The 72089-nt window shown below is 40.3% G+C and overlaps 1 protein-coding gene and 1 pseudogene across 6 annotated transcripts; one reads left to right on the forward strand and one right to left on the reverse strand.

Moving 5' to 3' along the window:
* Window positions 1-2012: 2012 nt before the first annotated feature.
* LOC309957201 (large ribosomal subunit protein uL11-like) lies at window positions 2013-2513 on the reverse strand (annotated as a pseudogene). Its single transcript has one exon. The product of its transcript is annotated as a large ribosomal subunit protein uL11-like (transcript).
* A 9400-nt stretch (window positions 2514-11913) lies between these two features.
* SSX2IP (SSX family member 2 interacting protein) lies at window positions 11914-52388 on the forward strand. Of its 5 annotated transcripts, none has more exons than XM_082834369.1 (14): window positions 11914-12015; window positions 29502-29633; window positions 30226-30395; window positions 30867-31079; window positions 31999-32109; window positions 33703-33838; window positions 36406-36481; window positions 36551-36740; window positions 39813-39963; window positions 41880-42016; window positions 42368-42541; window positions 45898-46012; window positions 46497-46662; window positions 50900-52388. In XM_082834369.1, the coding sequence occupies exons 2-14, from the start codon at window positions 29591-29593 to the stop codon at window positions 51072-51074; spliced, it is 1857 nt and encodes a 618-aa protein (XP_082690495.1). In that variant the 5' UTR covers window positions 11914-12015; window positions 29502-29590; the 3' UTR covers window positions 51075-52388. The 5 variants fall into 5 exon arrangements, with proteins under 5 accessions (XP_082690495.1, XP_082690496.1, XP_082690497.1 ...); XM_082834370.1 differs by having other exon boundaries at window positions 36563-36740; window positions 50897-52388; XM_082834371.1 differs by having other exon boundaries at window positions 36563-36740.
* Window positions 52389-72089: the final 19701 nt, after the last annotated feature.

Consider the following 72089-nt stretch of genomic DNA (forward strand, 5'->3'; position numbering starts at 1 on the left):
TCATGCCTTCCACATTACTCTATTACAGCATTTATCAGTCTACATTGTACTTATCTGTAAACAAGTTAACAGTCTTAATGTTCTCATAGCCTGGAAGCACCGTGAGGGAAGGGACTTACTTTGTCTCATTCACCTTTGAATCTAGTACATGGTAGGTTCTCAGTAAAGGCTTGTTGAATTAATGAATGAAAAAAAATCTCTGCACAGAAGGGAAAGAAAAGATAGGTAAGCAATTCCGCTTCTTTGACAGATGAAGAAAATGAGGCCCAGAGAGGTGATTTATTAAGGATTGGTAGCAGAATAAAATGAGAATCCAAGCTTTTTAGAGTCCAAGTTTGGCATTAGAATAAGTTATAAAACTTTCACGTTGGGACAGCAGATGTGATGTGGATTATACTTACTTATTTTGACCTGAGTTTCTGGATTTTCAAGAAATTTCTGATTTCCAGAAAGCTGCCCAGTTAACCTCCAAAGGATAATTTCACATATCAGATCATGGGTCCTAAATTTGGGTTTGGAAAACATGTATTCTAAGGACCTCATAGACTAGGTTTATATTGCAGAGAAATCACAGGAAAATCTTGTGGCACATTTGTTTATCTTAAAAGCTGTGTTTTGTTTTATTGTTTTCCTGAAACACACGCAGTGCGGTGGACATAGCTACACACAGTAGCTCTCTGTAGAGATGCTAGAATAGCACAGGGAAAAGTGCCTGGGTCAACTCAAAGTGATGTATTCAGTTCTCATTTGTTAGCATTTGCTGAATATCCAGGGCAGTGACCAAGGGCATTTTATTTTACACAGCAGCCATGTTTTTAATGTGTAAGGTGGTAGCGTTAACGATTACTTGAGCCAGATTTTAAGTACCCTGGGGAGGTCTGCTGTGGGCTTCAAGATCAGTGGTCTTCAAACTTTTTGCTCACATAACTCCCTGAAAGAATTCTGAAAAACTTGCATCCTTCCCATATTTTTATGTTGCCATCTATAATTTTTCAACATAAGTTTGCAAAGAGTATCATTTCCAGGGTATTACATGTAATTCATGATATTTTAAAATAAAGCTGTTAGCTCACTTTTTAAAAGTTACCCCAAGGAATCTAAATCCCACGGTACTTTTTTACCCAACATTATTAATTTTTTTTTTTTTTTTTGCGGTACACGGGACTCTCACTGTTGTGGCCTCTCCCGTTGCGGAGCATAGGCTCCGGACGCTCAGGCTCAGCGGCCATGGCTCATGGACCCAGCCGCTCTGCGGCATGTGGGATCCTCCCGGACCAGGGCACGAGCCCGCGTCCCCTGCATCGGCAGGCGGACTCTCAACCACTGCACCAGCAGGGAAGCCCAACATTATTAATTTTAAATATATGTAACCTACCTCTTCTTTAACAGCCAGAAAAGTTACATTGTTCCTTCTTCTTCTTGAACTCATATTTTCATTTCCATTTCATTTCCATATTTCCATTTCTCCCACAGAATGCTATCTTATTGCATATTTTCATGCTTGAAAACTTTGTATTGATCATTACATCATTCTTTTCAACGACATACTTACCTAATTTTACTTTCCGGTAACTCTAAGGTCCTAGGAGTTATGTCTCTGGATGGAGTTATTACTAAAATTATTAGTAGTACACTATTGATCAGTGGCTATATTACAAATTGACAACCACTTTTAAACATAAAAATAAGATTTTATTGAAAATGCATCTGTTAACAAAATGGAGGGGACTTTTTCTTTTCCAGTGGATTTGCGGATGAATATTATAGAGTGAGATTGAGTTCCACCCCAACTCTATTCATGCATTTGACAAGGTTCTTACAAATGCTGAAGCATTTTGTTCACAAAATAAGTAGATGGGAATGTAAGGTTTTTGCTGTAGCCGTGTTACTCAACTCCTTTAACTCCTTTCAATTATATGCCAAAAACCATGTGATAACCTCTCATTTAAACTCTTTTTTCTTCCCATTGGTTGTCAAATGGCCCTTTATTGAATTATGTTCCTTTGCAGTTCTTAACTAGCTGGGCATTCCACCGCACCACTGTTGTTGCCATTCATCTATGATGTCATGAGGATGACGGCAATCCACATCAGAGACCACAGACCTGGCGGTCCCCAGGATCTATTTAATGGTTCCAGAGTATTCTCTAGCTAAAGATTGGTGTCTCATCTGCTGGGCAATGTTGACGATCTCATCAAAAGTGATGTTCCACTGTGCTTAATGTTTCTCTGCTTCTTTCTGTCTTTTGGTTGTTCTTTGAAGGCTTCGATGATCAGGACTGAGCCACAAGGTACCACCTCAGTCTGGGCCTGTGTGTTCTGAATGGTCAGTTTCACTGTAGTCCTCAGACCCTTCCAATCCCCAGTTGCCTTTGAAATGTTATCACCAACCGTTTTTGGAGACAGACCCAGGCGGCCAATCTTGGGGGCCAGGGGAGACGTGGCACAGACTTCCCCACTGGTGCACTTCAGGTATACAAATTTGATCTCCTTGGGCTCAAACTTAAGCAACATGGTGAGGTGGCTGGTGTCAGATAAACCCGGATTTCAGAGGACCAAAGAAAATTGCACCTTGGCCTCCTTCAAGCCGAATCTGAATGAAAGCCATTTAAAAAATTTTTAGGGCGCTAGCAGGTGACACTTTTGTTCCCCAGTCATGATAGTCATTCCCTTTCTCAACACTAACACTGGCTTCTAATTTTCCATGTTTTGTGTGGGTTGAATGCACCATGCTACGATGTGGAACTTGTGAGAGGAATGACACTCTTTTTTTAAGTGGAAAAATGGCGATTGTAAAAAAGGGATGGAAAAGAGGCTGCAAGCATGGTCTCAGGCAGATAAGTTTTAGGAAAGTGTAGAAATGAAAGTTGAGAATGTGGAATTGATCCCCTTAAAGCTATCCATGCTGTGTAGCACTACAGAGTCTTCATGTACATGGGCAGAACGTGGTTATCCCAGTTTGAAGATTTCTATTCACTAATCGGCAGGCATTTGAACAAAAATGATTGGAGAGCAAGAAAGATTAAGGCAGTCCTAAATAGACTGGGAATGACATGGTGGTTAAGAGAAGAGCTCTGTAAACCCTAACTCTGAAATTTACTAGCTGGGTATTTTTGGGCAAAATAACCTCTGCCTTCTTAATTCCTAGTCTAGAAAGAAAAGCAATAATGATACCTACCTCATAGTGTTGTTGTGAGGATTAAATGAATTAATATGTAAAGCACTTAGAACACTGGTGGACAAATAATAATCACTCAATAAATCATTAACATGAATACTAGGAAATGATTACATATGACTAAAAATGTTATATATGACTAACTCCTAAATAAGTTAACATTCCATATATACTTTGCTGTTAGCAAAGCTAACCCATTTAATTTGTAAATTAAATGAAAAATATAAGTACCCACAGCAAGAATGGGGCAGAGCCAAGATCCTTTCCCAGTTTGCATGCTTAATGATCAAGCTATGCTGCCTCTTGAAAAAAAAAAGCAAAAAGCAAAAAGCAACAAAAATAAATGGAACAGAAGGTGTAGGAGTTGTAGTTATTCTTTCTAGGTCAAAGGGTAGCCTATGTTAGGCAAAATTTATAATATGCTTACTTTGGAGAGGCAAGAAAAATGTTTGATGTGTTCTTTCCTCATCTTCTATAATCACAGAAAGTGCCATGATTTCCATTTAAGACATTCCCTCCCCCTACATGTAAACTAATTACTAAATATATCAACCACTTTTGGTGCTTAGAGGTTCAGGGGTTTTGCCTTGCTACTGTCTGGGGCTTCAGGCAGATCATGTTCAACAGTCCTATCTTTGTTAAATGAAAATTAGAGGTTATTTTCAATATTATTTTATTTCTCCAGTATTTCTAATTGTCCCTACCCCTACCCCATTCTAAATTTAAGTTTTACGTTTGATAGCATATACCATAAGTTGTGAAAAACACAACAAAGAGCTCGAAAACCCTCATTTGAATAACATCGACTTTAGGAACAGCTGCTAAGATAAAATAAATCCAAGAAAGCTCAGCGACCAGGACGCGATTGCTTTTCTTTTTAAAGGGACAGGCAGATTCACACACGATTGTTAAGTCTTAAGCAGTTACTTTAAATCAATGCCGTACTTTAATTGATATCTAAGTTTTTCAACTCTGAACTTTTATGTGGGTGTTTTACCCAGTATATAGAGGATTGTATTCCACTGTATTTCAAGTGGAACAATTATTTGATGACATCACTGATAGAGGTTTACAAAGCAGGAAATAAAATCCACCAGAAATCAAGCCTTCAGATTGCTTCTTCCCTGAGAATGCAGAAAGAGAAACTTTGCCTAGTGAAATAGAAATAATGAAATCACGTGGAAATTTATTACTAAGATAAAATTGAATTGCCAGTTGCAGAATAAAAAGATAAGGACTGTTTTGTTGATTGCAACACCTCAGCCATCTCTACTGAGATTCATATTACAGAAAACTCTTCATTAAAATAGTTACCCAAAAGTCTGGGTTTTAAAGAAGGAAAGGTGAAACTCTTTTAAGAAAATCCAACATATTAAAATATAATCTTATAGAATGAACAAATAATAAGATTATTTGTTCTACGAAGGCATCATTCATCATGCAAATAGATTTATCATAATTTTAAACATCTAGTTTCACTAGTACATTCAGATTATGACTTGATTTCTTTTTTTTTTTTTTTTTTTTTTTTTGCGGTACGCGGGCCTCTCACTGCTGTGGCCTCTCCCGCCGCGGAGCACAGGCCCCGGACACGCAGGCTCAGCGGCCACGGCTCACGGGCCCAGCTGCTCCGCGGCATGTGGGATCCTCCCGGACCGGGGCACGAACCCGTGTCCCCCGCATCGGCAGGCGGACTCTCAACCACTGTGCCACGAGGGAAACCCTATGACTTGATTTCTAAATGCATTATTTACACATGACTTTTGCTGGAATATACCTATAACATAACCTATATATAGGTTACCTATATACCTATAATACATAGAGCAGGGAAACATATACCTATAATATACCTGTAACATAAAGCAAGTACTAGCCAGAAAACATAGTGCTGTGGTCTGAAATTTTCAAAAAAGCAAATCATTTTGTGCAAAGTTATATTTATCAATGTGTCTTAATTTTTCTGGCCTAGTTAAATTAGTAAAGAAAGAAAGAAAATATAATTTAGAAAAATGTTAATATCTAAGATACATATTTATAATTCAAAGCATAGACACAGTCCCGCATTTTCCCTGCTTCTCATTTAATTATTCCATTCAGTCCTCTGTAAATAACTCCCATACTTCATTTTTCACTGACTTTTTTGCTCACTTGACTGTTTCCACATGTGGCACTTGAGTATATTTGTGCCAATAAAATGAAATATCACACCATCAGGTCACTTCATGAAAGTTCTTTTTTCAGTGTATTATCAGGATGCTTTTGGCTGCAATTATCAAACAACCTAACTAGAAGTCACTTAGACCATGAAGCATCTATTGTTTACTAAACAGAATGCCCAGAGGAGGAAAGGTAGGTTTGGGAGTTCAGTGATGTCAGCATGGACCCAGGTGGCCCAGCCAGTATTTCAGCCCAGGCAGTCAGACTCAAGTGTCAATGGATTCTTCTGTGTTTCTGGGAAACTCTGAGTTCCTGTTATGAGCAGCGGTCTAAAACCTCAATCTCTCACACAGTAATCATTCAATAAATATTCATTAAACTGTTAAGGAAATTTTCAAATAAGAGCAGGGAAACTAAGACTATGTGAAATAAAAGGGTGCTTTGGTGCAGAATTATATCACAGCTCTTCAAGTTAATGCTGGATCTTTGTGCTCTGTAGTTTTTACATAGATTTCAGTATAACTAAAAAAACATTTTGAGTCATTTATAGTCCCCCTACTTCCTTGGAGGGTCTTTTGCTGTCCACTCAATGCTTGGGGTTTAAATCTGCCAGCTTAGAAGAGTAGATTGAACCAAATTGTTCCGTATGAGAAAGGTTTAGAGGCCACTGTAGTCAGCAAGGTAAGCTTTGTGCAGCGTTTCTGTGTGTGTGCATGTGTGCATGTGTGTATGTTTGCATGAATGTTCATTGCATTTCCTAAAGGAGGTATGCTTCTCTTTTGGAAATACAGGGTTTGAGAACTACTCTGGTTGGTACCTCATCACTTTTCTGTGATAGCACCTTATTAACTGTTGGAGTGACTTATGCATAATCAAGTTTTATATGAAATATTTTTAAATCAATAAATCAATTTTGGGACAAATGGAGAGTTGGAAACCAAAGAGTTAGCTTGGTAAAAGTCATCAGGTTCAGAAAAAACAAAAACAAAACCCCCAAAACAACCAACCAAACAAAAAACACTTTCTAAAGAAATCGTAGAGCAAAACATTCAGCAGACCGGACAAAATCTAAAGCACTAAGAGCGAACCACCCAGAAGATGATCAAGCATTTTGGCCGCTGTTCTGTGTGTTTGTGTGTGGTGGTGGGGCATGGGAGGTGGGGTAGGGCAGGGAGGCAGGGCGGGTAATGAGGAGGGATAGTGTTCTGAGAATCTTCACCTCGGTGGAGGTGGGAGGAAGGGGGAACCACAGTGGTCTGCTTTTTCTGCAGACTCAGCCAACACTTTATAAATGGCACAGGACTGTCATTTCAAGCTGAACCACTACTGGCCCAAATCCAAAGGGACTGGCCAGAAATGAAATCATCTTTGGAAATGCAGCATGATGCAGAGGTTCACTCAGATAGCTAGAGGAGCCAAGCCCAGCTAAGTGTAAGGCCACCTTTTAGACCCGGAAGCAGACCTAGTGGTCTGGTCTCTGCTTACTGCTAGGTGTGCAGAGTCAGGATTGCCCCAAGGCCCTACTCCAGTTCCCTCTCCTCCATTGAGTACTCCCTGACCACTCCAGCCCTCAGCAAGGACTCTAAAGTCTCATGGCCCTTGGAATTTGTCCCATACCATTTTGTAGTTAATTATAAACAGGCTTAAGTTGATCTTGTGAATAAAATGAGGCTACGGATATGAAAGTTCCTCGTACAGAATCCAGCAAGACTTTGTTTCTCCACCCTGCCACCCCTGGAAAGACAATCCTGGCCAGAACACAGAATTAATGAAAATGAGGCCATTAAGAGAGGTGAGCCAGCCCCTCTTCTCATCTGTTAGAGCATACAGGCCCTGAAAAGCAATGGTCTTCACTAGATCCAGAAATTGTTGCTGCTATTGAAATAATCCAGATGGTATGAATTACAGCAGAAAGCCTTTCTAAGTTGGCCCATTATTATCCAGATTTGAATATACATGGTATTAGAAGCAGTGTGACCTGAATGTTTGCTGGGGTATTTGAAACACTGGTTTCTGAGGAACACATATGAGTAAATAGGGGGTGGATTATTAACTTACTACATGTATTAAAATCAGAGCCTATTTATTTCAGCAAAATTAAAATATTTTAAAATTATAATAATACATACTTATAAAAATTCATAAGTCACCGAAGTTAATCAAATGTAAAGCAATCTTACTATTAACAGTATGGTTAGCAATCCTCCAGGGAAGGCATGAAGGGGCTGGGACTACAGAGGCAAACATGACCAACAAGGTCCCTGCCTTCAGGGGGCTTACATTCTAGTGGGAGGAGACAGGCCATAAGTAAGCAAACAAGTAGACAAATAAACCAGACATGGGGAGGTTGCTTTACATATGGAAGTGGGATCTGAATGACGAAAAAGAATCCGAGTCTTGAAACCTTCTTGGAAGAGCCTTGCAGCAGAGTGAATGGCAGGTTCAAAGGACCAGAGGAGAAAAAAAGGGGGCCACTACGGCTGGCACTTTGCATAACCAAAGTAAGAGTTCTAAGAGGGGTATAGGGGCCAGATCATGCATGCATGACTGGGTAGGAAGTTCAATTTCATGCTAAATACAATGAGAGGCCATGAAAGATTCTTAATTGAAGATGGGGGCTGGAGGGCAGCAGAGAGGATCTGATCTTCATTTTTGAAAAAAACGTAGGGGCAAGAATGGAAGACCGCAGACAGGTTGGTAGAGATTCATTCACACATACACACAAACATAGAGAGTTTAAAATACATGTATACTTTTCCTTCAACTTGTTATTAGTGTGTATTTTTAGAATTCCTCTTTGAAATTATGTTCACAGTCACTTTACTGTCTTAGAAAATCAAACACATCTTGTTTTTTGACCTTTCCCTATCCACCCAAATGCAGTAACTTAGTTGGAAAACACAGGTTTTGGCATTTGAACATGACTCCAGAATGTGTTCATCAGATTTGGCTCTGAATAACTTTTGGATCGTTCCAAAAATCAGATTTTTTCTCAAAGAGAGAATTCCTTTCAAAAATTCAGTGTCTCCTAATGTGATACTTGTGAGCAGCATCATTGGAACATGTATAGAGCCTGCCAAAGTGATTTATTTGGAATGAAAAACATCCATTTGAAGTTATATTCATTTATTCACAAATAATTATTGAGCACCAATCACTGAGTACCAGGCACTGTTTTAGGCACTGGGCATACATCAGTGAACAATCAGACAAAATCTCTGTCCCCGTTGGGCTTACATTCTAGTAAAGGGAAATGGACTAAACAAATAGCAAATGAAAAAAAAAGTAAGCTCTGTACTATGGTTGAAGATTACATAAGAGCAAGGTAAGAAATATTTAGGAAGCTGGAGGGGGTCCCAGTTTTAAATAATGTTGTTAGGTTGGGCCTCACAAGAGGGTGACTTTGATTAGATTTGAAAGGGGAGAGATAAGTAATATAGATTTTAAGAGGAAGAACATTCAAACAGAGGGAATAGTGCAAAGGTCCTGAGGCAGGAAAGTGCCTGGCAAGAACGAAGAACAGTGGCTAATGGAGAGAGTTGTAGGATATGAGGTCAGATAGGTAAGGAGACGGAGGGCAGGTCATAAGAAACTTGTAGCCACGGAAAGAAATTTGGCTTTAACACTGGCTGGGGGGAACCAAAACAGAAAGTCATCATGATATGAATTATATTTTTAAAGAATTACTCTGACCACTGTGATATAGACTACAGAGGAGCAAGGCGGAAGTTTTGATGTGTTTTGGAAAACAGCAACACTTGATAGTCACATCCCCTTAATTTTGCTAGAAGGGGGGGGAAGTAGGCACATTTAAGCATTAAAAAACACTCTAGATTGTGTCTTTCCCCTTTATTTCCTTTACCATAGCAAAGTTCTATTAAGTCCAATTCCTTTACCTCTGGGCCAAAAAGCGTCCTTAGACTATTTTCAGGCTGTAGCCAAACTCTTTATCTTGTCCTGTACATTAGTCAGGATCTTCTTGGCTGCAAGTAACCAAATACCTGACCCCAAATGGCTTAGGTGATAGGCCACTTGCTATCTCATATGTGAGCAGTCTGGAGGTTTGCAGAGCCAGGGTAGGTTAACTTAGCCACTTAGTGACTTCTAGGTTCTGGGTTACCTTTCCTGTATTTTTCTTGCTCATTGTTGCGGGATGTGCCACCACAGCTCCAAACATGTCTTGCTTACTGGAGGATGGCCAAGGCAAGAAGTAAAGAAAAGACTTCTTAGGGGCTCTCAGGGATAAAACCCTTCCCCTGAAGTCCCCTTCCCCCCACTTCCCATTATGTACTCACCAGAATTAGGTCACATGCTTAGCTCCTAAACCAGTCATTGATAAAGGGGGATGAAGTATCAAGACCCATCTAGACCAGTGGCTCTCAAAGTATTAATTGGAGAAAGGGTGGGGGGGGGCACGGGGATTTTAGGAGGTAATCCCCAAGACACTTTCAGGGAGTTTGCAAGGTCAAAACTATTGTTATAATACTAAAATGTTATTTGCCTTTTTTTTCCCTCCCATTCTGAGTGTACAGTGGAGTTTTCCAAAGGCTACCTGAAATAGTGCAATAGATTAAATGCAGCAGATTTGAAGATCCAATTGCCTTCCATTAAGCCAGACACTAAAAGATATTGGCAAATTTTTAAAGTACTATGATTCTTTTTACTATGTTAGGGGGAAATATAGTTATTTTCCATAAAAATTTGCTATTTATGATAAGATGTAATTATTATTATTTTAAAATAAATATTTTTAAATTTCTCAGTTTTAATTTCTAGCATAGTAAATATCAATAGATATAACCCACATAAACAAAAGCTCTTTGGGGCCCTCAAAAATTTTTAGGAGTAGAGCAAAAGATTCTAAAGCACTAGTTTAATCAGACAGCTCTGATTCATCCTTGCGGCTGGGGGCGGAGCCGAAATTCCCGGAGCTCACCTCTGCCTGAGCCAAGCCTTCTTAAAATCCTGCAATGTAAGTGGTTAGGTCACAACAGGGAGTGCCAGACGCTGCGTATCGAATCAACCGATCTCAAAGCTTCTAGCTAATCGGAGAGTGAGCTCTCGCTTTTTGACTGTGAGGAGGTTAAAATGGTCAAAATGAACCTGGAAGTGTTACTTCAAACTGTCACACTAAGTTGCTTCCTAAGATGGGAAGGGGTGTGGGATTTTGGGGGGTGGACAGTTGAAATTTCAAAACCCCTCTCGGGAGCAGGTGTAACCCCCTTTACTCCCATCAGTTGTCTGGGTTAGCGATTAAGGTAATTATTGGTAATAACTGGCTTTCCTCCCTACCAGGCTGCGCTAATAGCGTCCTTACAACGAGGGCCCTAACTGGCGATTCGGCTGTCATTCACTTATGCTTAACAGCATCAATCCAGGCCTCCTGATCGCTTAGGCCAAAGGCAAACAGGAGAATTACCTTGGTTTTTGAAGGTGTCGCCATGGCATGTTCATTTTCTCGCCTTGATCTTTCATTCAGGAATGGGGATATGTGTGTGTAAATTGGAAGGGGGCACTCCTCTCTCCCTTGTTCTTCAGTGTTAATATTTCTTGTCCTTCTCTCATACTATTTTGGTTTCAAAGTGCTCTCAGGAACCTCCTTAAAATACCAAACCTGTTTTTCCTTTCTTGAGTAAATTTCTTGGCTTCACTTAAAAAAAAATCTATCCAAGTACATCTTGTGTTTATAACTCACCTCATATGCCTGCGATTTCTCCATCTGATCTCTTTCCTTTCTCTGGCCTCTCATCTTCCCTGGAGAATTTTAGGCTGCCGTGGAACAGGGGAGGAGCCTGCATGACCCCGGCTACGGGTGTAGCAGGCAAACATTTTCTTTGCGCATATTTTGATCAGTGAGTGTGGGACTTTTTTGCATAAACGTCTAGTTCACAAGTGCCTTTTCTTAGTCTTTCCGCTGTCTTCCGCCTAGGTCCATTTCTTGCCCTAATTTTACATGAACTTTCTCCTTGGCATTCTCGTCTCCCGGCGCTTGAACCTCCCTTCCCCTAGGCCTGACCTAATTCTGGGTGCCGGCTGTTGTTTGGTTTATTTCCCCACTTTTGCAAGCGCACGTGGCTTTTCTGGGCGCTTCACCTTTGCTCCTAGGGTGGGTGCTGGGGTTCACCGGGGCTCGGAACACGTGCTTTAAAACAGACACGCCTTCCCCACCCCGCCCCCAGCCCCACGAAGCTTTGGGCCCCGAGCTCCGCGGGCGTGAGGAGGGGGTGGGGAGCAGGGCCCGGCAGGGTGAATCACAGGGCGTAACAGGTGCCGCAGCTGCAGCTGCGCCAGCATCCCGCTTGGGCTCTAGGGATAAGGTTTTCTTTTTCTCCGGGTTTTTTTGGAGGTGGGGAGGAGACTCAGGGGCCCCCACCGGACCAATGCAGGCCGCGGTTGTTCATCGCCTAGCAACTGGCGGAGCCAATGGGAGGAGGCTGGCCTGCGGCGCCGAAGACGCGGGGGCGGGGTGGGAACCTTGCAAACCTGCAGAGCCCGGGAGGCTGCAGCGAGGGGAGAGGCGGAGCCCGGCCGGAGGCGGGGAAGGCGGGAGCTGGAGGTGGAGGCGGGGCCGCCGGCCCGGGCGCTGCGTGCCGCGGCGCCTGTGCGGGCCCTCGGGGCTGCGCGAGCAGGTCTAGGACGCTGATCGGTGCGTCTCCGCCGCACCCGGGGGCCGTGACGGTGAGAGCCTCGCCCCGCGCTGGGGATTGTGACGCGCTCGCCCGGGGAGGGGCGACGGCGCCGGCGGGGACTGGGGCCTGGGTCCTGGGGCAGGCGGGCGGGGGGTGGGCGCCGGCGGGGGGCGGGCGGGAGGGCGCGGAGGTGAGCACCGGCACCTGGCGCGGCGCCCCGCTTCTCTGCGGGAGGCCCGGCGCGGCCGTTGGGGCCGTTGGAGGAGGAAGGCGAGCGGTGACCCCCGGCCGCGCCTGGAGGAGGAGGTGGGAGGTAGGTGCCAGCTCGGGGACAGCTCCCGCTGGCGGTCGAAGCGCTAAGCCCCAAATCCTATCGGGGATGGAGAGAGGGTGGCGCTTGGCGTGGGATGACGAGCGACGCGGGGACGTGGGGGAGGAGGGGATGGCCAGTTTGGGGCTGAGGTGTCCGCTTAGCAGAGGCTGCGGGACTCGCGGGCTTGGGGGATTGTTAGCTCGAGCCGCAGGGGACAACCGTTAGAATGAGTTGCTGGTGGCCCGTGGCCACTGCAGAGGAAGAGAACCCCGCCAGCGGTCTAGTTAAAAGACCTGGGGAAGAATTTACATCATCTACAGGCAGGCATGTGTGAGAATATTTTGGTGTAGAATTTTGTGGTAAAGTACAGTAAACTGAATTGTGAGCTCCCCGCTCTCTTTCGAGCCTATGCTGATCGCCCAGTTATGCAAGTCACTTGGGCCCAGGAAATGGAATCTGCTAAATAATTTGTTCTCAGCACGTTTATATAATGTGGGGATCTTTAAGTTATTACCCCATTTCAAGGTCCGTAGTTGTGATTGCCAAGTTACCATTACTTGCAACGGGGATAATAGTTTTTGTTGAATCTGAGACTATTGACATATCCCTTTTCTGGACCCCATAATGGGGTGACGATTAGAAGAGGCACTCCTCCCAACGGTGGTTCGGTGGTGTAAGAGGGGCTGCCTGGAATTCGAAATTGCTGGGCTCCCCTAACAGTTCAGATTAGAGTCTAGATCTAGAGTTGGCTGTGATTGATGGGAGCCTCGGAATCCTTCATGACTCAGGAGGAATTGGTTTACTGTTTAAGTAGGAGAAAATTCTGGTAGCCTTGATCCTGAACTGAAAAGGTAGGTATGACTTGACACATTTAGGGGACTGAGCAAAATTTGAAAAAATTAGAGATCTGGACAGAGAAGAAAAAATGCCTTTAAAGTTTAGGTCAAGCTATCTCGAAATTTAGGAGTTTGAGGTAGATTTACGAATTTGAATTCACTCAGCAAAACTTAATCCATCAAATCTCCTGTCCTAGAGCTATCATAACCTACAGGTCTAGGGAGCTTTGGTTATTCATTCAAATTAAACAAGTAAAAGCTAGTAACTAGTTTGATGCTCTCTCCTGCCTGCTGCCAGTGAAAGTTTCTCAAACAAAATGGTTCTGTGAAGAGAGGATGAGGAACTGATAGTTAAAATGAAGGCTCTTTTGGTGGCTTGCTGGACCTCTTTAGCCAAGTCATTTTATATCCTTCCTTCCCCCATCTGTACAATGAAGATAATAAAGGCCCAGGATTAAGTAACATGGGTGAAGCAGCTTGAAGATAACTGTGAAGAGTTAGTTATTCTAAGATGAAATGTGAAGATCTCCTCCTAACACATTGCGCCTTGTGACAGGACTTGTTAAAAGCACATTGCGTTCCAGACGTGCTGAGGCAGTGTATGAGAAAAAGAAAATGTTAACAGTTCAGATGATTTGCCTAAGGCCTCAAGGCTGACACACTATATTCTTGGGCTGTCTGAAAACCTGACATAGCTTCTCTTTGACCAAGCTAGCTGTGACTCAGGTTTTATAAAGGTAGATATTTGAGTGCCTTCAATGTGGTATGCACCTAGAGATAAAAAGATGAAAAAGATGCTGCCCCAGAATGGTGTCATTTTAATTCACTTCACACACTTAAATTGGAGCACTTCCAAAGCCTTTTAAGTGATGTTTTTTCATATCTTTTACCAATAGTTGTAAACATGCCTTATTGGTTTGACTGGGTCATAGAGAGGTTTTGGTAGTCCTTGGGTCTCTTTTGTGTGTTTGGTGATGGTGCTCATGATTAGCTGGTGATGAAGGTACAAGTTATCTTGAATTCACGAGTTTTGGGGAGGAGACAGAATAGAAAAGTGCACCATTCATTATCAGTAGTGGAGAGCTACCTAAAATCTTTACTTTTGATAATTGATCAGTATTATGATCAGTATTATATAGTTCCTGCAGATTTACTGAGTTATGCTTCAATGATTTACTCTTTTAATAAACATTTATTAAACACTTACTGAGCCTCTACTTGCTAGATCTGAGGATGAAAAATATCAGTGTTGCCTTGTGGAGTTTGTTTTTAGGAAATGTACAGTATAGTAAGGGAGAGAGCGAAAATGAAAACTGCGAATATGAGAAGGCTTTAAAAAGAATTTCAGGACTTCCCTGGTGGCGCAGTGGTGAAGAATCTGCCTGCCAATGCAGGGGACACGGGTTTGAGCCCTGGTCCGGGAGGATCCCACATGCCGTGGAGCAACTAAGCCCGTGCGCCACAACTACTGAGCCCTTGTGCCACAGCTAGTGAAGCCCGTGCGCCTAGAGTCCATGCTCCACAACAAGAGAAGCCACCGCAATGAGAAGCCCGCACACCGCAACAGGGTAGCCCCTGCTAACTGCACCTAGAGAAAACCCGCGTGCAGCAATGAAGACCCAACACAGCCAAAATAAATAAATAAATTTATTTTTTTTTAAAGTAGTGATGATTAAAAAAAGAATTTCAGTTGTCTTGATGGAGGAGGAGACGTTCACCCGATGAACACATATGTTGCAATGGACCATTGAAGAAGTATAGGTAGTTTGGTAGTTGGGACCAGGTAGAGTGGGTTAAGGTTAAGGTTGGAGAGCAGGGCTATGACCTTTGACTAGTAGGTGATAGGGAATCTTTAAAAGGTTTTATCCAGGGGAATTATATTTGATTTTTACTTCAGAAGGGTATTTCCACCAAAATCAGTAAATTGCGTGGTCCATAGACGATCCAAGTAATATCTGAGGCAGAACAGTCCTACACAGCATTAAAAACTTTAATAATATGTTATTGAAGCCCCCAGAAACTTCAGAAAAGTAAAAATGATTATTCATACAACCAACCTTTACTGAGAATCTTTCTTTTTATAATTGTGGTATAATTGACATGTAACGGTGTATTAGTTTCAGGTATACAACATAATTTGGTATTTGTGTATACTGCGAAATGGTTACTGCAGTAAGTCTAGTATCTTCTACTTTTAAGATTGAGGGAATAGAGATACAAAGACAAATAAGATACACTCCCATTTTCAAGTAACTTGCAGTTCAGTAGGAGAAATGACACAGTTGTAATGCAGTGCTGAATCTGAGTGTCATAAGAGACATAAAAATGTCAGGTCTTAGCAATGTATGATTCTGAGATGAGAGAAGACACAAATTCTTTCAAATTGAAAATTAAGTTCTTGAATAGATATTAAACTTTGGCCGGTTAAACAGTCAGTACAGTCTTAACTATAACATTTACAGTTCTCATCTATTAACCCTCACTTCACACATTGCCCACCATCCCTCTTACTCTTTTGTGTGAAATTTTGGGCTTGACTACCATACTGCTAGCTATGAGACCTCAGCAAGTACCGTATCTTCTCTGTGCCTTAGTTGTCTCATTTGTAAATTAGGAATAGTAATACCTACTTCATAGGTTTGCAAGGATTGAATAAGAAAACATGTTAATATCCAGAACGGTGCATGGAAAAACACTTTACATCTTTTGAGCACTTAATATTTCTATTTGACATAAAAATGCTGTAATTGAATAAGAACTAACTTAAAGACAGGATTTTTTTTTTTTTAAGAGTCACACATGGATCTATCCCTGAGTATCAGGCAAAGCCTCTACATTCAGAAAAGCTAAATATATTCTGTTAAACTCTGCTTCTCGAACAAGTGACCTTTGTTTATTATCTCCTTTTCTTATTTGCTGATCACTTTTCTGAAATCCGATTTCCATTTTTACCCCTCAGCTTTGTCATACAGTCACTAATTACCAAATCCAATGTAATGTTCTATTTAGCTCTTGCCCTTTTTATGGCATTTGTTGCTGTTCATCACTTCCTCCTCTTTAAAACTATTTTCCTTGGCTTTCCTAAAACTCCCCCCACCCCTGGATTTTTATCTCCTACATCTAGGTCACCTGCACTCACCTGTTACATGTTGATGTTCTTTAAGGTTCTTTCTGCTGCCCCTCTTTTTCTGTATAGATTCAGCTATCACATGTATGCTGACGACTCCTAAATCTGCCCTGATGTCTTGGTCTCCAGGCCCTAGAGTTTATCTCCATCTGAATGTCTCATAAGGGCATATATAAGCCCAGTGAGTTCTACATGGAGCTCTATATCTCCACTCACTTAACCAAACCCACTGGTAACCTCAGTCCTCTGTTCTCTTTACCTGTGTGACACTGTTATCTGTCTAGTACCAAAGACAGATTTTTACATGAGAGAATAAATGCCTCCCTTTTGTATACTTGTCACCACGTTTGTCGGCCCAACTTCTGAAGCATTTCATATCCATCCTTCATTGTCCTCATTGTCACTGGCTAAGTTAGCCAGCCAACCCCTGACCATTAATTGCTCTGTGCCATAATATTTTGGGGCCAGACGTGCTGAAAATGGGACCTATTTTGGAAACATAATGTGGGAGGAGATTTCTAGAATAATATTGTTCTAAAAGAATTGAGTTTAATGAGTGGCTAGTAGGTATTTGTAACCCGCCATTGCATATACACTCGGCCCTCCACATCCACAGATTCAACCAACCGTGGATTGAATTCAGTCATTTGAATTGAACCCAGATTGGTTGAACCCTTGGCTGTGAAACCTGTGGATAGGAGGGCTGACTGTATTCATTGTACTGTACTGTCATTTTATATAAGAGACTTGAGCCGCCTCAGATGTTGGTATTCACGGGGGCTCCTGAAACCAATCCGTTTTGGAAACTGAGGGGTGACTGTACTTTTTACCTGAGAGTTCGTATTGTTTAGGTTATAAAGCAGTTTAGGTTATAGAGGACACAGTCTTGAGTTTGTCAGTCTTTTGCCAGTTGATTTTAATCTGGTTGGTTGTGCTTCCTATCTAAAAGATGGTACCTTCAGCATGATTCTTTCTACAGGTGCCCTCGGAGAAATAGTGGGCTTGGTTCCAGACCACTACAGTTTTGTGAATATTGCAATAAAGTGAGTCACATGAATTTTTTGGTTTCCCAGTGCATATAAAAGTTATGTTTACACTATATTATAGTCTGTTAAGTATGCAGTAGCATTATGGCTAAAAAACAATGTACATACCTTAATTAAAAAATAGTTTATTGCTAAAAAATGCTAACTATTGTCTGAGTCTTCAGCGAATCCTAATCTTTTGCAGTAGTAACATCGAGGATCACTGACTGCAGTTCACCATACAAGTACAATAATAATGAAAAAGTTTGACATATTGTAGGAATTACCAAAATGTGGACAGAGACATGAAGTGAGCAAATACTGTTGTGAAAAATGGTGCAGATAGACTTTTTTGTTGCAGAGTTGCCACAAACCTTCAATTTGTAAACACAATATCTGCAAAGCACAGTAAAGCAAAGTACAGTAAAATGTGGTATGCTTGTATTCTGTATCCAAGTTTTAGAAATCTCCTCCTATGTAGGATCTAGCATGTAAAAGCAAGAAGACTTTTTAGAAATCATCAATAAATACAGTCTATCATCAGCCGTGTTATTTTATAATGAGGAGATGGGCTCAGAGAATTTATATCATTTGCTCCAGGCACTTAAAAAATTTATTTATTTATTTATTTCTGGCTGCATTGGGTCTTCATTGCTGCACATGGGCTTTCTAGTTTCTCTAGTTGCGGCGAGCCGGGGCTACTCTCTATTGTGGTGAGCGGGCTTCTAATTGTGGTGGCTTCTCTTGTTGCGGAGCTCAAGCTCTAGGCACACGGACTTCAGTAGTTGTGGCATGTGGGCTCATTAGTTGTGGCTCACAGGCTCAGTAGTTGTGGTTTGGGGGCTCTAGAGCGTGGGCTCAGCAGTTGTGGCACACGGGCTTAGTTGCTCCATGGCACGTGGGATCTTCCTGGACCAGGGATCAACCCGTGTCCCCTGCATTGGCAGGCGGATTCTTAACCACTGTGCCACCGGGGAAGTCCCTCCAGGCACTTTTTGAGTATCAAGAGGAGGCCGGGGTTTGTTAGGCTTTGGAATCAAATACAGACATACCTCTTTTTATTATGCTTCACTTTATTCTGTTTTTTATAAATAGAAGGTTTTGGGCAACCCTGTGTTGTCAGATGATGGTTAACATGGTTTAGCAGTGAAGTATTTTTTAAGTAAGGCATGTACATTGTTTTTTTCAGGCATAATGTTATTGTATATGTAATAAACTACAGTGTAATGTAAACATAACTTTTATATGCAGTGGGAAACCAAAAAATTTGTGTGACTTGCTCTATTGTGGTGATCTGGAACCAAACCACAGTATCTCCAAGGTATGGCTATACCTAATCTTTATTCTTACCTTGCAGGGAAAACAGCTGGGTTTTCCTTTCTATCTTCCAGGTTTGCAACTGGGTAAGGTATCTAACCTCCCTGAGCTTCATGTTTTTCCATCAGTAAAGTAGTGTTATATCTACTCCTTCCTAGGGCTGTTGTAAGGGTGAGTGACGTGGCTGGTGAATACATCTGGCAGGTAGTAAAGGCTCAGAGCAGCAGTTCTTCTCTCCTACCAGCTTCACATAATTAGCTAGAACAGAAGTTCTTAATTCCCTGTCCTTGATCCTTGGCAAATCTGTGGATGGCTTCATGGATCCTCTGAAACTGTGGCCAAAACTGCCTGTTTTTGTACTTTTAAGTGGGAGGCTCAGAGGCTTTGAATTCTGTGACCCAAAACAACTTAACCTCTGGGTTGGCTGTAGTCAGGCCTAGAACCCCAGGGCTCTTGATGCCTCATAGCCAGACTGGGTAGAATTTAGAATTGCTTGAAATATTTAAGGAACTGTGTGTGTGTGCGTGTGCGTGTGTGTGCGTGTGTGATTTCATGGGACTTGAAAATTTGCATTTTTAACAAGTACTCAGGTGCTATTGTTGAGGCCTATAACCAGTGATTGAATTTGGGCTAAATCATTGAAAAAACTGTTACAGATACATGATTACATTATCACAGAACAGATTCATGAATTATGTTTAGTTTCTTTGTTATTTCCATTGCCTTTAGTAAATGTCATTACCTTTTACCTAATTTTGAGAATGAAATACCAATAAATGACAATTGTTTTTCAAATTTTATTTGGACTTCTTAGCTGACTTTCAACTTTACAAAGTTAGCTTAATGTGCTTTTTTTTTTTTTTTTTCTTAATCCTCCTTTAAGAATGATTGCTGCAATTCCTACCTCTGACCTGGAAGAATTTGAAGCTGGTACACTGTCTCTAAATTATCATGCTCTTGATTGATACATCTAATTGCCTTCCTGCTTCTCTAAGCTGGCATCACTCAAGACTCATTTGAAAGCCTGTCTAAGTCACAGCATGGCTAAAGTGTTGATTCTTGTCTGTCATAATATTACAGTAGAATACCTCACACTAATACATCATTGAACTTAGTTGACATTCATTCAGCAAACGTTATTGGATTCCATACTGACAGTGGGTCAGTTATGATACCTCACACCAAAGCAGGGTACAGACAATATGCTGACAGGCTTGCTGACCAGGAATGCAGCTTAGGTGGTGGGAGAGAAGTTTCATTACAGTTAGATCTGTACTACAGAGTTAATGCAAAGTGTTCTGGAAGCACAAAGAGAAGGGATGGCAGTTTGGGGAAAGCCTGGCAATTTGGACTCTATATATTGACTAGATTTTTCAAAAAATTTTTTGAATTTCTGTAACATTTAATCTTTTGTCTGCTTTTATACAGTTCACATTCCAGTTACTCAATTGGAATAATACTATTGAATTATACTTTAGTCTCAAGGCGAGGTGGTAGAGAGGCAAGAACCTGTGTGTGTGTTGGGTTTGAAAAAGCAGCTCACATATTGTGTATGCCTTCCTCTCCTACAATAAAGATAGTAGGATGTGTAGTTAAATGTGCTGGACTCTTGTGGTTTGATTCTTGACTTTGTCATATTCTAGCTATGTGACCTTGGGCAAGAAAGCTCTCTGGACCTCAGTTTCCTCATCTGTAATGGGGCGAAATGATTGAGTTATTGTGATATTGAATCAGTTAATACGTGTAAAATGCTTTAAATTTACTTGTTTCAAGTAAATCGTTTATACTTAATTATTCTTAAAATTAGGTAGAATCTCATTTGATAAACGTGGTTGTGAAGACAGAGTGTGTACATTCTGCTATAAAAATGTGAAGAGAATTTTAATATAAATAGCTGTATTCAATTCTCATATTAGGTCCCATGAGAAATGTAAAAATCGTAATTAATAGAACTGAGGATTCTTTAAAGATCATGTAGCTCGACCTCCTGATTTTACAGATGTGGAAACTGAAAACCAAAGAAATCATGGCCTGCTCAAGGTTGCTCAGTGTATGATGCAAGTGGCTGTGGGAACCGTGGTCCCTGGCTCTTGTCTGGGGCTCTTTCAGAGCCTCGTGCAGCTTCCCTGAGGTGGCAGTGCCCTGAAAAAATGAGTTTAATTGGAGAGCCAAGACCAAAACAGATGAAAACATGAGCAGGAAGAAGGCATTGTGTAAAGAAATGCCGGCTGGTGTGGCGTAGGCTCTAAGAACATAATGTCTCACTTCACCCGCTGCGCTCCTGAAGCAGAGAAACACACTTTAGTAGCTGCTTGAGTCACAGAAGTTGCTAGATTGAGAGCATTCTTTTTTGAAAAGAATGTTAATAGTTATAAATCAAAGTCAGCCTCCCTCTTCTTTCTTCCCACTGTGTTTAGGTTGTAACTGAGCTGGAGGCAGAGTCCGCCTTTGCCAGGCCAGCCAGTACTCTTGTATCTTCACTCTTTGCATCAGTGGGGGCGAAGCCTCCCTGATGGGCTGACTCCCCACAGACATGCTCTGACATGACCAGGGTCAGTGTGAAGGCTGCAGCGCCCTTGCCCACTCGTATGTGTGAACACAGGGCGGGGGCGGGCTAGGTGCTGGAAGTGTGATTGATCGATGGGGGGCGCGTTTATTATTTGTCTACACTGATATTTCCACTTTTAGAGGGCAGGGGTGCTACTGTCTGGGATGGAGGTGGCAGTGCATCCAAATGCATTGTCTTAGTAACTGTGCCTGAATCCACTGCCTCTAAAAGTTTTACAAAATAATAAGTGCCCTAGAACATTCCAGCGGTATAAAGGTGTGCTGTAGAAGAAGTGAGAACGCTGGCCCACCTCTCACTACGCCCAAACATCCCATTCCCCAGTAATGTCCTTGGGAACAGTTTGTAACCTTTCCACACCTTTCTCCTAAATATATTTATATAGTTTGATTTAGCACAAGGTGGTGATCAAACTATTCTTGTTTTTCATAACATTTTTTTTCATGCTATATGTGCAAGTCTGCTTCACTGAGATTGTATCCCTCAGCCCAAAGGGAAACGCATGAAATATTTTGCCGCAATTTGCGTCTTCAAGCTATTTTGTGCAGTCTTTGCCCAACTGGGAGATACGATCTCGTGAGTGGTGGTAGGAGATACTGTTCCTGGGCCTCTCATCCATGAAGCAGCAACACATGATAGTTAAGAGAATGGACTCTGGAGTGTGGGATGGGGACTATACCCTGGCTCTGCCACTTGCCAGCTGCGTGACCTTGGGCAAATTATCTAACCTTTCTGTGCCTCAGTTACCTTATCTCTGAAAAGGAAATGATGTGATAACATGTAGGGTTGTTGTGAAGGTTGCCTTCATGAAGTATGTAAAGCATTTAGAACAGCACCTGGCACGTGTTTGTTAGATCAGCCCCCTAGATATTCTGTACTTAGTTTTCCACCCCTTACCCCATTAAATACCTATAAACACCCTACAGAGTAGATAGTATCACCCTGTTTTCCAGGTGAGGAAACCAGCTCGGAGAGGATATGACCAGCTCGGTCAGGATACAACCTGTCCGACCCAGGCCTGTGAGGCTCACGTGGTTTGCACTGTGCTCCCCAAACTGTAAATCCTCCTCAGAGCCACAAACTCAGCAAGGGGGCAGATGATTAAAGGGATACCAGATTTTCAGTTTCAGCCATTCAGATATAGATTAAAATTTAATTTATGAAGAAGAATTTATTTCTGTGGAAAAAAATCTGTACTATTATGCCACTCAGATGAAATCATTTGGATTTTAAATTTGTAAAAAGTAGGTTCTAAGAGGTTGAATTTAGTATTTATCTGTCCTGATATGCATAGACGAATGGTTTTGTATTAGATGGCAGAGGTATTTGTAATGGAATTGAAAGCTATAGTCTCCTTCGGGACAAAATTATAGTAGAAGGTGGTAATTTTTTAAGTAATCATAATGTATTTGGTTTTTGAGAATAATAACATCTATTAAAGTATGCAGATAACTAAATTCTTAAGTTTTATGACTGAATTTGTAAGGACTAATGTTTAAAGACCAAGTTTTAACAATTTTATTTTCTTAACCCAACAGTTGGGTAACTCTAACTTTGTGAGAGTTTAGCGAAGACTTTAGTTGGTTATTTGTGAAAAATCCTGTGTAATATTTAGAAGTCCAGATGGTATCATGTTACTACCTTCCTGTATAATGAAAAAACTATTATTTTCTGATACTTGATTGAAGTTTGTTTTAGAATTCTGATTAGATAGGCAGTTGTGCCTTCTCAAGTTTGAACTTCAAGTGAACTTGAAAAGAACACTTAAAATAGTGTACTGTATGAGGGAAATTTTGTAATCAAGACATCACTTACGTTTCTGCCAAGCTCTCTTTCCGTGGGTAGAAGTGTTAGGAGAGATTTGGGGGATGATGAAGAGTAGTACTTTTCTCTAAAGGACTCACATCTTGTGCATCTCTTCCATTGCTGTTTCATTTATCCACTTTTGCTTGCTGGAATGAATATGCTAATTTATCATCAGTTATTTACTTGGGTATTTGTTGATTATTCTATTAAGATGCGTGGCGGGTATAGAAATGGAGAATGTGACTAAAGAGTCTAACTAGGAAAGATGAAATAAACTAAGGAGGACCTAGAGAATAGAGTTTAATGGCCTGTGTGGAGGGGATGATGGTGGGTGAGCTGTGCTTTGAAGAAGCGTTAGTTTAGGGGCAGGTGAAAGAAGAAAGCACCTGTGGAGCACACAGGCTGGAGTGAGTGTGCCGTATGTGGGACTCAGTTCATTTTATAAACATCTGCTGAGCACTTGCTGTGTTTCAGGAACTGTTGAATACAAAGATGAATACATTCCCCACCCTGTAGAAGTTCATAAACTAGTTTGGGAGACATCCAGCTATAATAATATGGAGGGAGTTGTTGTAATACTGCATGATATCATTGTCATATACCTGATGGGTTGCTTTTGTAGTGCATGGTATCATTTAGTTATGTTTCAGCAAGAAACATGTAATTATGGAAGGGACTCAGAAATGTAATATATATATGTAAATATATATAAAAACTTATGTTATCTATTGCTGCATAACAAATTACTCCAGAGTTTAGCCGCTTAAAACAACTGGCCTTTATCTCCCAATTTTTGTCCATTGGGAATCTGGGTACCACTTAGCTGGGTGCCTGTGGCTCAGGGTCTCTCACTAGACTGCCTGTAGGTGTTGACCAAGACTGCAGGCATCTCAAGGCTTGACTGGGGAGGATCTACTTCCAGACTCGCTCACCTCGCTCCTGGCCGGCCTCAGGTCCTCACTGGCTGCTGGCTGGAGACATTGGTTCCTTGCCACATCAGCCTTTCATGGGGCTGCTCACAACATGACAGCTGTGACAGCTTGCTTTCCCTGGAAAGAGGGATCTAAGATACAGCGAGTGAGAAATGACCCCAAATGGAAGGCATGCCCTTTTTATAACCTAATGTGGAAGTGAAATCCAGTCCCTTCTGCTTTATTCTGTTTGTTAGAAGCTAGTCACGAAATGCAGGCCACATTCAAGGAGCAGAATAACCTAAAGGTGTGTACAGGAATAACTGGGGGCCATCCTAAAGGCTGCCTGCCCCAAAATTCTATAAGCAGTTAATATATATTGAGCAACCCTGAATCTTTGGGGTAGAAGGAAGAAGAAGAACCAGGCAAGGAACTTTTCTGTTGGAAAAAAAACATGTATAATTAACCTGAATCACAAATGTTCTTGCTAAAGATCCGTAAGCTTAGTTTGATGTTGTCTTAATATTTATTCTAGGAATAAATGGTAAAATGAGTTAATTCCACCCTCATTAAACTTTCTGTGGAAGTGATCTCATTTCTGGGAGTTGTTTTTATGCCTTTTTAAAGCAAAGTAATCATAAATGAGAAAAAAGCTATTGTTTGTGGCATAGCAGAGAAGTTTACAAGTGTACCTCAATTTAAGTAGTAGGTAAGGTCCTTTAAGAATTATGTGTTCTTAGTGGAATCATTTAGAATGAATTATAGGAACTCAGTCTTTTAAAGAACCTTGATGGAAATCTTTTATTATATTCTACTTTTAACATAGCTAGATTAATTGATTGTGTGTACGGTGTTGAAAGGTTGAATGGTAGAGAGAAAAGAAGCACAGTTTTGAAGACTGCGATTTGGGTCCAGGCTTCACATCCAATTAGAAGTGTGACCTCAGGCAATCCTGTTGACTTCCCTGAGCTCAAGTTTACTGTCTGTAATATAGATAAATACATATGAAAGAAAATACTTTGACATGAAGAGTGATAGTTTTTTTTTTTGAAACTTACTAAAATCTTCATTTTCTTTCAGAAACAGTATAATTATGTTTAAATGTCACACTGCTTCCCAATTTTCTGTCAGGATCCTAACCTAGAAAATGCTACTCGGTAATTCTTAAGTTCAGCATAATCATTTTACTCAGAAAAGACGAGAGTACCCTTGCTTATTTTACACTCAAGTATGTGACGTTGTACTTGGGGCCTACAGCAACACAGAGGCATGCCAAAGTAGTTCTTCAGAAACAGTGAGATAACATTTTTACTGAAGTAATTGCAATTTTACTGAAATTAGTACGATTTTCTGTTATGAAGATTTACTGGAATGTACTTGAGAGAAATACTTGGAACAGGGAAGTTTATTATATGCTTATATACATGTTTTCCACCAGGAGGGAACAAAACTGTGTCTTTCTGATATGTCGAATAGGAGATAAAATTCTTACTTATGGATTACTTTATAGATTTTTTTTCTTTAATTTATTTCAAGATTGTTCCCCTTCAATCTTAGATGAATGAAATGACTTTTACAAGTTGTTTAAATGCTTTAATCTTCAGGTTTCGCTCATAAAGTTCACTCATTGTTTTGGGAATTTGGGCAGCTACTCTAATTAATGGTATATAGAGAGAATTGGGGGTTACAGATTACTTGAACCAAAGCACAATGAACTGTTAACTGTTTTCCTTTCGTCTTCTGTGATGAACCTATAGTAACAGTGCTAGCATAACCAACCTTGTTTTTTACATGACTTGTCGTGGATAATCATGTCCGCTATATAATGGTTTGCTATGACCTGATTAATATGTAATAATAATAATTTTTATATAAAATATGGAACTTAATTCCGTGTTCCAGCACCAAGCTTTAATGGAGTCCTCCATGGCTGCTTTTAAAGCTTTCAAGTTGAAAGGGACTTGGGATGGTATTAGATTTATGCAAAGCAGAGATACTTCTGTTATCTTTCTTATTTTGCTTTTGAAATTAATATTGACTTACTTTAATATAACATAATAGTTTGTAACCTTCATCAATGAAATTTTAGCTATGATTGGGCTAGAATAGAATACTTTGCTTAAATTAGTCTCTTGGTTTGGGGATGCATATTGATGAGTCTTAAGTCTCTGTTCTTAGAAAGACTGGTTGGGTAACTTTTCTTTTATCACAAGCCTCATTGTGTGTAATTTGGTGCCTCATTGAACAGAAGAGGATACATAGAAACTTTTTAAATGGTGTGAAATTATATACTCTTCCTAAGTTTTGTTTCATAGCACTTCAGAATGGAGTTTTGGTTTTCACTTTGAGCATTTAACTAGACCTGAATATTTTGCAAGGTTTTTTTGTTTTTTACAGGACAGGGAACAACTTACTGGTGAAACCTGGAGACGCTGGAGAACTAAATTCACAGACTGAGAGTAACTGACTTAAATTACAGTTTTAAAGTATGGATATGTAGTAGACACATACTGTGTTTAATAATCTTTCTGTATGAGGAGAAAAGGCACTTAGGCACACTGTTGTATTTTCTAGTGATGTCTGTTCTCAGGTCTTCTAAGGATTTATGTTCAATCCTTATTAAGAGCAACAATGCATTTTGTTACAGGTTTTAGAATCCTGTCATTTATACCAAACCGTCAGATCTGTGTCTAAGTGATGATGATAACAACTGATATTAATTACGTGTGTCCCATATGCCAGGCAGTGTGCTAAATACTTTATGTGCATTATCTCGCTTAATCTTTAGGGGATAATGGCAATTTACCAGTGAGGAAGCGAGGGCTTGGAGAGGTTAAGTAACTTACCCAAAGCAGAGCCGGGTTAGAATAGTTGGATTTATTGTCCCTTGGGTCCTGCTTTGCTTATAGCTAATATCTCTGAAAACCAAAAGTAAGATCATTTGTCTTTCTGGATGCAGATTCAACCTTCATCCTGCTCTTCCTGTTGCTGAAGGTACCCATTTAAGGTCACTGGGAAGTGCCACAGAGTTCAAGGTGCTCTTCTCAAGGCACATGAGTAGCAAAATAGCAAAAGATCAGTGCCAAACTAGATAACCTTCTGTGTGTATGTGTGTGTGACATCATAATGTATTATATGACACATACAATCATTTGCATGAGTATATATTTTATGTTGCTATGTAATCTAGGAATTATTTGTCATCTCTCTTTTGTCCTTGTTTCAACCCATCTGCAAGTCCTGAAGGTTCTATCTCCAGGACACATCCCTAATTTATCTATGTGTCTCTGCTTCCACTGTCGGAGACGTAGTGCAACACTGGTCTTCTTGCCCGAACAAGAATTTGCAGTCACCTGATTTCGTCAGCGCCCACTATTGCCCACCTATAGTCTCACAGGGTAGATAGAGTGGCCGTAATGATCTTTTTTAAAGCCTAAAAAGAGATCACGTTGCTTTCCTGCCTAAACTGCTTTAAGAGCTTTTCATTGCAATTTAAAGAAAATCCAGCTTTATACATCTATTCTTGCTTACTGTGCTTCAGGCATCCTGGCACTTGTATATTTTTAATATGTACCAAGTTCTTTCCATCTTGGGTTTTTATACATGCTGTTTCCTCCACCTGGACTCCTCTGGTCATTGACCGTCTTGTAGTTGATTCCGTATCATTTAGTTCTCAGTTCAAATATCAGCATCTCTATGCAGCCTTCCTTGACGGATCTAGATACCCCCCCACCCTAATACTCTCGTTACTGTGTTGTATTTTCTTTTTTGTCATCACTCTGAGTGTGATGTTACTGTAACTTATTGCTTACTTCTTACCTGTTTCTTCCCTACCTGAATGTGGGCTTCCTGAGAGCAGGGCTTCTCCTATGCCTAGAAAAGTGTGCCTGGCACATAGCAGCACAATTAAAATTTTATTGAATGAATGAAAAATTTCATGTCACTTTAACATTATATTGTGAATATTTCCCCACAGTCTTAACTATTCAGAAGAGAGGTGGTAAACTCTTGATCTACAGTCCAGATCTGGCCTAAAGACACATCTTATTTGGCTTATTAAACAGTAGTGGTGTTTGAGGTATAACTGCCATTCAGTCAAGTGCGCAGGCCTTAAGTGTACAGCTTCATGAATCGTCCTGTTGTGTGTGCCTAAGTAGCCACCTCTCAGATCAAAGCGTACGTGGTGCTCTGATCTCCCCCTTCCAGCTGTTCCCCTTCCACTGGATAACTTGCGTAGTTACTCTTTTTAATTAGCGTCTAATATTTAAAAATTGGGAGATTTCACATAGAAATCCAGAATTTCAACATTTCTTAAAAAATGGAAAGATGTATCAGCACGGGAATTGCTTTCTTTTTTGGCCACAATTTATTGTGGCTGGGAAACAGCTGTCCAAAGTGTTGACATGTGTTCTCCAGTTTGCCTGCAGTCTTCACCTCTCCTCTTCCTATCCCTGACCTTGAAATCAATTTCCAGTTGCTGTTTATAATTTCATTTGAATTTTTTTTTATGGTGGAGAAATAGTTACTACTTCCATTATCTCTGTAAAAAAGTAGAGGCATCGGGCTTCCCTGGCGGCGCAGTGATTGAGAGTCCGCCTGCCGATGCAGGGGACACGGGTTCGTGCCCCGGTCCGGGAAGATCCCACATGCCGCAGAGCAGCTGGGCGCGTGAGCCATGGCCGCTGAGCCTGCGCGTCCGGAGTCTGTACTCCGCAACTGGAGAGGCCACAGTGGTGGGAGGCCCGCGTGCCGGGAAAAAAAAAAAAAAGTAGAGGCATCAATGATAGACTAAAACGGTTATGTGTTTCTTAGTCTACTTTATTCCTATGCATTTCTTAACTTTTGTGTATGTGTTAGCCACCCTAATTCTGCATGGCTGTGTTTAAAGGTTACACGGTATTCGAGCGTATAAATGTATTATTTATGTAACCAGTCTCCTGCTGTGGAACATATATGTTATTTCTGGGTTGTTTTTTTTTTTTTTTGGTATTGTAAAGAACAGTGTGTAGGTGAATCTTTGTGAAGATTGTTATTTTATTAGGATAAAATTTTAAAAGAGGAATTCCTGGATCAAAATATATTTTCATTATTAAGATTTTTGATACATATTGCCAGATTGCTTGGTAGTAGTATAAATTGATCTAATTTTTCTGGAGAGCAGTGTACGGGAGTATTCATTTCACTACGTCTATGCCAACACTAGGAATTGTAATTAAAAGTTTTGTTAGTATAGTTAGTAAAAACAACAAAAAATGGGAATGCTGGCCAAGAAATTTTTCATCTTTTCATCTACGTAAGTAGGAATTGTACTTTAAAGGGTATAGTTTGGAAATATTTATTAGTTAGTACAATTCTGTACCTTATATTGTGAGTCAGATCATGTACCATGTACTTTGTGTATGAAGTAATGCGAATACCTTAGTATAACTCGAGGAGCCATTTACCTTGATTCTTGCACACACACACACAATTATTATTATTAAGCTCCACCATGTTCTGTATGAGAGTGCAGGAGAGTAAATAATGCAGAATCCATCTGTTTTGAAGTACATACAACTAATTCTTACATATTGGCTTTATATTTGCTTTCGTATTTTTAATTAGATGCTGTTATTCTGTGATTTGTTTCCTAAGGAGATGCCTACATAGAAGAGTGACAGCAGCTGGGCTGAATGTTTCACTGCTGAACTGGTTCCTCAGGTATCCTGGCTCTGGCGATTGCTATGGGAGATTGGATGACTGTTACAGATCCAGGTCTGTCTTCAGGTAACTGAGTTTAGAATAGTTGTAAGCAAAAGCAGTAATTATAAAGGTTAATTTTCAATGACACTGTAATTACCAAAAATATTGGAGATGTAACTAGAGAGAGACATAAATAGTTGTAAAATATATAATTTTCATCTTCAGTAAAATTATCACGGAGAGCTAAGTATTGTGCCTAATCAGTGGGGTTAAGTGCTTTGGCTGACTAGTTGATTACTTGAGGAGGAGACTTTTCTGCATTTGAAATAAATTCATTGGCTACTCCAGTACATTCCTCTGATTTATTCCTTTAATCACATAAACTTTGAGTGCATAGACAAGTGGGTTTTATCTATCAGTTTTATAAATCTAAAGTATTGTAAATTAAGATAGTATACTGTAGCTTAACATGCCTTTTCTAGGAGCACCACTTTATTAGTTGTATCTTTTTGGAAAAAATTATATAGTTTTCATACAAAAACCAGCTTTGTCCTAATTTGAAAAAACTAAAAAATATTTCTATAATTCAAAATCTTTGGTAATGGAGATTATGTTGTTAGCTTTGCATGCATTTTTACAAATTATTTACATAAATGCCTTTTACTGATTCTTTCAGAAAGCAAATATATCTCTCAATATACCTCAGAAACAAAGATGTCTCCATCAAGTTTATACTCACAGCAAGTGCTATGCTCTTCAATACCTTTATCAAAAAATGTGCACAGTTTTTTTAGTGCCTTCTGCACAGAAGAGAATATTGAACAAAGTATTTCATATCTCGATCAGGTAACATGTTTTGTTTTTGTAAGAAGCAATAAATAACATAAATCATGTTATATAATAGAACATATCAAAGGTATGAGAAAAACTTGTCAAGCACAAGTATGTTACATATTGGCCCGGGACTTATATTAGATTTGCAGAGAACCTTGGTGACCATCTAGTCTAGATACACGAGGTAAACTTTTTTGTCTGTCTGGATCAGGTTGGATCCCCCATCACCCCAGGGGCTCCTCCACGGGGAGTCTTACCCTTATTTTACTGATGCAGAAACCTAAGTGCCTTCTCCAGATCACAGGCGATCGTAGAGCAGAGGCTAAAAGAGCGCAGTTCTCTTAATTCTTTGTCCTTTGGCATAGGTGCTACTGTCTTAACTATTCTCAGGATAGTTTTCTTTCTCAGAAAAGATTTCTGTCTTTTGTTTATTTATTAAGTTGTCCGGTAACCAACTTTTAGGAAAACATTTTCTCCTACTAGGAATTGACTACTTTCGGTTTTCCTTCATTATATGAAGAATCCAAAGGTAAAGAGACAAAGAGAGAATTAAATATAGTTGCTGTTTTAAATTGTATGAATGAGCTACTTGTACTTCAGCGGAAGAACCTTCTAGCTCAGGAAAATGTGGAAACACAGAATCTGAAACTGGGAAGCGATATGGACCATCTGCAGAACTGCTATGCAAAACTTAAGGTAGAAATTACATCTCAATCTGTATTTCAATGCCATTGTTATGTAGTTTGAAACTATAAATTTTCATTGGATTTATTTAGCAAACACATTTTAGGGTTTTTTTTTTTTAAGTTTTAGGATTTTTTTAAACTGGAAAGTAAAACTGAATGTAATTCGTACAAATCACTTGTGCTGCTTCCTAATACTATCCATATCGAAGGCGATGATTTTATGAACTGTTTAGTGTCTTGCTGAAACTGTAGAAAGTTAGATTAGGAAGTACTTATATCTGAGGAAAATAAAATAAGGATTCTCCCACCCTATCCAGTCTTGCTTAATAAAGTAGATGCTTAACTTAAAATAGTCTTATTGTGAGAGATTGCATCAATTTTATTGCATCAAATTTCAAGAATATTCTTGAGAGCATCTGTGCCCTCTAGGAAAAATCTTGAGTTTACCGCTTGCAAGGCAGAACTGGCGTCATGCCGTAGCCCCACCCTTTTTGACCTGAAGTGTTCTGCTTTGCTTGGTCACCTGTCTTCTTCCTGCTTAGCTCCAAATCATTTTTGGCTCTTTCTCAGAGTGTGCCGTAGAAGTGTTAAAAAGTATTAAGAAAGAAATTATGAAAATGTTCAGCGGCAACATCACTGGAATAGGTAAAGAGTCTTTCAAGGGATCCACTTTGAAGGTCTTTTGTATATACATTAAAAATCGGTATTTAAGTTAAATAAAATTTGATATTCAAATTTAGGTAAATTTTGTAACAATATAGTATCAAGCTTTATAGTAATTGTTTTAAATAAACATTTTGTGTGGTGCTAAACTTCAATTTTAGGTAACAAACCCTAGTTTATGTAACTTGTTTTTACTAATCTTTTACGGATTCAGTTGCTCTGAATCCTATGTTAATTTTAGTCAAAATTGCATATGAATGTTTTAGGAGCAGCTGGAAACCTCCAGGAGAGAAATGATTGGTCTTCAGGAAAGAGACAGACAGTTACAATGCAAGAACAGGAATTTGCATCAGCTACTGAAAAATGAGAAAGATGAGGTAAGTTGTCAGTTATTGCAGATAAAGTTTAAGTGAATTTTTTTTTTTTTCTTTTGGAATTTGAGGTGACCATAATGGTCACGACTTTAAAACAAGAAAGAACCATTTGTTCACCCTGTGTCACATTGGCCTGGAGGAACTGTGTGTGTAGTGTCGTATCACATTTAACTGAGAGGCCAGGAGCCCTCCCCACCAACCTCTCCCCCAAGCGCATCCATTTGCCCTAGTAGGTTAGTCCAGAGCTCGTGACATCCCAGTGTCCTATACCATCTGTCGTGGACTCACAAGCACTGTTAACTTTTTGTCAGACACAAGGGCGCTTTAAATGCAGATCTTTTATTCTCTGCTATACCTTTACTTATATCTGGAATGCCTCTTCTTGCAGTGTCTTAAATGTCAACATTGTTCATCCAGTCAGGCAATTACTTGACTAAATGGACACTCAAGTTACTGTTTAAAAAAAGCAATTCAGATTAAAAATCTCATTTTTAGGCTGAAGACATCATAATTCTAATCTCATTTTTGCTTTATTGATTACTTAGTATTTGGACCTATAGAGTTAATGCATTTGAAATTATCTTTCAATTTATGTAAGAAGAAATCATTATGTTTTTATTGCTCTGCAGTTTGATTTCTGACCACGTGATAACTATAAAACCATAACATTTTCAGTGTTGTATATGTGGCTCACTATAATTAAAGACTTTTAAGGGAGCGTATTTCTTTAAGGACCTTGTAGTGATTTAGACAGATTTGTTTTACCATATTTGATTATTTAGTAGTATATTTAGTAAGTGGGTAAGAAGTATCTTAACTAAACCACAAGGTTACTTATACTTTTCCTTGAGTTATTTCACAGAAAATTTTGACTTAATCTGTTGATTATACTTGAAATGTTTTGACTATAGTTCTTCTTCAGTGAGGATTAAGTTGAACATGATCATCTCTAGCAGAGATAAAGAATGTCGGTATAGAACTTACTTCCTTTCCAGGGCTGCATGAGAAGTCTTAGTAGATATAAACATTGACCAGTAGTGCTTGGCATATAATATGTACTCAGCAAATGTCTGAACTGGATTCTCTCTGCTGTTTGTCTCACTCTAATTTGAGAACTGTTTTTGATCAGAGAAAAATGAACCTGTTTATCTACTGCCAAGTGTCATGACTAATTGGCCTTGTCACAGATTGATAAAGGATAAAGTGATTCAAGTCATTAGTAAAAGGAAGTCATTACAAATGATCAGATGAAATCTGCTTGCGTCAAATGAAGCTTTAATCACATTAATACTTCCATAAGAGTTTGTGGTTTCTAAATGATCAGAATCTGTATGTAGCGTGAAAGGTGTAGACGATAATTTAGAGAGTTAGCAGCTCTGGAAATTTCATAGTTAAAACATAAAAACTTTATGTGCTTCATTTAATGATATTTTAAAGAGTGATTTCCAGTGGTTACAGAGAAGGAGGAATAATCCTAGAATTCTTAAACTATTATATGAGGAGCTGAATTCTAGGACTTCTTTTCTCTACTGAATTTGTAAATTTTAACTGGGTTTACTAGTCCTAAACTCACTTAATAGAAAATGCTTTTTTTAGGTGCAGAAATTACAAAACATTATTGCAAGTCGAGCTACTCAATATAATCATGATATGAAGAGAAAAGAGCGTGAATATAATAAACTAAAGGAACGTCTACATCAACTTGTTATGAACAAGAAGGATAAAAAAATAGGTAAGGAGCAGCTGGCTAAGATAAAGCAAAGGGAACAAATAAGCTAGTATTACACTAAGAAATAAATGTAGAGGGATTGAGCTCAATAATTCATGAAGTGTCCTTTTCATGCTTTATACAATTGATTTTAGATGGTATATATCCACGTAAACTAGAAACTGAGACAACTGGTTAGTTGAAAAATAGTAATTTTGCTTTGCTCCATTAGTTGCATATAAAATTGCATATATATTTGTTAACGTGACAGATGTAGGATTAATCCACAGAGAAAAGCTAAGCCAGAGGACACTCTAACCTTTCATAGCAAAGAACTGATTATATTAAAAATCAGGATCAGTTTCTGAGTACCAAAAGTGTGATTTTTGAGTTAACTTCATAAAATGGTTCATCAGGCCAAATCATTCATGTCGGTTTGAGTTCTTTTAAATTAGTTTAGCAGTGCATTTTTTTTTTTTTTTTTTTTTGCGGTACGCGGGCCTCTCACTGTTGTGGGCCTCTCCCATTGCGGAGCACAGGCTCCGGACGTGCAGGCTCAGCGGCCATGGCTCACGGGCCCAGCTGCTCTGCGGCATGTGGGATCTTCCTGGACCGGGGCATGAACCCGTGTCCCCTGCATCGGCAGGCGGACTCTCAACCACTGCGCCACCAGGGAAGCCCTAGCTGTGCATTTTTGAAGTACAGCCGACTGGGAAAGTTTTGTTTGTTAAAGTATACTTTTTTTCTATTATTCTTTTGAAACTTAATTTACAACTTATTTCATTCAAGTTTGTGCATAATTCCAAGTAAATAGTATAGATTAAAAAGTAGAACTACACTATTCAGCCATAGAAAAGAACGAAATAATGCCATTTGCAGCAACATGAATGCAACTAGAGATTATCATACTAAGTGAAGTAAGTCAGAAGGAGAAATACAAATACCATATGATATCACTTATATGTGGAATCTAAAATATGGCACAAATGAACCTATCTACAAAACAGAAACAGACTCACAGACATAGAGAACAGACTTACGGTTGCCATGGGGGAGGGGAGGAAGGAGGAGGGGTGGACTGGGAGTTTGGGGTTAATAGATGCAAACTATTACATTTAGAATGGATAAACAACAAGGTCCTACTGTATGGCAAAGGGAACTATATCCAATCTCCTGGGATAAACCATAGTGGGAAAGAATATAAATAAAGAATGTATATGTGTGTAATAACTGAGTCATTTAGCTGTACAGTAGAAACTAGCACAACACTGTAAATTAACTGTAATTCAATAAAAAAAATAGAACTACACACACACAAAAGTAGAGCTACACAGATAAAGTGTTGCTGGCCTGCCAAGATTCAGGGAACAGGAAATATGTGCATTGATTTATTGAAGAGTGGTTTCCAAGTGGGCTACAGGCTGTCATCTAACCTACATTATACATTATTCTGAACTTGGACTTGCATACAACAGCTGATGAGCAGATGTTTCAAGCTGTCACATGGTGGGCTAAGCCTGTTACCAGCAAGCAGTTCAGTGTTCACCGTGTCACTGTCATTCTGTACAGCAGCGCTGTTGCAGTTTTTTGAACATTTTATTTTAAAATTATTGAAAAATTTAAGTGTGATAAGTAGCAGTTAAGACAAGGTTAGAAATCGAAGTATTCTGAGATTATAAATCTTAAACTTGGACACTTATTGGTTTTTAAGATTGGTTAACCTTGTGTTCATTCATAAAGGGAATAGCAAAATTAAAGAGCAGGATGAAATGCTAGAAGTATAAAATGTAACAGTTAGAGAAGTTTATTAAATACTTAACCCTATAGCAGAGCCCTTATATTATGGTCATCTGGCTCTTTTCCTGGTCCAGACGCAACTGGAAGTGACAGTTCTGTAACGATTTTTATCAGCTCTAAAATTTTAATAACTTATTCTCATCTTTTTTCCTTCTTATGCCAACTGCTTTCATCTCTACCTGGGGCAGAAGAGACATTAATACTGTCAGGAGCCTTGTCTCCTTTGATGATGAGGATGATCATCAGGTGGTCATGATACAGGGCATGGCAAACTTTTTCTGTAGTGATCCAAATAGTAAATACTTTGAGGTTTGTGGGTTCTGTGGTCTTTTGTCACTCTGCCACTGTAGTGCAAAAGTAGCTATAGAAAAGAGATGAACAAATGGTGTGGCTATGTTCTAATAAAACTTTATTTACAAAATCAGGCAGCTGCCCACAGGCCATAGTTTACTAACCCCGATGATAAAATTAATAATGATAATTAAATGAACACTTATTAAGTGCTTACTGTGTTAAGTACTTTAACATTTCTTTCACTCTTCACAACTCTTTGATAGATACTTTCATTATTCCCACCCAATTGATGAAGAAACAGGCTTAGCAGTTAAGTAACTTGCCAAGATCTCAGGCTTATGAGTGATGGAACTGGAACTTAAAATCTGGGCTGTTTGAGCCTAAATCCTAATTTGTATACCAGTTGACTTACGTCCCTAACGCATGTAGACCATTAGGGTTTTAAACACTTAAACTTGTATGGTAAGAATTGGTTTTGTTCTGTGTGTTCATGTTTGTAGCTATGGAAGTTTTAAATTACGTGGGGAGAGCTGATGGAAAAAGAGGCTCCTGGAGGACGGGTAAAACTGAAGCCAGGTAAGGCACGAATGAAACTGACACATTTAATCAGACTTCCCTTTCTATACTGCATTTTCATACTGACAGTTTCTTTCTCAGGAACGAAGATGAAATGTATAAAATTCTCTTGAATGATTATGAATATCGTCAGAAACAAATCCTAATGGAAAATGCTGAACTTAAGAAGGTTCTTCAGCAAATGAAAAAGGAAATGATTTCTCTTCTTTCTCCCCAAAAGCAGAAACCTAGAGAAAGAGCAGATGATAGTACAGGAACTGTAAGTGGCTCTTTCCTCTCTAATACAGTCTTCAGATCGCTGATTAGAACAATTAAAACAGTAGATAGGGATTCTCAGTGGGGACGCTGTTGATATTTTGCGCAGGACACTCACTGCTCTGCTACCCCCAGTCACTCTGACAACCAAAAAAATGTCCCTGTAAGTTTCCAGACATGCCCTAGGAAATGATGGAGGTGATTTTCTGGGGACTTAATCTGTGCCAAGCACCATGAAAAGCACTTTATAAGCATTGTCTCATTTTAGTCTTATAATAATTGATGCTTTGGGTACTATGATTATCCCTATTTTATAGGTGAGGAAATTGAGGCACAAAAGCTATCTCAGTATCACGCATGACAGAACTAGGATTTGAATCCAAGTCTGTCTCACTCCAGAGCTCATGCTTTTAACCACTGTGCCAAATATCCTTTAAGTAGCTTAAATGTTGAGTAACTTTAGCATGCTGTACTTTTCAGAGAGTGAAACTTTTATTAACTTTGGGAACCAAAGAATCACTTAGTCCATAAATTTATTGAATGTTCCTTATGTGTTCTAGTCCCTGGAGAGAAAAAGCTGAGAAGATTTTGACTGTTTCCTTTGCCTTAGTTCAGGCTGCTAAAGCAAAGTACCATAGACTGGTTGGCTTATAAACAAACAAAAATTTATTTCTCGCAATTCTGGAGGCAATCAGGATGCCAGCAGGGTTGGTGTCTGTGAGGGTCCTTTTCATGGTTGGATTGCTGACTTCTTTCATCCTCATATGGTGGGAAAAGGTGAGAGAGCTCACTGGGGCCCCATTTATGAGGGCTTCACCCTCATGACCTAATCACTTCCCTAAGATCACCCACCTCCGAATGCCATCACATTGGAGGTTAGGATTTCAACATAAGAATTTTGAGAGAACACAAACATTCAGACCATTGCATCCCACAGGAGCCTTTTTTGAGAGAGACAGGCATATAGAGAAGTAATTATTATACACATTAACAGCTATAATCGGGTGGTACAGTGTGTAAAATAAAACAATTATGGCAATCAAGAAAGGCATCACAGGGGAAGTCACATTTGAATTGGCCCTTAGTAGGTGTTTTTTGAGGTAGAAAGCCTGGGGAAATCATTTGATGAGGGCATAACATGTAGAGGTCAGAAAAAAAAGTCACATAATGGTGAAAATGTTTTTAAACTTAGTTCTTTACATATAAATTTAAATTCTGGACTCAAGCAAGTTCACATTAGTAACTAAAACCTGAAAATAACAATGTTAATGAAGAGTAGTAATTACCAGTAAGTCACCAAACATGTTTTATTAACCTATATTTGAGGATTATTTTGTGGTTTCACAAATCAGTCCAACTGATAAGCTCATCTCCTTTTTTTTTCTGCTTTAAAAAAAGAACCTGAATGTTCTTTTTAGACTCTCCAATTTGGGGTCTGCTTGACATATCTTATATTCAGTTAACTAACCTTTTCTCTCAAAGTCTATCACTTTGGGTCAGTTCTTAACACTCACTAATACCTTGCCAGGGTTAGCATAGTTTCTGTAACTCCTGTGGTTTCTTCAGTTTTGGACCCAACCTTTACTAATGTCTCATTACCAGTGTTTAGTCAGCAAAAGTAGGTAGTATATCAAGGAGATCTTTTTCAGATGATAGTATCCTGTTTAATTTCTCATAATTCAAGTGTTGAAGTTTGGAGAAACAATAATATCTTAAGTGTATTTTCTGTTTTTTAAAAGTTTCTTTTTTTCTAGATACATTATCTCTTAAAATTTAAGTAATTCACCCATTCCTTACTTGTAAGGAAAGATTTGGGCCCATTATAGCAAGAAGGGTAAGACATAACCTTGGAATGCCTAGGTAGCATCCAAATTTTCATTTATTATTTTGCTTAATTGTAGCCAAAATATATACCCAGAATTCACGTTAAATGCATTTTTAATTTTTTTTGTGGTTTTAGAGTTTCACTCAATCTGGCAATTATTAATGTGCAGCAGTTAATTTTAATAATGAATTTGTAGTATTCTGGTATGCCTTGAAACGTATAGCAGAGAAGGTGTAGCTCCGTGGAAGAATTACTGTCAGGTAGCTCCAGAGTGTTGATTGGCAAGAACCAGAGTCACAATGAGCCACACCCTGGGTTTTTCCCCACCTACGCCCCCTGGGAGACCTAGACCTCTACCAACCCATTGCTGACCTCAGACTATTGATACAGTTCTTCAGACTCAGTCACTCCCTCACTCCTGCTGCATCTATCAGTACATGTGGGAACAGTCTAATCAGCCCTTCTTTCTTTTCATCGTCTCTTCTTTTTTTTTTTCCCCAGCAAGATATATTGTTCAAATTAGTTAAGTATATGTATCTACTATCCTGGATGTTAATAACAAATTAGGACCATTTTATGTAGATGCAGGTTATTATGACTAAATGTATTATGAATACATTTTGTATTGCTTCCCTGTGTTCTTTATCCTGCTTTTGACTTTATTTGATCATATCAGTAAAGGTTGCTACATTTTCCTGTGATTTAATCTGAAAATGCATGTAAATAGAGTACAGAGAAAAATATCTCCAGTTTTATAAAAAAAAATTATATGAGAAAAATAGGATTAACAGTTGCTTTTACTTTGGAGATTATTTCACAGGTTTATTTGTCAAAGCAACCAAAAATTGGAGGCAAGTTGGACTGGAGCTGTGTAACATCAGGAAAGTTAGTCTGCTTCTCTAAGCTTCAGTTTCCCCACGTGGTAACATGATTTGAGGACTAATTAACATGTGAAAGCACCTAATAGCATGAGGCAGGTTCCTCTTCCTTACACAGTTCCATGACTTTTGACACTAACTATGTTGGGCTTCAAATTCAGCTTTGAAGAGACCTGAGTTGGGGAATTTCTATCTTCAGTATTAATTGCTTTTTCTCAAGACATTTATGTTAAGGACTGGGTCATTTATGCTTCAGATACAGCACAGAAATGATTTTGATATGTGTCTCTGACCCAGTCTGATGACTACTGCCTGAGTGTCTAAAGCCATTTTAAGATTCTGGTCTTTCCCTCTCATCTCTGGCCACTTGCAGGTTATCTCTGATATTGAAGAAGATGCTGGGGAACTGAGTAGAGAGAGTACGTGGGACCTTTCCTGTGAAACTGTGAGAGAGCAGCTTACCAACAGCATCAGAAAACAGTGGAGAATTTTGAAAAGTCATGTAGAAAAACTTGATAACCAAGGCAAGTACTGCCTGACTACAGGTAGATTGAGCTGTGACACTCAGTAAGCTGACTTCAGTCAGTCACCTAGAAAGGCAAGTTACGGGCTCAGACTGAAGTCCTTAGCTCAGTCTGGTGGTTTGAAAAGCAAGACTCTGCCTACTTCCAGACATGCGATTTGAACCTCACTGAGAAAAAATGCTTTGCTCTCAGAGTGAATGTCTCTGAAAAAAGGACATCATATGTCCATCTGCTCTGAGTGCAGAAGACAATTGAATAAAGTGAACTGAGTCTCTTACTGTATCATGGAAATTGGGAAAATATTAATCATAATATAGTATAAATATGAACCTTTTGCTTATTATTCCTAGATACTTGCCTATTCCTAGGTTGCTAATAATTCATTTCTAAATTATTTTCAAAATAATAGACACTTGTTGCAAAGTATCAATTAGGAAGCGTTGGTTTGGCCAAAAAGTTCATTCGGTTAACAAATACCTTGTTCAGTAAAGTTCTTGGGTCACTTGTAGACATGTGGATGGACCTAGAGACTGTCATACAGAGTGAAGTAAGTCAGAAAGAGAAAAATATTGTATATTAACTCATATATGTGGAATCTAGAAAAATGGTACAGATGAACTGGTTTGCAAGGCAGAAACATAGGGACACAGATGTAGAGAACGAACATATGGACACCAAGCGGGGAAAGCAGGGGGCGGACAATGGTGGTGGAATGAATTGGGAGATTGGGATTGACTGTATACACTGATATGTATAAAATAGATAACTAGTTAAAAAAAAAAAGAAAATTCTTTAAAAAAAACAAAACAATAGACATTTGATGCAAAATATCAATTAGGTGTTGGGTTGGCCAGAAAGTTCGTTCGGTTAGTAAATATATTGTTCTTGGTGGCAATGAAAAATGTCTTTTATTTTTACTTAAAAACCGAACGAACTTTTTGGCCAACCCAATATATAAAGTAGAATATTCAAGTCTCTATTCCCTATGTGTAACACCTAATAGTTTGGTGCATACCTTTCTAGACCTTTCTCTGTGTGCTCGCAAAATATTTATTTTAAGTGTATACAAACCAAAAATTGAATATTACATGTTTTTTTCCTACACTGTGCTTTTTTCACTTAACAGTCTATTATTTTAGATACCACTTCTTGTCATTATAGATAGTATAAATAGATATATGTAGATGAATATATCCTTATTTTATATTTGTTAAGATTTGCATGCTTTTAAATCAAGAAAATTAAGATTTCTGCTAAGTAAATGAAGGCTATTTAAAGAAAATTTATTCTAAATGGTCAAAAATGACAAACTCAGTGCTAATTGTCTCCAAAAATAAAGAGCAGTCAGCAAAATTATAGTATCAAAATTACTTTACATGAGATTTTATTGATTTCAGTCATCATTGTCTATTAGTAAATAGCAAGTATTTTCGGACTTCATATTTGTTGAATTTAATAACAGCAAGATTTGTAGCACTGCACTGATCTTTGAGGAAGTGTCAGAAGAACATAGTTTATGAATGTTAATTTTTCTGTGAATATAGGTTGTACATTTTTAATTAGGACATAATCGTGAATAAATATGAATTACAGATTAAATGTTGACAATAGAGCTCTGTAAGTAAGGATATCATTTAGTCCAGAACTAGCACGAATTTATAGTTGCCATGAACTCCTTAGAGCTGCTTTGTGCTTTTTAAAATTTTTTAGTGTTAAAATAATATACATTTTGTTTTATTTTATTACAGCTTATAGAATTTTTAAAGGGCAAAGGAAATACCTACCTTTTAGGAAACCTACAAGATTCCAGAAAGGGAAAAGTTCTGCGGGCCTTGATTTTTAAACACATGTGTCCAAACACTATAAACTAAAATGATGACTGTAAGGTTTATGTCAAATTACTGGTTTTGTGTTAGTTTCAAAGGTACACCTAGAAGGTTTTAATGATGAAGATGTAATCTCACGTCAAGACCATGAACAAGAAACTGAAAAACTTGAGTTAGAAATTCAACAGTGTAAAGAAATGATTAAAACTCAGCAGCAACTTTTACAGGTAAATGCGAGGCACCTTTTAAAGCTGGTCTCCCCTGTGAAGGGTCAGAATTTTACTTAATCTTACTATATTTTTACCCCTTTATTTCATAAGATCTGTAGTATTTGACATTTTTCAGTCTAAACTAAGTTCTGTACTTGCCCGGAGATAGACCACGTAGCACCCCTTAGTAGGGGCTTTGCCAGTTAGAAGCATTTGGGAAATGAGACTCCTCATTTCAGTTGACTTTCTGATTCTTTATCATTTCTCTCCTTCCCCTAAAGTTTGACCTGCTTTTCCCTTGTGTTCATTTCAACTTGTTGGAGTGTTGCAGGGACCCTCTGGAACTTACTATGGTTTAAAATTTAATAGCAGCAGCTCGCTACTGCGTGTGATGATGACACCACTTCACTGCTCCGAGACTGTTACTTGTTGGAAGAAAAGGAACGCCTCAAAGAAGAATGGTCCCTATTTAAGGAGCAAAAGAAGAATTTCGAGAAAGAAAGACGAAGCTTTACAGAAGCAGCTATTCGCCTAGGATTGGAGGTATTTTAAGCAATTGGCTTTCCTTGTAGAGCGTTTGAAGGTCCTGGAGAGGTCAGTAGAATGCATCTAAGTTCTGCTTTTTCTTGTTTCTTTGCTATCCATTTTTTTTTCTCAAGTATTTTACTAGTGATTTCACAAATAGCTTGAAATGGAAGCTATAACAGAAGGATGTCATTTTGCCTTTACCAGATTTGGGAATTGAAAAAAAATTTTTTTATTGAAAAAACTATAAGCATTTATCATCTTTTTTGGGTGGCTTTATTTTGTTTTGTTTTGTTTTATGTTATTTTTTTGGCTGCATTGGGTCCACATTGCTGCACGCAGGCTTTCTCTAATTGCGGCAAGCAGGGGCTACTCTTCATTGCAGTGCATGAGCTTCTCATTGCGGTGGCTTCTCTTGTTGCAGAGCATGGACTCTGGGGGCACAGGCTTCAGTAGTTGAGGTGTGTGGGCTCAGTAGTTGTGGCTCATGGGCTCTAGAACACAGGCTCAGTAGTTGTGATGTACGGGCTGAGTTGCTCTGTGGCGTGTGGGATCCTTCTGGACCAGGGATCGAACCCGTGTCCCCTGCATTGGCAGGCAGATTCTTAACCGCTGCGCTGCCAGGAAAGTCCGTTGGGTGGCTTTCTACTGTTAAGGGTTTAGCTTCACACAAGAGGTTTCTTTTGGGCATCTGTCATGTCTCCACTGTCAGTAGGTGTAGAGTCAGAAGAGAGTGCAACCAAGAACATGTCTTTTGTTTTCAAAAAAGGGGGTTAGGGGTAGAATACAGTAAAAATAAAGTTCTATCTCTCTCCATCCCCTTACCCAGGGATGAATGCATTAACAGTTAACAGTTTGAACTGTGTGTGTATACACTTCGACAGGTCGCTTTTTTATTTAGCAGTGTATTACCTACATATTTCCTTTTCAAAAATTAGAGAAGTAATGTCTGAAAATGGTTTAAAAAAAGAAATTTAATCCATACAAAAAGCTACAAGGTAAGACAGTATCCTCCATTCTTATTGCCAGTTTCATTCCTCAGAAGTAACCACTGTTAAAAGTTTGTGATTCTTCTGGGAAGTACTATTTTAACTTGAAATAAAGTTCAACCTTCCCAGAAGTACTATTTTGATCGATATAAGCCTATGGATCCCCCACTATGAAAGATAAGGAGTTTAGTGTCTTTATCATACCTCCCAGCTACACTTTCTCATTTACATATGATTTCTTCATAATATTTTTACTTTTTGAAGCTACTTTTTAAAGAATTATTTCTCCTGGTTGACTTTCTTGCTTTAAGTAAATTTGTTTAATGCTTCCATTTCAGGTTTGCTCAACTTCAGACAGTACAGGTTTATCCCTTGTTGCACTGCTCTTACCCTTCGGCTCCCCAGGTTTTGTCTGTGATATTAGTTTTCATTGTCAAGGATTATCACGTTTATATTCTGTCTTTTAATACAATTCAGGTGTAAGTACTTTGTCTAAGATGGAGACTTAAGAATTAAAAACCAGACAGAACATTGGTAACATAGTGATTATGTAAATGTTATTCATTCTATAGCCAAGTAATTTTTTTGGACACATAAAAAATATTCTGTTATTAAGATTTTGCCACATGGAGGAAAATCTTCCATGTATCACTATGTAGTAAATACTTTGACTTTCTTTGTAGCTTCCATTATGATTTCCTGAATCAGCTTCAACTTATATCTCATGTTATAGTCTCTTTCTTCGATTCCTTTTCCAATTTGCTGTATTACTTTCTTGAGTCATTTTCTCATAAGTAGTGTGTGAGTGAATTCTGGAATATCCGAAAAATACATTCTTACTTGATTGGTTTGGCTGGATATAGAGTTTAGTTTTCCAACTTTTCCCCTCACAACTTTTGAGTTATTCCATTTCTTCCAGTGTTTTGTTTTGCTCGCGAGAAGCCTGGCTGTTATATAACCTGTATTCCTTTGTAGATACCTGTGGTTTGTTTTTCCCCCTCTCTGGAAGCTTTTGGAATTTTATGTTCTTAAGAGTTCTTCAATTTTACCAGGAAAAGTCTGGGTAGCTCCTTTCGGCCTGAAGACACTATATTTCTTCAGCTTAGGGATATTTTCTTCAATTCTGTATTTTTTCCTTCTTCTCTTGCATTCTGGAACTTCTGTTAGACAAATGTTTTGCCTTCTGACTACATCTATAGATTGACTTTATGTCCCGAATTCAGGAATATTTTCTCACTCTTATCTTGGGCATCACCAACCTGGTATTCAGCAAAGGTCAGTTTTATTATTCACTTCATCCACTGAGTTTTTATTTCAGAATTTATCTTTTAAGTTTTCTAGTGTCCTTATTTTCTGCTTTTTTTTTGGTATACCATTATATTTTACAGATATTCATAAATCTGTCTGATAATTTTTGTTATTTGAAAAAAAAGTTTATCTTGAACTGTTTCCCTTGGCCAGTTCTCTTTATTTATCCTGGCCGTGTTTCTTTTATGCTGTTAGTTTTCTTCAGATGTCTGGTGATCCATGATTTTGTATTAATATTTATGAATGAAAGACTATACGTTATCTTAAGTAGCTGACATGACCTTCCTCTGTAATTACAAAAGCCTGTGTCATCAATAGCTATCTTCCTCAGGAGGCAAAACCAGTTTGCACCAGCATTTCCTCCTGTCTTATGGGCTCACCTGTGTTTCTGAGCCCATATCCCCCCACCACCCCTGATGCTACTCCAAGAGATACTCTTGCTGCTTTGCATACCACTCCCCATTCTCCGCCTGAGACTCTGTCTGCCTCTGGTCACTGAGGACAGTGGGGCCAGTGAAGGATGGGAAGGAAGTATGAGAGACCCGAGGGGAGAGGGAGAATTCAGGATTGCTAATTAGCTCTTCAGGAGGAGGAGGTTTGACATAGGCCCGAAAGCTGCTAGTACTGGGAGATGGTTGGAGGATGAGGTCAGTGCTTGATGAAGTCATATCTCTTTTTGTTTTTCAAGTGATTAGTTTACAGTGGGGTAAATGTCAATTTTTCTGTCGTTTGTAATCTTATATTTACCATGTTTTGTGTGTTCAAAAGTTATGCTCATATTCCATATGTTTAAAGTTATGCTAACATGCTTATCATTTTGTGTTATACACTTGAATTTATTCAGAATTGATGTGAAAATAGTAGTTGGCTTGTCAGGAGACACAGGTGAATTTTTATTTTTTAAACATAATTTTCTTAACTGAAATTTTTCTTAGTTTTCTAGGGTTAATTCCTTTGACTAAATATATAGAGATAATCAGAGAGCAGACACAAATAGCTAGAGAAATCGTGTGAAATGGCAATTGTGTGAACGTTGAAGTATTGATCGGTATTTCTTTGGTTTGCTTGTGATGGTAGAGAAAGGCATTTGAAGAAGAAAGAGCCAGTTGGTTAAAGCAACAGTTTCTAAATATGACTACCTTTGACCACCAGAACTCAGAAAATGTGAAACTTTTCAGTGCCTTCTCAGGAAGTGAGTACTTCATAAACTCTTTAATCTGAAAATGCATGTAAATAAAGTACTGTAGATTATTATTAATATATAACTTTAGCAGTCACCAGTAAGAACTCTCTAATTGGAACTAAAAATTAACTTTGATATTTTATTTACTGGAGTCAAAATAGAAATGACAGGAGGACTTTGCATACCCAGAGCAACTTTTGTTGTGAATGTAATAATGTCAAGTTTTGAAAATTCACAGTCTAGAAATAGTTTTTAAACTCGATCCTTCTAAATGTTTGTGGACTGTGCATAACAAAGATCACCGGATTACCTAGACTAGACTCAAAGGGCTACAGTGGATATTTAGATTAATTTGTTCTCTCACACCTCACTTAGAACTGCAAATGAATCTAGTCTAGGACCCTAGTTAATTACCTTCACTATATTTAATGCTTTTCCATATGTAGTGCCTTTTTTCCTTCCTTTTTTTTTTCTTTTTTTCTTTTTTAAACAGGTTCTGATCGGGACAACCCTACAGTACACTCGAGGCCACGGCAAAAGAAGCCTCACGGTGCGCCTAGTGGGTCTCCAGTTTGCACGTCTAAACTTACTAAATCTCTTCCTGCTTCTCCTTCGACTTCAGACTTTTGCCAGACGCGTTCCTGTGTATCTGAATATAGGTACTGGTCTATAGGTGATCTTCTTACATACTTGTTAAAGTGCTAGAGTTGCGTTGCAAAGGAAAAGTTGGCGTGTCTAGGAGGAGCAACAGTAGAGACTCTGGAGAGGAATTGAGTAGACTGACTCATTCATTGTACAAATATTTATTGGCTATCCATTATGTGTAGACACCTGTTAGGTGCTGGGAATACAGCAGTGAACAAGGTAGCTCTGGTCCCTGTCTTCTGGGAGTTAAGTCATATAATGTGATTCTTTTTATTTCACATGTAAAATACAATTTAAAATACAATCTTATTTCAGGAGTTACTTAATAATTTAATTGTATTGAATAGAAGGATATTGTTTTGATAGTTTCTGTAGAGTACCTATCTTAGAGTTTCTTGTGGTGTGCCCATTTTATTGGTGTGGAAGGACAAAGACCCGAGAAAGGCCCCCTCCCCTTGACTGGTGAAGAGGATCTGTGCCCAAGGATGACAGGGTAGACAGAGTTGCTCCCCACCCCCAGGAGAGCCAGATACTGCTTTTAACTGATGCGTTGTGGTATTTTCCTCTGTCTGAAGTTGTTACATCATTTTCTAAGGTATAATATCAGTACTCTACCTCAGAGCCTATTCCAGGATTGATTTTGAACTAAGCAGATAGCACCTTCCTCGGGAAATAGAGAGGAGTAGCAAAGAGCAAAGGGACATGTCGCAGAGTGTGGTGGTGATCGCTCTCCTCTTCACTAACGTAGGAGACAGTGGCACGAGGGCCTTCCCAGGCGCCTTAGAAAGCAGGAGCCAGGGCTGCAGCACAGTTGGCCTGTTGTAGTGAGAGAGAGACTGGTGTGGAGCTAAGTGCTGAAGACACCAGCTAGCCTTTGGACCAAGAATTGTGAAATAGATAATTTTTTTTTTTTTTTGCGGTATGCGGGCCTCTCAGTGTTGTGGCCTCTCCTGTTGCGGAGCAGAGACTCCGGACGCGCAGGCTCAGCGGCCATGGCTCACCGGCCTAGCCGCTCTGCGGCATGTGGGATCTTCCCAGACCGGGGCACGAACCCGTGTCCCCTGCATCGGCAGGCGGACCCTCAACCACTGCGCCACCAGGGAAGGCCGAAATAGATAAATTTTTAAACAAAAATATGAAGTTTTAAAAAAGGACAAGGCACTCTCATTTGTAGTTGGCCTTTAAAAGGATTAGGACTCTAAGTAAACACTGGGGGGCAAAAAAGGAGCTGGGGGAAGAGTCCTCCAGGCAAGTGTAGGAACCCTGAGGCTGGACACGGGTGTGTTTGTGGATGGCGAGTGTAGTTAGTGAGCATGACCAGGAGGTGTGAGGGTGGGAGGTAACATTATGTAAAAGTTCAGATGTATACACAGGTAGAGGGAATGAGGCCAGGGACCCTGTGTACCCCTCACCCAGGTTCAGCAGTTACCAACTCGCAACTAATACTGTTTATGTACAGCCCCACTCTGCTTGTGCTCCCACCACGCACTTGAGATTTCATTTGTCATCTATGTTAGTCTGTACTTGTAAGTCGGATATCGTTCTAAGGGCAATGGAAAAGCATTGGAGACCTTTTAAGTGAGATAATGATTTTTTGAAAAATCCAAGATTTAAAAAGATTACTTCATTTTGGGCTTCCCTGGTGGCGTAGTGGTTGAGAGTCCGCCTACCGATGCAGGGGACGCGGGTTCGTGCCCCGGTCCGGGAAGATCCCACATGCCGCGGAGCGGCTGGGCCCGTGAGCCATGGCCGCTGAGCCTGCGCGTCCGGAGCCTGTGCTCCGCAGCGGGAGAGGCCACGGCAGTGAGAGGCCCGCGAACCGCAAAAAAAAACAAAAACAAAAACAAACAAAAAGATTACTTCATTTTATTATATGAGAAACAGATTGTAGGAGCACAAGCCAGGAGAGCCAGTTAAGAAACATTAGTGGAGTTGAGGTGAGAGATGTGGTAATTTGCACCCTACGGTCATTACATGAAGACAGAACTGTGCTTGGATTTAGGCTGTGTTTTGCAGTTAGAGCCAATAGGTTGATGTGTGAAATATGGGAAGTTAAAGTTTGTTTAATTTACAATCAAAAGATAATATAAGCTCAGGGTATGTTCTTACATAGAATGTTATTGAAGCCCCCAAATTTGACCAATCAGAACTCTGTGTATAGATTTAGACAGACATTCTGCTCACCATTTACAAATACAGGCAGCCCTCGGAGATGTTGCAGATTCAGTTCCAGACCACTGCAATAAAGCAAGTATCGCAACAAAGCGAGATACTCAAACTTGTTGGTTTCCCAGTGCATATAAAAGTTATGTGTGCACTGTACTGTAATCTATGAAGTGTGCAATAGCATTATGTCTGAAAAAACAATGTACATACCTTAATTTAAAAATACTTTATCACTAAAAAATGCTAGTTAGTCTGACAACCCAGGGTTGCCATAATCCTCTGTTTGTAAAAAAAATTCAGTATCTGCAAAGTGCAATAAGTTGAAATGCCATAAAATGAAGTATGCTTGTAATGCATTCTGTACCTAAAAGAGAACATAGTTTAGTTGCCTCAATTATTTTTATGTATTTAAAATTTTTACTTTTTTACATAATTATTTTTAGTTATAAAGTATTTAACGTAAATATTCCTTGAAGACTTTGTTTTGTGTTTAATAAAAAGTCCAACATTTAGTACCTACATCATAGGGTACCGTGAGATTCAGTACCAATATATGTAAAGCACTTAAAACAGTACTTGGTCCATTGTAAACCTTCAGTAACAGGCTATAAAAATAAAAATATATGTAAACATAAGTGGATTATAAAAATGCTTTTCTGTTTCTTGTGTTCAAGAGCTACACTGAGCAATGTCAGTGGCATAGAAACAGAATTTTGGAGCTTAATGAAATTTCATTAAGCTATTCACAGATACTGGCCACTGACGGTAAAACAAAAGAGTCATGTAACTGGTTATCAGGAGAGAAGCTGTGCAGCTTGACATCATCCTTGAAATTTTTAATTATTTGGTATATTTGGATTCCTGCTCCTAAAGCACCTTGGATCTGGGTTCGTAATAAGATTATGACAAAATAATTAGGAATGTTTGTAGCTAATTTCTACAGCAACAACCTCATTGCTCCTTCACCGTAGAGTGGAATGTTACATACGGGCTGTGCCTGGATTCCGTGCAAAGTACCTCTTGTACTAAGTTACGTAGAGAACTTAGTTCATCATTGATCTCATCTCATCTGAGACGGCAGGGATTCTGAATCTGAATTATAAGCAAGTTCCTTTTTTTTTTTTAAGCAAGTAAGTGTAAGTAAAATTGTCAATTATGTTTTTGGTTTAGCGTTTTAGAATTAAAGCAACTTAATTTTTTTTAGGATTGCCACATTATAAAGTTGAGTTAGTTAACTGAAGTCACACCAAAAAATGAACATTTAGGCAAAAGAAGTTTTGTGAAAAAAATTACGTAAGATATTCAGTTGATAAAAGTGTATTGTTCATTGGTTCAATCCCATGATTTGCAAGTAATCATTTAACTAAATTTCCTTGTTTTGAGGCTGGTTGCAGAGTATACCTCAGACTGTATCTCTGAAGCTAGAGACTGTGTCTGTGTTCAGACACTTAGATCGTTATTGTCCGACACTTAAAGCTAATTGAGCATCATCATTAAGTGCTTAGTGTGTGTTAACTCATTTGGTTCCCACCCCAACCCTGTGAGGTGTAGGTTCTATTATTATTTCCATTTTACAGCTGAGGAAGCTGAAGAACAGGGAGGGTTAACTTGCCAGAAGTGACGTAGTAAGTGGTCCAGCTGGCATATGAACATAAACCATCTGTTCAGGGTCTGGACTCCTAACCACTTTGTGGCACTCATTAAATATCTGCATGAGTGAACGGATGGAGGATGAAAGCATGCATGAACAAATGGATGAGTGAAGAAGGAAACTGTAAAGAGATTAGAAACTAGTGACAGAAAGACAGGGGTATGGGGAACATTAGCTTTCAAAACTCACATGTTCTCTATCTACCTTAGGCTCTAGTTGGGTAGCATCCTTCACAGTAGACTGAACAGATAAATAAATAGATGGATAGATAAAAGTGACCATGTTGAAACACTTCTGTGTTTTTGACCAGTGTGTCCTCAAAATTTACTTAGCATGAGACAAGAGAGTCATCAGATTTTAGACATTCAGGCATATCTAAGGTGTGAAAGGAGGAGGAGATGATGATTAAGATCTCCCTTTTCTTTCCCCAGCAGTTCTATCAGTGTACTAAATACAACCCCTGAAGAATCTAAGCCAAATCAGGTTGGAAGAGAATGTACAAATCAGAAGTGGAGCGTGGCATCAAGGCCTGATTCACAGGAAGCTTGCTGTAGTGGATGCTCCTCGACCCACGCAGACGCTCACATAGAGAAGGATGACTTACCTTAGACATGTGAACTGGGATTTTGTTTTTTTTTCATTAACATGTTCATCAAATTTCACATCTGAGTTGAAACAGGGTGTGTTATAAAGTCAATCATCTCTAATAATTTAAAATGGTCTGTGTTGTTTGTTTGGGCTTCCCTGTTCCTCCCCCAAAGAGCTAAAATGTTAAATCTATTTAAAAGGATATAAAAGCTTTGGATATGTATTTTTAGTAACAGAAGCACCTGGTTCTGTGAATAAAGGAATGTATGAACGTTTGGATGCAAACAAAGCACTAGAATGAGTTTCCTCTTATAGGTATTAAAAATAGCACTTTTAGGAAACTGATTATTGTAAATGTTTAATTTTGTCTCATATATAGTTGGCATTGGAAGTTTAGCCTTTCCTTGAATGTATACTGTAGCTTTTTAACAAAGCAAGTTATATATTTATTATGTTTAGTGTGATTTGAAATACCCTCTTTCATATGTTTTAAATAAAGTGAAATTTATGTATGTTTTGTACATAGATATACATGATTATGTTAAGGGGCTTTAAGATTTAAAGATTTTACACATCCATAATTATAGTATTTCATGCCAATAAAATTTTTATTAGTGATATTCTGTTTACAGATGTATTAGAGCCATTGCCACCTTATGTTTAAGAATTTTTTGAACCCATCTGAGCAATAAATACTGAAAAGGTATTCCATGAAGCCAAGTTCTTTAGATCATTAACATTACTAGTGTTACATTTTGGAGATTTTTATAGCATTAGGTTCTTTTAATATGCAGGATACTACAATTTTTCAAAGGATTATTGATTTTAGCATAATAGAGGTAAGACAAGAGTACCTTTGGATGAAACAATTTAAGAATATTGGCTTAGGATATTTGGATGATAGAAGATATTAAGATATTTAAGATGTTTGGATGGTGATATTTTCTCTACCAGATGGGTACCCATACCGTAACACCTGTACCAGCAAAGGCTTTGTATAGTTGCCAGTAATTCTTTAATAATTTTTCAATGAGATATTTACTGATAAGGAAATCTGATAACATAAAAGCGTCAGATTTTATAGTCCAGATATGATACTCTGGACAAACTTGTCATTTCACTTTCAGGACTGATTGCATGATTCTTCATGGTTGTTATTGTTATTATTATTGATAGTAAGAATAGTGTAAGTGTGGGCCCAAGCACTTTCCTAGAAATTTCATCAGAAAGCTTTAAGTACCTAACTCTATTTGTCTCTGCATGTAGAAGCCTACACAGATCCAGTCCTTGCTATAGGTATTGTAGTTTAGGCCCATCTGCCTTCCCATTTTCTAGCAGTTTAACCATTTGTATTCACTCACCTGGTTGTGGCTGTTCAGTTTAAATTTGTCATGTTAAAAAAGTACTTTTGTCGGGCTTCCCTGGTGGCGCAGTGGTTGAGAGTCTGCCTGCCGATGCAGGGGACACAGGTTCGTGCCCCGGTCTGGGAAGATCCCACATGCCGCGGAGCGGCTGGGCCCGTGAGCCATGGCCGCTGGGCCTGCGCATCCGGAGCCTGTGCTCCGCAGCGGGAGAGGCCACAACAGTGAGAGGCCCATGTACTGGGGAAAAAAAAAAAAAAAAAAGTACTTTTGTCATCCACTCACTCACTATATATATAACTCTTTGGAGTTGCGTAGCAGCAGCCATTTTTTCAGGGTTAATAGCATATTATTGAGTATCTTGTAAGACATTAGTGAAAGTGCTCATGAGAAAGTACCACATTTATAGTCTCAAAAAGCTGGCTCTTGAGCAAAAGCAAATTAGTCACCACATTCAGCTTGGTGCATGCCCCTTTTTTACCATGTAAAAATATTAGAAATGATGCAGAATTTCAGAAGTAGTACCGTACTCCAAAGGAAGAAACAGCTGTGATATCGTTCTTTTGCTATCGAGCAATAACGTGATCAAAGAAAAGCAATCAGATTTTCTAAATAGGCAGTGATACGTTTGTCAAGAATTGGGGTTTTCTTTTCAGGGCTTTCCATGATATACTTGGCTAGAAACAGTGTTCTAATTTTTAGAGTAATCTCTTTTAGGAATATTGCATTCCACAATGATGAATTTCTACAAAGCAGCATCAGTTTTTTGTTTTTTTCATTTTAAAGTTGGTTGAATTCTCATATTGGAGAGACAAATTCCCTTGAGACTTACTTTGAAATCTAAGGTGTGAAAGAAACAGTAAAATGAAAGCCAGGATCATTGTGCTTTTGATAAAAGATCTGCCAGTAGTTGTATGTTTTACTTAACAGCGTAGAGTTTGCTTTACATTCCAGCTCCAATGATGATTCCTAGTCACGCTAAACTTCCTAGAATGTTGAAACGGTTTCCATGCTGGATAACTCCTGACTCCACACATAAAACTCCTAGATTTTATTTGCCTTCCCTCTCTAGGTGTTTGCAGTTTACTAGTAATACAGCCGTGCTGCAGTCTTGCATTTAGCCAAGATGAGGTGAGAGAGAACCATGTTCACTTTTGCTTGAAAGTCTTCCTGACCATTTTCAGTGTCTTCTTCTTTATCAGGATGCAGATCTGAAACATTCTGTGCCTTATTTGTTTTTATCCATTTTGAATTTTCAAAGCATAAAAGTGGCAAAGAAAATTTAAGAGATTTTATTTCCTACTCTTAAATTTTTATATCTTCAATTTATGATGAGAAACTTCATAGAAGAACAATCCTACCAGAAAATTAAGATTAAACTTAATAAATAGGTACTTTCTTGTAGAAGCAATGTATTAAATGTGTAGGTTCACGGAGCAATCCATGGCAAATTGTTTTCCTCATGGTATAATTAAAATACTGTCGTTACTTAGAATTGCATTTTTCGTACCTTTGCTGACCAGACTTGTTCATAGGCCTGTGGTAACACTTTTTGGGGGGAAACATATTCCATAGTACATGGTGAGAAGGAGAGCGCCCTAGAATCCAGTTTTGACCTGCCCTGGTGGAGCATTTGAAAACGCCCGGAATGCCAGGAGAGGTTTTGCAGTGTGTACGCACGGAACGCTGTGAGCTAGCAAACCCCTTATGTGATTGCCCTGTTGTAAAAGTCTTGAACACCTGTTGCCTGATGTAAATCATGTTCTTATTTCTAGATTGGATTTAAATTAAGTATGGGTCTTGGAAGTCTAGTAAATATACTTCTCCCTATGTTTGTCCTTAATTTTTTTCATTCTTTTCATAAGCATATAAAAGTAGCTGCTGTGTGTCAGGGCTTATTACTACCTTTTGTTACTGGGGAGGGAAAGACAACTAAGCATGCTCCCTGCCACTGAGAATCTCTGGGTTGAGTGGAAGACCAGCTATATAAACCTAAATTGTCATAAACAATGGGAGATGCTGTTCAGACATTCGGTCTGGTGATAAAACTTGGACTCGTTGTTCTGCTCCAGGATCACGTATCCGTCTCCTAACAGTGACGTGGCAAGCTTCTAGTTAAAGAGTCTTTGCATTATTTCCTATGGGAAGAACTATGTAATTAATATATTACTGTTTTGTTTTTGTTGGGTGTTGGGTTTTGTTTTTGTTTTCTACAATCAAAATACCTGCAAAGCAGCATTAAGAATTTCTGCCCACAAGAACATGTATTATTATCTAATAGAAAAAGAATTTACAAAGATTTGGGCCATGTAGATAAGGATAATAAGATAGGTTATTCTAGTCATTTCTCTAAATATGTTTTTTTCAGGTTGGATGTAGATTAAAGTGGAATGGACTGATTAAATTATTTGATTTATATAAAAATACTTCACTTGACTGGTTGGTTTTTTTGGTTTTGGTTTTGTTTTTTTAACATTTACAAATACCTGATTTCAGAGGTCTTAGGAGGTACTGTAGAGACCCTCTTACATTTTAGATTCAGAAATACTTATACCTCATATGACGCCTAACCCATAGTGAGCACACAATATTAATGAGAGAGATGAAATACTAATGAAACAAGTAGCACATTACTTCATTGTCATGAATGGACTAAATTTCAGGTCAAAATCCTGAAACTCTTCTTTCTCAGGAGGGCTAGGAGCCTTTTGTTTTGGTTGATTTCCAGCCCTATCTAGCTTGGTTCCTCGCACAGAGAATTGGAATAGAGTAGGCCATTCTACAGGGAAAAACACCAAACTTGTGTGGTTCAATACAAAAATTGAATTCTTGCTCATGAAATGACCAGCGTGGATTGGGCGGTCTGCTCGATGGCCCGCAATGTTGTCAAATCGGGAAAAGAGCAGACGGGCAGGTGACGGTGGATATTAAGAGCCAGATCTGAAAGAGACACGCACATTGCTTTGTCCACAACCTAGACGTACAGCCTCAACCTAACAACAAACGACTGGGAGATGCAGAAAATGAGGCTATTTGGTGAGCACTGATAGCTCTGCTACATAATGTGCTTGATGTGTTACTTACTTTAAAAAAAAAAAACCAGCAAAACATATTACTCTGTGCAAGGGATTTTTTACTGATTATTTATTAAAGCTTCAAACCGTCTTAATTTTTGGAAGGAATGTATTTTAAGGCTTCTCTTGCCTTCTCTAACCTTTTCATAATACAAAGATTTTTAACGTTTAAGTGGTAATTTTACACGTTTACTAAGATATAGTATACTGAACACATTTTCTTTTGATTCAACAACCCTGCAAAATAGAATATTAACCTTCCTATTTTTAGAGAGTTGGTAACAGACTCAGATATCAAGGGACAAATGCAAGCTCACATAATTATAAGTGACAAAATCAGAACTGAAAAACCCAGATCTTATCATCCCTAAATTTCAACTTATTCCAGACTGCTGTAGTGCCTTTTGGTATGGCTTTCTGAGTGAAATTGTTCAGTTCTTAACCCATAATCTGTCACCCTGTCATCTCCAAAGGTATTGATTGTTTGATCCACATACGAAGCTCACCCTTGTTTTTGTTAATGGTGACCATGGCAGTCCTATTCAGAACTGAATCTCTACCTTTTCAAGTTTAGGGCATTAAGGATCTAATTGAGATAGCCAATTTAATAGCAAATAATACTCTAACAAAAGGTCACTGAGTAATGCCAAGATATACCTAGACAGCCTGCTTTTTCTGCCGTGTCTTTTGTTCTCTCGTAGTGTGTGCACCACGTCCCTCTGTGACTACAGTCACAGTGACCAAAAACATTGTTTTGTCCAATGGTCCGTTAATCTTTTGCAGATATCACCATGAAAAATGAATGTTAAAGTAGTAGAATTAAGTAACGTGCATGAATATTTTTACTCAATTTAGAAAGAACAGCTGCTTGCAGGGCAGCTGGAGATTTTCTAGTTTCCCTGCTGTGTCTGCATTTAGATATTCCGTTTTCTTGTTTCTGGTTTGTCAAGACAGTTTCCTGGTTACAGTGCTCCATTAAAGCAAACCACGCCCCAGCCCAGTGTACTCATTAGAAAAAAGCAGACTTTTGCACGTTCCCTAAAGCCCTCAGACTGAGACCCCAGAACCTGCCCTCCATTCCAGTTCTCTGGACCCAATTCTCTAATATACCTGGTGTCTAAGCTGAGGCGGAAGCTGTCCAGCTAGGGATGGGGTCAGATACTGCTGGTTCTCAACCCTAACACGTGTCAGCACCTAGTCCTCTCCAGCCCTTACATGTGGTCATTACTTGATTACAACATCATAATTAACTTACACCGAATACCTGTGGCTCTAACTCTTTCAGGATAACCTTTTTTCCTGATTTTATATCAGTGAAAAGTTTCAATGAAACAGTTCTGAAAGAGTTGCCCAGGAGTGCAATGCTTTTATGGAGGATCAACTAAACTCTTTTAGCCTTTTTCTTTATCAGTCGCTTTTACCTTGAAAAGTAACTAATTGATAGATTATTTTTGGTAGTTTCATCCCTTTTTAAGCAAAAGGAATTAAATACTGAAAATCTCTATAGATTATTTGAATTTAGTGAAATCAAACTTCCCCAAACAGTTATTTCTTCTAGGCTTAATGCCCTAAAGAAAAAGAGAAATCCGTCAACAATTAGCCATACAAAACAATGTCATATGTTAGTTCTAAGAAACTATTTTGATCTTAAAGAAACCATGGGAAATTTTAACTGGAATTAGAAAATTCAGCTTTGATCCTTTATTTCTGACACAGGATTGCTCATTTTTATCAAAGGCAAAGATTTGAGGAAATGACAAATTCAGTTCATGCTTTTAATTTAAAATCTATAAATTATTGTCCAAACTGAGTTGTTTTCAGTAGTGAAAGGGGAGCTGTTCATAATGAGGCCCATACCAGAGGTGTAAAGTGGGATGAACGGTCACCTTACTTGTGGCTGAAGGCTCCTCCAAGTAACCAGAACTCTGACTTGAGTTTCGACTGTTGAACCCTAATCCCTTCAAAACTACTCCCTTTAATTCATGCCTCAGGTACGGTTTCTATCAATAAAAGATGGAGTCAAGTTGTTGTCTATCTTAATGTACAGTCAGTTCTCCTAAAACACTTGGTTTAGAAGTGCAACGCAAAAAATCAAATTTGTCCCAGGGTGATTGATACGTTAGGGGACGGTTTAAGCATAGTGCAGAATTTGCATTTGCTAATGCGTGATTCTGTCTGTGAGAAACACCAGATGGATACGGAAAACTACCCCCAGCTGAACTGAGCTGGGTAGAGACACATAAACCACATAGACACCTCAAATATCCACCAGCAACTTCAGTTTACCACGTGTGTTACAAGCAACACCCACCCCTATCTGGCATTACAACTTCCCCTTCCATTTCAGGCAACTTCCTGCCGCCACTTTACAATAACTCACAAGCTACAACCTACCAACACCCCTTCCATAAGCAAACTTCCAGTCTTTTCCAAGGTCAGGTGCCGTATTTGTTGTGGTATTTATGTGTTTCTTAACGATTTAACATGTATAAAACTCTGCTGCTGGTTTTATTAGGATTTTTTTTTTTGAGTCACTGATGAAGTTTTTGAGTGTTGTGCCCATAATCCTATTTTCTCCAAACCCCCTGTGCTATTTACTGTGCGATTTTGCACATGGTGGTCTTAGGAGTGCATTTGTTGTGTGAGAGCAGAGCTGATAGAAAAGAGCAGCCTTCTGTCGACTCATTTATAACTCAGACTGCTGGAGAGCCTCTCAAAATTCCATGCCAACTTCCCTCAATCTACACATCTGTGACACAATCAAACTGCTTTTTGTGGGTAGACACTTACTACATTTTAAACAGCCCTTGCTGTGTTCCAGACACCACACTAAAGCCATACTAAGCAATTTCTTTTATTTCTCCCAGCAACTTTATAGGTAGGAGCTATAGTTATACCCACTCGACAGATGAGGAAACTGAAGCAAGGAGAGAGCAATTTGCCCGTTGCCACACAGCTAATATATGGTGGAGCTACAGTTGAGCATAGGAATCATATTAAAATTATTTTATAGCATTTTCTCTCAATCTGATAACATCTATTTTCCTTTAATAGTAACTTAAATGGTATGCCTATAAAGCTTTCCCTATAAGCTTCTATAAGCAGGCAGTCACCTCTCTGCTTTCAGAATTGAACTTTCTTTTATTCTCTCAGCAAATGTTCATTGAGTTCCTAGTAGGATTGCAGTGCTAGGTGCTGGGGCTGTAACACTGAAGGTGACTTGGTCATTGTCAGAAACTAACAATCTACCAGGGGAAGCAAGCGAGTGAACTATTGAAGGCAGTGGGACAAGCCCTACAATAGAGGTGTCAGAGCGCTCAGAAAGTCAGAGAAGGGGGGCAGCAGCTTTGACTGGGAGGTAGGAGATCAGAGAGGATGTTTGAGCTAAATATTGAAGAGTAGACATTCCAGATAAAGGAAACAGAACAGTTAAGGTCAAGGGTGTGAAACCACAGAACCTTTATTGAAACTACAAGTGGTTCTGTTTGCACAGAGTAAAGGAGACCAGTGGGAGAGTAGGCAGGGACCAGGTTAAGAGGGTCTTGGATATAAGGGATTCTGAATTTATCCTAAAGGCTTGGTGATGCTATTGAATAAATCAAGCAGGAACGTGACACAAGCAGACTGTTCCTCCTCTCTCCTTGTCACAGCGCCATGAGCATTCCTCTATTATAGCATTTATTGCAAATGCCTTGATTGTGCATACCTCCGTCGTAGGATTTATCACGATCCTAATTTCCAGATGGAAGCAATATGGAGAATTGCTGGAAGGAAAGCAAAGTGGAGATGATGCCAGTTTGCAGTAACCCAAGCGAGAAGTGATTGAGATAGGGGGTGGATTTACAGGTAGATCTGATTGGATGATGGAGTTAAACAAAGCACTCTACGCCGATTTCCCGCTCAGGTAATGGCAGATGATAGAGTGTAAAGGACAGCCTTGGGAGGTCATGTGGGAAAGAGTTAACTCAGTACCCTTGGGCTACCTGTACATTACTCCCAGGAAAGTTCTGTCTTTAGGATTGGCCCTTGGCTGGCTCCTGGGAAATAACCTCTGAGGCCTTGGAATATTCTGCCCAGTAAGAATGTTTTTATATGCCTGAAGCCTTGGGCCGTGCTGTATGGTGTGACCACATAAGTTCATTCTCACAATGTGACTCATGGTGAATGCCTGCTTTTGCCCCATGGGGCTGGCATCTGAGTAGCTGAGGTCATTCACATGGGTGCTCCACACCTATGTGACTGACTCCCAATAAAACCCCTGGATGCCAAGGTCTGGGTGAGCTTCCCTGGTCGGCAACACTTCACAGGTGTTGTCACACATCAGTGTGACTCCACTGGGAGAGGATACCTGGAAGCTCGTGCTTGATTTCTCCTGGGCCTTTGGAGTTTTCCCATGTGCCTTTTCCCTCTGCTGATTTTAATCTGTATCCTCTTGTTGTAATACATCATAACCGTGAGTGTAACAGCTTTTCTCAACTTGCGAGTCCTAGTGAATCATCAAGCCTAAGAGTGGTCTTGGGGATCCCTGATGCAGGGATAATGAATTGTTCTGGGCATGCTGAATTTAAGGTGTCTGAAGCATCCAAGTTCACGTGTCCAGTAGGCAACTGGAAATTTGGGTTTGGAAATCAACAAAGAGGTCTGGGCTAGATACTGAGTTCTGAGAAAACATGTAGGCACAGATGAGGTCCAAAAGGAGAAAGAATGAAAGGCAGAAGGTAGAGACTTGGATATCACTGGCATCTAAAAGGCACGTGTGTAAGCAGAAGACCCAGGAGTCTGGTTATCGACTGTCCCTAGGAAGGAGAGAATTTTAAGGAAGTTCAGGCAAAGAGGTAGAATTCATTGAGAAACATCAAGTCTTCAGCAAAAGTGAATTTACAAAGCCATTCAGTATTCAACAACAGTGGATGAAGGTGGTTCCTCCGGCTTTGACAAGTTTCAGTCTTGGTCCTGTGCTCAAATAATCACAATGAAACTTATCCCTGCTAAGCCACCAAACTGCTGTGTGGCCAAGAAAGTTGGGAGAGTCAGTTCCTATTGCCGACAAAAATTCACAGAATTGACCATGTTTAAGTCCATGTGAATGAAGGACATTCACCACTGGGACCACTGGTTCTATAACAAACAGCTCTTGTGTCATTGTGTAATAAATTCAAATAGATTTACATCTTTCTGCAAAGTACCTGCTTCTTCACACATTACCATCACTTGTCTTAGCAGATTCCACTTCGAATTGTACTGAATTCGTGTTTTCTCAATGTCTTTGAAAATGTCCTCACCTGTAATTGTTCCAGGCCAACTATTCAGAGGCTAATTCTTCCATCACTTCAAACCTGCTGTTGACCCCTCAAATAACAGCTGGGCAGTATTTGTAACATCTGTTGACTCATCAAGTGCCAAGGAAAATCACTTGCCTTGGTTTTTAAAATTTACTGTCGATGTTTCTCATAATGTCCTCAGTTCTTTAAGTAACTTCTTGCCAAAACCGAGTAACACATGTCTTCAGCGGCAGTAATCAAATACTATCTGATTAACTCATCATTGGTAAACACTTCTTGCTTGGATCACAAATGAACTCCTTGGAAACTTAGTTTGCTTGCAGACTCGTTTTCACTTTTTATTTTTGTGAAGAAATTCTGCTATAATAAGGATTCCATTTTAAACTTAAAAAATTTTCTGACCACTGCTTTCCTGTGATGAACGTTTATCTAATAATGTTAACATACATTGTATTCCTTCAGCACAGATCATATCCTTGCATAATAAAACCATGCTTTTTTAAAAAATATTTTTTTAAATTGAAGTATAGTTGATTTACAGTGTTGTGTTAATTTCTGCTGTACAGCTAAGTGACTCAGTAATACACATATATGCATTATTTTTTATATTCTTTTCCATTATGGTTTATCACAGGATATTGAATATAGTTCCCTGTGCTATACAGTAGGACCTTGTTGTTTATCCATTCTATATATAACAGTTTGCCTCTGCTAATCCCCAGCTCCCAATCCATCCATCCTCCATCCCCCCTCCCCCTTGGCAACCACAAGTCTGTTTTCTATGTCTACGAGTCTAAAACCATGCTTTGATATCTAATTTGATAGCAAAATTCTATTAAGAATACAACATTCAAAGTTCACTCCTCTTGTCTCAATTTGTCGTGATGAGTATACACAGGTAATAAAAGGAATTTTTAAATGTCACTGTATGGTGTAAACTGTGCCACTTGAAATGTGGACAAGGTGTGACTGCAGTCTGCTGTGCCCAGTTATGACTGAGCAGCCATGCAAAGAGACGAGGGCATCACATACGGCCCATCGCATCTCCTTGACTCTGCCATGTTAACATGGAAGCAGTCATAATGGGGCATAAATGAATAAAAATGGTGGTGTTAGTATAAAACTTAGGTTATGGTCACTGAAATTGAATTTCATTTAATTTTTACATGCCTCAAAATATTCTTTTCAGGGAGACAGTAGTGGGCTTGACCAGGTTTGGGGTCACCATCCCAGCTGCTAGACTGGTCCTCAAGGCGTGTAACCAGCAATTCCATCATGGCAAAGTCATGTCTGATCCTGTCTATAAATGATGGAAACCCAGCTGGAAGTGACTTTGGCAACTCATGTAAGCGTTGAAAAAGTGTTAACAATGTGCCCCAACAGAACAGGATGCCAGCCTGTAGTTGGAAATACAGAGCAAGGGGTCCACCCAACAGGGAGAAGGAGTTGGCAAGCCCTATGGATGTGGTCAGGACCCCAGACCTATGGGCAGACTCCAGTTCCCAAGGCATCTGAGCAGAAACCCAATCCCAGGGACAGGTCAGTGGTTCTCATCCACAGCTATGTGGCAAGAAATTAGTTACAATAGAGTATAAGTGCTTGCAAATGAATTCCTTTTAAAAATGTTATTTGGAGCAAATTTAAGCTTATCTTTACTATCATTCCCACATACTTGCATTTCCTTAGGTTTCTTGAGAGCCATAGAAGGTGTAGGCTAACTGCTAACACAAAGGGTGTGTGCTGTGTATGTGGATGTCACCATTCCTGCTGGGCAGCAAGATGGCTTTCAAGAGGAGACCCACTGTGGTAATCCATCCCATGGGAGCCCAGAGCCCACCGCTGCAGAGACTGTGGTGACGGAGACGCAAGAAACTCTAACCCCCAAAAGCCCTTGATCTCAGGCTACCAATGGGCTGCCGGTATTGGTCAGGTTTGCTCCAGAACTCGATGGTTCTCAGCGGACAGGTTGAAGATTCTCTCTTCTGCCTCTAGGTTACAAAATATTCTTTCCATTGAGGTTTGGGAAGAGTTATCCAAAGCTCTTCTTCTGCCTGCATTTTCTCCTAGAGTTCCTCAGAAAATGTTCTGCCTGATCCATTTCTGCCTGACCCTGGAAAGGGGTCAGAAATGAGGTCCCCAAAGCCGGGCTATACTGGGATTTACTTCCTGGAAGCTGCCTGTGCGTGTCGCCCTCCCGGTAGACCTTTCCTAATGCACTGTGGCAAAGTAAAGTGACAAGAATGGGGGCGATAATACTGCTGCCAAGAGTGACAGAGGCAGCCTTGGCACTTCTGCCTCCAAACTCTACCTTTTGCTCTGCCTACGTGCAGAGGGGACAGGAGGGCTGTCTCCTCAACCTCCTGTGCAGAAATCATATCTCCACCTCCCCAAAGCTAAGTGAATTTTCAGAAGATGAATTATTGTGTTATGTAATTGGCTCCATTTAATATCTGGGGAAATAGGGGGAAGTAGTATTGGCTCAGTTTGGTGGGTCGTGTGCTCCGTGATGTCTTTGTGCGGGCAGAGTTCTCCCTCCCAACTGTCACCGACCACAGCTAGAGAAGGAGCTCAGGAGAGGGGCTGCTCCCAGAAGCCAGCAGCGGAAGGGCTGCCCCCAGGGACCTTGCAGGGTGGCTTGAGCTCCATTTCCAGTGGCTGGGTATCCCAACTGGTCCTTGAACCTGTGGTCACCGGGACAGGAGCCACAGCCTGCACGATGCACCCCTGAACACAATGGAGCCCTTGACAGGGGAGTAAGAAAGCCGTTTATCCTCCCCTGCACCTGGGAACGAACTTACATTTTCTGTTTCACAGACAAGACTCCTAAGGTGAAAACTCTCACTTGAGGTGAGTTAATGAAATAAACAGGCAAAAATAAAATCCCCAACAGGATTACAAAAGAACTCTTATGTCTATTTTTGCTCCCAGGGCATTGCATTTTCACCTTATTCTGTTCCCCAACGGTCATCTCGAAACGTCTCCGGTTCTTGTTTTCAGGTTTGGAAGGCCTGTCTCCCCCCTGTCCATGTGCACCCCAGGAGAAACGTGGGTGTGGGGGAAGGTGGCAGATTACAGGTGCCCTGGTGGTCCAGTCAGACTGCCCTTTAGGATAACACGATCAATCATGCTAACAGGAGGGGTGGGATTCCCGTATGTTTGAGTGTGTACTGTAGGAACAGCCACGATGTACATAAATAAGAATGAGGCAAGACATAAATTATGTGGCTTAATAGAAAAATTCTTACTGGTTGCTCAGGCAGGTCAAAATTAGATGATCTCTTCTGTGGGATCAAGTATAAATATTCAGGTCTTACAGATTGCTTCCATGTCCTAACCCACCTCAGGGCTTAGTCTCTGAAACTGATCAAGAAAGCTGCAGTCTGTAGACTGGAAAGTATTTAGCGTCAAACTGGCCATTCAATATTTATGATGGCTCAGGTCAGAGCATCTCCACAAACACTCCCTGACAGAGATAATCATCCCACCAGTTCTGAAAAATAGAATGTTAATTTTGAGTGACTCATTTAACATCGAAGCAAACTATTAAGTTGTCTATTTTGAAATTCCAGTATATAAAATTTTCAAAGGGCTTTAGAAGCCATTTAGGATGCATGTTCAGCTCTGTTATGGAACATGAAGAACATTATTAAAAAGAAAAAGATTCTAGGGCTTCCCTGGTGGCTCAGTGGTTGAGAGTCCGCCTGCCGATGCAGGGGACACGGGTTCGTGCCCCAGTCCGGGAAGATCTCACATGCCGTGGAGCGGCTGGGCCCGTGAGCCATGGCTGCTGAGCCTGCGCGTCTGGAGCCTGTGCTCCACAACGGGAGAAGTCACAACAGTGAGAGGCCCGCGTACCACAAAAAAAAGAAAAAAGAAAAAGAAGAAAAAGATTCTAAATGCATGAAGAATAAGGGGCTCATTCTCCCACTCCTGAACATTTAGAGCAGAGTCTGAGAACCTCTATCCCTTTCTCCTTGTCCCCTGCATGGGGAGAGGCACGCCCTGGAACAATTCCAAAGAGACGCTTCTTCCCTATCTTTTTCTATTGGATATGATGCATGGACAGGTGGGTTAGAAGCTTATGGGCTACAGTCCAGTCCTGTCACGGTCAAGCTGTGTGCCTTTGCGCCAGTTGTTTGGTCTCTCCAAGCCTCTGCCCCTACATGGTGGAGGGATTGTCTAGTTGTTGGGAGGCAAAGATATTGAATAATATCCTCTGAACTGAGAAGGAATTTTGAGATGGAAAAAACGAAGCGGGCAACTCCATAAAGTGCAATAAGAAGCTTATTATGGGTAACTTACACACAGTCAGGAAGGATGGGGCGGACAGATGATGCAGACATATTAGCAGTTGCACTCCGAACCACCAGGGGGGTACAGCAGGATTTAAAGGAGCCAAAGCTAAAAATTGAATCTGACTACCCAGTGAGAAGCACAGTTGGCGCTGACTGGAACTGGGGATTTTTCCTCCCCCCGGGAGTCTCATGACCATTAACCATCTGTGTTAGCAAAAGGCATTCTTCCAGTTTTCATATCAGATGAAGGTGAGGGTAAAAGGTGATAGTGAACTCACCTAGCTTGGGCACAATTCTTGTGACTAGGCTAAAGTTTAGTGCTCAGGGAGGGGGCAGGACTGGGGTCCTGCGACGGAGCTGACAAACTGGTCAGCCACACACTAGTTCAATGCCGAGTCATGTCCCCCATGAATCTCCCCATCCTGCTAGCAGGGGAGGCTTCGACACCGATGGAGGAGGATCATAAGGAGGTATAGCATTTCCAAGGTTAGAAAATTGGCAAATGCAGCTTCGAGATTCATTTGAGTCTCAGCAATCACGGTAGCCTAAGCTCCAAGCAAATATTACTCTTCCCTACCGGAGTTGAACGAACTGAGGTCAGGTAATTTCAGCAAACTGGGTAATGCTATTTGAGGAGTCAGCCCTGATGTGGAAACGGGCTCGTGAAAGAGAAGACGGAAAGGCCAAACGGCAGAGTGAGGGCCTCCAGCCCTTAGAAACAAGGCCTGGCTGCCTCTTGGCTTATCTTATACATAATATCGTGTATAGCAAAAGACACTAGAAGAAAAGAAGTACTTTAAGCATGTGCTTATTTCTAAAACGATGGGATTAAAGATGTTTTATTTATTTTCATCTTTACGATATTTAAATGTTTTCCGAAGTTTTTTACAATGAATAAGCATGACTTTGGAGAGGAGAAAAAAATAAGTGGTATTGCAAAACACAAAAAACAAAACAACACAAGTGGAGGGAAATATGGATGGAGAGGCAAGAAGGTGGGAAATGAAAATCAAAACCCAAACCAAAAACTGGTCTCGGAAAACCAGGGCGGGCCCACTCAGACTCGCTCCCACCTGCATCCCGGCTTGCGGAGTCTGAGGCACCTCGGCCGCCTCGCCCCTCACCCGCGCGCCCCTCCCCTCGGCCCCGCCAGAGGGCGCCCTGGGGCCGGCCCGCCGCGTCCTCGCCCTTCGCGTTTCTCCGGGTGCTTCTCCGCTGGGTGAGGAGAGAGCGCTCCCGGGCCGCGGGCAAACAGGAAGCGCCTGTGCACAGTGACGCGGGATCTGGATGCAGCACAGCGCACCCGCGCCTCACCCGCCGAGCACCGCGGCTCTACACCGTCCAGCCCGGCGCGCGCACGGCCCCGCCATCTCCCCGCAGAGAGCGCAACGGGCAGCCTCGCCCGGCCTGGGTGCGATGCCCACAGCTGCGGGTGGCCCTCGAGGCAGATCCCGGCCCAGGCTTTCTCCTACCCGTCCCCGCCAGGCTCCTTCGCCCGATTCCCCTCCCGGGTGCTCCAGCCTCGCCCAGAGGCCACTCTGGGTCACCTCTGCGCACCAGGGCACATCCAGGGGAGTGCATGACAAGATGCCACTTCCCCCAAGAGTGATTGCATTGCTTTTCACACTAAAACAAAAACAAACTTTAACAAAAAGGGAAGTAGTACACACATAGTAATATGTGGTTGTGAAAAATCCAAATAACCCGTGTGTGTATTTTAAAAAATCAGTCTCCTTTCACCACCGTCTTACCAACTCCCTTCTCCGTAAACAGTTACTAGAGATAGGTTCTTAAATGCATTCATATACATATAATAAGTATACCGTTGTGGATATTAGTGTGTTTGTCCATCCGACCATCAGTCCATCCATCCATACTTTAATGCATGCATCTATCCACCCATGGAAGAATATTAATCAAAACGTTAACGGTGGTAATTTTTAGGTGGTAGAATTAAAACGATTCTTATTTCCTGAATGTTCTACAGTGAAAATATGGGTGCAGGGGGAGCTGTTACTATTTTTAAATCCATTTCCTCTCTTAAGGCTGTCCTCACCTCTACAATAAATGAACTAACCCTCAGGGGCATCTCTGAGTCTCCCCATCTTACTGGAGAGATCATTGTCATCACCATCTCCCAGCTTCACCAAGCAGCGCTCTGGTCTCCTGGTAACAGACCTGAAGGTTTGTGTCTCCGTGATTAATGACTATGATGGACTTGGCTACTGCCTATGATTTTACCAGTTTCAAGAGCAGATTAATCGGAAAATGTTCGCTGCTGGCTTCTGGGAAATAGCATAGAATCATGATGATAGTGTTATCTGTGGATTAAGAACTTATACGAAGAGGGTTTTTTTGTGTGTGATTCTTGAAAAGTGATTTTGAAAATTTTCTTTGATTTTTGGAGGCCAGAGAACCCAAGTTCTTATTTAAAAGCTTGTTCTAACCAATCCTGAATCTTTATTGTCTTTGGGAGTTATGTAGCTTAGCCATTACAAGGTTCCTCCTTTCCTTCCCAGTGTTTGAAAAGCAGAAAGGGGTTTGGTGCTCTAACCTGAACACATGGCACCCAACATCCATTTCTGGGATGTTTGTGAGGGGCAGACATACAAAGCCTGAGAGGGTCCCCTGCAACGTTGCCACGCAGGGGTAGTTTGACTTTTGCCTGTGTAATGGATTTATTAAAAATACATGTATTAAAAATCACAATTTTAGGGCTTCCCTGGTGGCGCAGTGGTTGAGAGTCCGCCTGTCGATGCAAGGGACACGGGTTCATGCCCCAGTCCCGGAAGATCCCACATGCCGCGGAGCGGCTGGGCCCGTGAGCCATGGCCACTGAGCCTGCGCGTCGGGAGCCTGATTGAATAAGCACCTGCTTCACCACCAGCCAGGATGATCTGGGCAGGGAAAGAGAGGATAGGAAAGCAGACCCACCTAACCCTCAGGGAATTGACAGAAATCCCAGTGTGTTTCCAAGCTTGTGGGAAATGCATTAGTCCAGGGATTCCTAGACTTTTACATCGCACAGACAAAATTCCAAAATAAATTTAGGGAAGGTGAAGTATGCCAACTTTTAATTTTGCCAAGTAAGGTCATTGAAAAAGAACCTGTCATCTACTGGCACTACTGTTTTTTATAAAAGAAAGGACAGATTGACAACAAAAGACATGATCTCAGAATAGAGGAATGTGTTTTAAAAATTAATTTTGCATAATAAAATATTTTACCATATTTTCCTTAACTTTTCATTTTTTGCCCATTTTCCTGTCTTAGTTCCAAGAGCACAAGGACTGTAATTTAATCTTTGTTTGATGGGGGTTATTCTTACACTGTTTTAGGGCCATCATGATGACTATTACTGAACAATATAGTACATTGAGGTGAGAAATATTAGCTATTTGGCCGAATTTACACTAATCCTGAATTTATACTAATCATAGGATCCAATACTAATCCCGCACCCAAACTTTCCAGTATGGGTAAGCATACCACCATTTATTTTAATTTTAGATTGCTTTTGTTGTTTGTGTTGAGTTTGGATTTATATACTTCCTAGATAATTGAAGGTCTTTTTACCTGGATTCTTGTCAGTTGAAGACCCTCTGCTAGTGACCACCCAAAGAACAGAGCGCTTTGATATCATATTCTTTGGCCTAAAGTATTTTCCAAATTACAATTGTTGAATTTCAAGAAACCAATGCTCCAAAGATGGGTTATACTAGCCAATGCCTTAAAATGAAATGGGGGAGGAGGAGACGATGGGAGGCAGGGAGATGGGGAGGGCAAGGAAAGAAAAAAGGGATGGAGGCAGAGGAGAAGGGGAAGGACAACAAAAATCAACTGAGATGAAAAGGGTGCTGTATACAAACAGATTTTTTTAACCTTTCCTAGAATTGCAGCAGATCCTGGGACCAAGAATCAACCTCCTATTTCTTGAAAGCAATCAGAAAGGCATTAAATCACCCAGAAGTTGGAAGCGGTTTGTCAGAGAGGATTCCCTGATCTGTCAGTGTTTACGACATATATCTCAACCTGCTGACATTGCCCAGCCCCAGGCCTGGTGGAATAACTACAAGGCAGCTCCCTGGATAATGAGGGGGCAGGAGGTTTTCGGGGCACAGGCTGTACTGTATTACAGAGTAGTAATGGAAACCTTAACCTTGAATATGACTTTATTTTTTCAGACTGAAAAGTTAAAGTATGTCAGCCAGGGAAATGAAAAGCCTTTAGCGGTTTTATGTTGTCTTGAGACCCAGAGAGTTGACCCAGGTCCTGGACGTCTGGGAAAGGGATTCATTTGCAGCCTCGAATTTCTTGAGCTGCAATTCCCAAAGAACCTTCCATCAGAATGGACTTCGCAGAGAATTCATACAACCTTGGCACTTCCCCAGGCTTTATCCTTGACTTGGTTCCCCCATTCTTTTCTGGTCAAGTTATCCCAGATTTGTGTCTGCAACTGTCACTCAGACACACACACTACAGCCCCTGACTTCTCTCCAGAGCTCCATGCCTGTTGTCTCCCATCCAACAGGCATCTTAAACTCAGCAGATCCCCAATCAAATGGACCACATTCTCCCCCCCCCAGCAGCACCCTCCCTCACTTGGTTTACTTTGGGCAGCTGCACTGTCATTTACCAAACTGCTCGAGCCAAAACCTCAGCGTCAACCTAAACTCCATCTTCTTCCTTCACTGCAGTCTCCCCATGGTCACCGAGGTCTGTCCTCTCCTACGCTACCGTGCCTCGCTCTTGCATCCTCTTTGCTCCATTCCCCTGTCCAGGCCCTCAGCCCCTCTCACCTGGACCGGGGAAACTGCTTTCTAACTGGTTTCTGGGTCACAGTACCACCCCACCAGAACCTGTCCACATAGATGTCAGGAAGATCTCTGTAAAACACAGTTCTGTTTCCATCTCTCTCCTGCTTAAACCTCCCTGGTAGTTCCTCATTGTCAGTTGGATAAAGTCCAAAGTGTTAATACTTGCCTTGTCAGATCAGGTCCTTCCCACCTGACTCCCATCCACCCTAGTGTCCTCCTGGGACCTTCTCTACCAGGCATCCTGCGGGAGAGACTATCGATAATCCGCTGATTTACATTCTCCCCTCCTTCCTGATTAAAATAATAATTCTTAATTATATTTGCAAGTCTTTTGTGAGGTTTGATGTGGCCGAGTGACAAGTTCTGGATAGTGGAATGTTAGCAGAAGTATCATGAGAGAATTTCCGAAAACCTTTCCAGGGGGCGCTGGTGAGCATCTTTTGCTCCATTTCTTTTGCTCCCTCTCCACCCTCCAGCCCGGAACTCAGATGTGACGGATTCCATCTTGGACCATGAAGATGAGGGACACACCCCAGGGGAGGAAGAGCAGCAAGCTGGATGGTGCCGTGGAGCAGGACTGCCAGAGCCCTGACTACCAAGCTCTGGAACTTTCTGCCAGAAATAAACTTCTAACGTGGTTAAGCCATTGTCATTTTGAGTCTCTGTCCCTTGCTGCTGAACCTAATCATAGCTGATCTAGAATTTGGTACCGGATAGGGGATGCTGCAGGTAACCCCACACTTATCTTTTTCTTTCTTTATGCTCCAGAGGGACTCCAGGAGCCAGCCAACCCCCCAGTGTTTAAATTCTTCACTCTCTTATTACCATAGCCACTTGGCCTTCCAACATTCTGGTTTCATAGATACTTTTTTCCCCAGGTGAGCACAGGGATAATTTGCGTAACTGTTCCGCCGCTGCATACCGCGCACACTGGTAGGTTTTGCAAGTGCGCCTGATTGGCAGAATCACATCCAGAACCATACCTTCAAGGCATTCTGGAAATATGGCTTTATTTCCAGTTCTGCAGAGCAGGCAGCACCCTGGGAAGGCATGTGGAGTGCATCAGTCCAGACTGTTCATTCTGCACGTGTTCCTCAATCCAGCCCCGCGCGACAGCTCTTCTTCAGCAGACTTGCCAGGACGTGCTTGCCTTCTTTACATCATTTCTGCAATTCCTTCTGCCTTGAATCTTGCCTTTCCCCCTCCCTCACTCCTCTGCCCCGGTGAGTTTACGCTTATCTCTCAACCCCTGGCGGAGCAAATCCATCCTACCTGCTGTGGGATCTGTGCAGCGCTTGGTATAATCCAGTCACTGTCCTTAAGTGAAATATATTATTGGCTCACAGATCCCTCTTCTCCACTAAAAGGTGAGCTTCTCGAGGACCGAATGATAAGCGACTGTCGCACCTGTGCCCTCTTCTGCCTCCTACTTCTATCCCAGTCTGGCAGAGGCACTGAGGAAATGTTTGTTGAACTGGTGAACATTGACAATGGCTCCAAACTAAGCTACCTCCTCCCTCAGACTGCAGGGTTCAGAGTAGATTCCAGAACATGTACATGTACGGCTGAGTCGTTTTGCTGTGCACCTGAAACTATCACAGCATTGTTAATCAGCTATACTCCAATATAAAATAAAACGTTAAAAAAAAAACAAAAGTGGACTCCAGAGTAGAACCAGCTGTGTGTGAATCTCGGCTCTGCTGGGTCCCAGCTGGGGCATCCCGGGAATACTATGTGACATCTCTGTGCGTTAGCTTCCTTCTCTGTGACGTGAGGTCAATAACACCCACAGGGTTGTTGGGAGGATTAAACGACGGCACCTGTGAAGCATGTGGTACAGCACCCAGCACACACATGGAACTCAAACATCAGCTAGTATCATTTTGTGGGTGTCGCTCTCTGGCGTGCTCTTCACTTTCCCTTCTTTTCTCCTCTCTCTGCACTTTGCTTATCAGTAACATTTCGACACAACGAACATTTTCCGAGCCCCGGCACTGTGCCAGGACAAACACAGCCTTGGGGAGCTTGCTGGCTTTCAGGGAGGCAGACACAAACCATGAGCCCCAGCAAAGCATGGCACTTGAATGATGGGAGTTTTTCACCAGTTTCCATGGAAGTGCAGGGGAGAGAGGCAGTCGCCGCTGTGGATAGGGGGTCGGGGTGGGGGGAAGACAAATGATTTACAGAGGGGGGTGGTGATTCTGGCG

Source organism: Leucopleurus acutus (assembly GCF_964270905.1).
Source record: "Leucopleurus acutus genome assembly, chromosome: 2".
In the NCBI taxonomy this organism is placed as follows: domain Eukaryota; kingdom Metazoa; phylum Chordata; class Mammalia; order Artiodactyla; family Delphinidae; genus Leucopleurus; species Leucopleurus acutus.

Coding starts and splice junctions, on each gene's coding strand:
- SSX2IP (XM_082834369.1), top strand. CDS start 29,591: ATGGGAGATTGGATGACTGTTACAGATCCAGGTCTGTCTTCAG. Junction 42,017..42,367: donor CTCAGCAGCAACTTTTACAG/GTAAATGCGAGG, acceptor AAAATTTAATAG/CAGCAGCTCGCTACTGCGTG. Junction 46,663..50,899: donor TCCTGTGTATCTGAATATAG/GTACTGGTCTAT, acceptor TTTCCCCAGCAG/TTCTATCAGTGTACTAAATA.